At 43.5% G+C, this 60948-nt stretch overlaps 1 protein-coding gene and 1 pseudogene across 1 annotated transcript in view; both read right to left on the reverse strand.

Annotated features, from left to right (window-relative positions):
* The window catches only part of LOC135514093 (protein patched homolog 1-like), a 31931-nt gene extending 20599 nt beyond the window's left edge, over positions 1–11332 (reverse strand). The window contains exons 1-2 of the mRNA XM_064937292.1: positions 10802–11332; positions 8715–8907 (exon numbers count right to left, since the gene is read on the reverse strand). Of these exons, the coding sequence (XP_064793364.1) occupies positions 8715–8907; positions 10802–10948 (340 nt within the window). The 5' untranslated portion in view covers positions 10949–11332. The remainder of the gene's footprint in view (positions 1–8714; positions 8908–10801) is intronic.
* A 7610-nt stretch (positions 11333–18942) lies between these two features.
* LOC135507046 (translation initiation factor eIF2B subunit gamma-like) lies at positions 18943–60621 on the reverse strand (annotated as a pseudogene).
* Between the last annotated feature and the right edge of the window lie 327 nt (positions 60622–60948).

Raw genomic sequence — 60948 nt, forward strand, 5'->3', positions numbered from 1 at the left:
CCTCCTCCGACTCCCCAAGACTTGGATTCTAAATAGCTGTGTAGTTCAAACCAGAGTCCTTGGCAAAGGTCCAAAGGATACAGAGACCCACAGCAGAGAGGGGGGGGGGGGGGGGGGTGGAGAGACTGAGATATACAGGGAGAGAAATCTGCTGGAAATGACTATGCACATATTATAATTATATTATAATCACACTAGTGCAACACGCATTGCAGACACGCAAACACACACACAAGTTCCGAGTTGGATCCCTGCATTGAAACGACTGTGGCGTGAGTATAGTGAGTGTAGCACACATATGCACTGCACATACACATGAACACAGATCGGCCAACGCCCTTGCCCGTGTTGGTTTTGAAGGCACTTCAGACACAAGACGTCTAGCCAAGAGAAATTGGTCAAAGCTTCTCATTGGCTCCCTCTGTGAAACAGATGTGTCCTGTTAGGGAATTCCTCCTCACTGTGCCCTGGTGCCCAAACCCCAAACCCCAAACCCCATCACTAACAACACGGCACGGAATGGCAGCACCACCATCCCTAGTTTCACAGTCTATTTCACCTGGGACCTGATCATGTAAGAAACGATCAAAAACACAGCCTCTAGCCTAGTCAGACTGTTTCAGTACAAAACGAAGGCACAACATACCATCGATTTTTACAGCAGACTTTCATCATACCAGAACTAACCCATCAGAGAAGGAGAGGGGGATTCTAGTAGAGAGAGTGAAAAAGGTGGTAGCAGGGTTGGATGGGAGAGAACAACGAGGCAGAAATGCTGTTGATCTGGTATGCAGAGCCGGGATGAAAGCATCAAAGCCCCGAGAGGAAACTCTGGAGTCCAGCCCCGTAATTACCAGAGGCTGCCCTGAAAAGAGTGAGCAGGGTATCTGCGGCAATGCCAAGGGCACATGAAACGCACCGCTCTGGATCAGAGTGGGCTCGTCTGCCCCTCCGTGTTCCACTACATGACAATCCTGCAGAGGCTGGCTCTCACTGTAGCCACCTCGCCTCTCAGCTTCTCTCCCTGGCTTTCTCTCTTCCACTCTTTCCCTCTGTCTCCCCTCTCCCTCTCTTCCTGGCACCACCTTACCCAATCCAGACGCAGCTCCTCTAATTGAGGGAGAAGAAAAAAACGATCCTCTCCCCGGCTCTCGAAGTGTAAGATTAGATTATAACTGGGTTGGAAAATCTTTCTGGGCTTTCTTCTTGCCTTCATAGTTGACTTTGTGAATTCACAGAATCAAACCACACTTAAGAACAGACACTTTTGTTTCACTTGAGACATTCTGCTCATATTTAATACATTGGGGGCATCTACAGGAACTGATTTTCAATCTTTGTGCCTGTAATTACAGGGCTCCTGAAGTAAATTATAGCTATTTGTGTCTTGTTCCGCCCATCTGGACCACCCAACTAGAGCCCCGGCCTCGCCACTCAGTCACTGTTCTGCTCCGAGAGAGAGAGAGCTCAGCCACTCACCAGATGGAGGCTGCTCCGCTCTGCTCCTATCCGCTCGGCCTGCAACCAACAGCCCTTAAAGAGACAGTCGCCCAAATACTTCTCACCAAGCAGTCAGAAAAGTTTGAGGAAAGTGTATGGAATTTGGGGCCTGTGATTCTCCGAATATTTGACATCAAAAGTGGAGCGAAATCACATGTGAAGCATTAGGCCCAAATCATTTTTCACGAGGAGACTGTCAAAACGTAACATGTGGTTATCCTTCAACAATCCCATATTGGACGGGGAAATCAGATAACTGTAAATAACATCAACATAACATGGTAGAAGAGATCAGGGAGCTCAAACTTCTTCACAAAGCCACTCAGGGTGCTGCGCTCCAAACAAAGCACCTCCATTTGTTCTCCCTCTCTTCCATTTTTCACATCAACCCCCGGAGGTGACATCCCCATACAGCCCAATTATCCACAATTATGGTCCATCTCATCTTCTAAGCATATGCAGGGACACGATCCATCAATCAACCCTTTTTTATAGCGTTAGGCATTTTGGAGTGAGGACTGCCTGCAATAGCCATTCCTATGCTAAAGCTAATCTCCATCCAGATGGGGTTCTCACCTCTTCTCAGTGGGACTAGGCTGGGGCTGGCCAGAGAGACAGACAGGCAACGGTAGCAGGTATGAGGGAGAAGGCCTCCCGCCCAAAGCCCGGACACAGGGCCTGGCAGGCCTATCATGCTCGTGTGGATGTGTGTGTATGTGCGAGTGCTAGTTCCCCTCTCAGTGGGCAGTATAGAAAGTGGCATGTAATTAACCAAGGAGAAGGAGCCCCTTGCTCCTTGGTGTCAGACCACTGTTGGACCCTGTCAGCTCTAATCTCCCTCATGTCCAGCCCACCACCACCCAGCCTACCCCAGCCCCACAGACCTCAGGAGACCACAGGAGACATCAGTACGTTGAGCCAGTAACCGAAAGGTTGCTGGATCGAAACCCCAAGCTGACGAGGTAAAGATCTGTCGTTCTGCCCCTGAGCAAGGCAGTTAACCCACTGTTCCCCGGGCGCCAAAGACGTGGATGTCGGTTAAGGCAGTTAAGGCTCTCTGATTCAGAGGGGTTGGGTTAAATGCGGAAGACACATTTCAGTTGAATGCATTCAGTTGTACAACTGACTAGGTATCCCCCTTTCCTTCCCTTACCATACTGCAGTGGTTTCCAACCTGTCATCCAAATTGATTAACAGGTGGAGGTATTAATGGTATTATAAGCAATTTAACGTGACTTTTCATAACGCTGAATGTTTAGAATAATAATAACAGGCCTTTAATTTGTTACATTCACTGCTAAAATGGACTAAATTTACCATCAAGATATTTTATGTTAAAATAAAACCTCAGACTCCGTGATTGGTGGTCGTCAAGAGCTTCTGTCTGTGTATGGGATCCGTTGCCATACTGTACTGTATCAATGTATTTCCTCTCCATGTCTGCCTGCATGCTATGTTGTCTGCCTACACTAGTGCACAGGTTTAGTGATTGTAAACGTTTGCCATCAAACTCAAACAGTATCTTCCAAAAGTGTTGGTCACAGACAGCACAATGTATCCAATCAAATGTGGAAGAAGTCCCACACAAGTAGCCAAGCTATTTCTCCAGCTTGGCTCAGAGGCTGTTAGGCGCCGTCACTAGAACACAACTGTTTGAAACAATTAACAAATAGGATTGAACCAGCAGCAACACCATTCACATGTTAGCTCTAGGTCCAAATCCACTCTCCATTAGCAGAGACCACCTTCAAAGTGTTGTGGGCCAGATTAGCTGGATTATGGAGCCACTGAAAGGATCCATGCTGCTTTGGAGGAAGTCCCACAAGGAAGAGACATGCTTTACCTGTAACGTGGCACAGATTATAGTACACAAAATGTACAAACTCAAATGCACACATAGCCTCGCCACTCACCCACTCCCTCACTTATACATTCACACAGAAAGTAGACTTTGCTGGACCGGTTCTGCTTACTGTCCGTCCCTCATCTTGCCCATTCCCTGCACTTTATCCATTTAAACATGGTTTTAAAAAGCATGCAGTATAAAACCAGAGGGATAGATCTGGCCCTGACTGGCACAGCGAAACAAGTCTTCATTGAAATCAAGCTTCAGTTCTACTGCCATTTTCTTCAATAGGCCATGCTTTACCAAGTGCTGCTGCACCTCCCCATCCCAGTCCAATGTGTTACTTAGCAGATGGAGAAGCTCCTTATACAGAGAAAATCCAGGCAGGGCAGAAGAGATTGAATACAGGCTTTTGTCACTCCTCTCCTGAATTTCTTTCAGATGTTTCCCAACAAACAGGAAAAAATAAAGAGGGAACTTTCACAACAAAAGCAAATGGACCAAGACTTTTTCCCAGCAAATAAAACAATGCAGGCGTTGGGGGGCTTGGCTTTCTACCTTACCTATAGAAATACAGTGTGTCTGTGCGTCCGTGTTTGAGGGGGAGAGTGTGTGAATTGGACAGGGTGGGAAAAGGACATTTTGAGGTATTCCTTCAAAAAAAAGTGAGAGGATGACAAATGAAGTTCAATTTGAGAGGGAAAACTGTAAAAATGCCATCAAAAGTAAAAGGCAAAAATAATCTGCTTCAGTTACAATCTATTCAGATCTTGATACTTCTGTCAGCATTGACATACATTTCCACTGGTGTTGGCAGTTAGGCACTTGCTATTTCCATATGTATAGCCTTGCCTGTACTAATTATGCTAATCATCCCTAGTGTTGGCTGCTGTGAAAAATAGTCACATTAGGCACTCCACTGGCTGCTAATGCAGCTTAATGTGTGGTTGAAACATACATTCATCCAATGGTGAAAGGCAAAAATTTTCCACATTGCTGGTCTCATTCAGCCTAGAAATGAATTTATTGAGCCCAAGCACCATTTATTTCCCCCCAAATACCAAGAAAATGTTTTTCTGCCTTCTTCTTTTTCCAGCTGGGGCAAATGTTGTAAGAGGAAAACAGGCCAAATCTACCCCCAAAACGGTGACTGGTGTATCTTTATTTACAGTGGACCAAGGAGAACAATCTCTTTTGGCATGATATAAAAAGTGTCAAAGTGCAAGAAACACAGAGAGTGTAAAGAAGATGTGTGAGACAGTGCTTTCTGTAACAGAGATAGTCCTTCAGCACTCCCCAAAAATGGGCCCAGTGTCTACAGTGACGGTCAAGCAACATCAAATACAGGACACTAAACAGGTATACGGTTACATACAGTGCTGAAGTGTGATGCACTACTGTAAATGTAAAAAAGACAAGTACCATAACATCTCATCTCTATTCTATACCTTGGAATACTAAACACCACGCAACATGGGAAAGCCTACACCGCTCTACGAGTCACTGCTCTAACACTGTAAATATCCAAAAAGGATATTAGCACTGTGTATTAATGCAGTACACAGTGGACGGTTAAGGGCGACTTCGGTAATGGAGGGATCTGGTGAAGTTTAGTATTCAGCTCATGTGTTTGCTCCTTGAGGAGAGGACTGAGGCTGGAGGACTGCAGATTGGTGGGAGGTGGTGGTGGGGGGGGGGGGGGTGAATGGAGGGAGGGAGAGGGGGGGGGGGTGAAATAAACATTTTCAACTGACCCAGGTTGACTCGGACCTTGTTTGTTCTTTCTACTGGTGAGGTCTGAGGCTCAGCAGTTGGAGTTTATTTATCTAGCTGGGGCACTGTGGCGTTCCATTCACCTCCAATAATGCCTCATAGAGCTTTCTTTCTCTTTTAGCAGACCCTGAACTGGAAGACTGTATTTTCTGATGAATTATAGCATTTACCTTGCATTTTTGTTTAGATAACTGTTCCAAACATTGAAACGTCCACATGTTCCCCTCCGAAAGGCCTGGCTTGTGCTGCTAGGGCTCTGGAAGGTACCTACTGCTCGCCATGTGGAGTAGCTCATTCATGCTGTGTATATGTTCTTTTCCCCCATTCTACACAGTCTCTTACTAAAACATATGGCGGCCTGGCACGTTGCAATATTTGCACAGCTTGTCTGTGTGTACATGTCTGTCAAGATCACCAAAACTGTGTCGAGAAGGATGGGTTTAGTTAATGTGGGCTAGCCTACAAGTACATACTTGTAAACCTTTATTTCCCCTTCTAAATGCACTATTCAAAACTGCGTGGTGCTCTTTGGTGGTATTAATTCTACCCAGTACCAAATATCAAACCTTTTGGGAAATCTACATGACTGTTGCAATAGTAATAACGCTAGCTAAGCTTATATTACTTCCAGAAAAAAACAACTCCCTACCCAGCAAATATACATTTTCTTCTTCGTCCTGCTTGAACTGGTGAAAGAAATGTGTCCTGAGAAAGAGGCCACACTGTTGTTTTTAGGGAATGGGGAAATGTTAAAGTGTATACCCCTAAAACCTTCGCCCCTAATGCTCCCCCACCCCCATCCTCATCTGCCTGCACTTCACCTCTTTATTACCCTCCTTTCTTCCTCGAGACAATGCACTCTAGGTCACATTCTCCCCCTGGTCCCACCCATGACTGCCAGGCCATTTTCCTGTGTTATTTCTTGCTCTGCATTGCTTCTGCAGTAGAAAACTTCATCAAATAAACGTCCAAAAGAAAACAACATGACTGACAAAAAAATGTCCTTAGCTGAATTTAGTTTGTGTTTTATCACTCTGCACTCTGTCTGTATTAGCCAACCAGTCTAATGAGTTTACCCACCTAGAGACAGAACAGTTGAACTAGTATCGGTTATAACTACCTGAACACCTTTCACAACAGGTACCTTGTTTTTAACTACTACACCTTTTCCCATATGTTTCTGACTGGCACCAACTACTGGTTTAACTACCACCAATATCCTATCAACATTCAGAACAGACAAGCTACAGAGTACAGGAGGGTGTGCATCAGGTTGAGAAAACAAATACTCTCCAAAACATTATTTCCCACAGTCCTATGGCCCAAGTGTTAGCACAATATCCTTGGCTAGGGTAGGGCAAACTAGGCTAGGGTGGGATGGGGTAAGCTAGGTAGAGTAGGGTATAGGGTAAGGTAGGGTAACACTAGGGTAGGCGAGAGGAAACAACTAAAAAGAGCCTGGTGGTCTGACATCACACACAGCAGGTCATCTACCCCTGCTAGGTGGCAAACATGACATTTGGGTGGGGGTGGGAGACAGATATGGCCTGTGGATATATGATGGGAAGCATATGCTCCCAGGCACTCCCAGCTGGCCGAGTGTGAGCCCAGGAGGCCTCATATCAGCACCCTCATCCTTCATATGTGGTCAGAATACACCTCCGCATGTGTTGACAAGAAGACCACATAGACGTGCGTTCTCTATTGAGAAAATACTAAGCCTGCAACACCTGTTATTTTGAAAGTTTGAGGCCCAACTCTAAGCTGTTGATTTATAAAGCAGCTTTAAACATGCCTGTCTTCAAAATAAAAAATATACTGCTCTGACTGCTACTAATAAAAAATGATGCTGCCTGGACACTCGTCTCATCTTTTCTTAGAGAGCAATACAATTCTCTGTCCAATTAGGAAATATATCTCCTCTGTTTTGTGAAAGAGTTTATGTGTGCATGTGTATGTGTTTGAGAGTGAGTGAGAGGGAGAGAGAGCGACGTGTGCATGTGTTTCTCTGTGTGTGTGTGTGTGTGTGTTTGTGTGTGTGCGTGTGTGAGAACCAACCTCTCCTTGTTACCAAACCACTTACTCTCCATTGAGCTCTGAGCAGCTTTGTCAATGGGCTATTGGGGAAACAACGCAGGCAGAAACTTTAGAAACATGGCCACTGCCTCTTAAAGGAACAGCATTCCTTTTCAGCATTTGGGTATTTCACTCTCAGAATGACTCCATGATTAGGCACAACAAACCCTATCTAACAACTTCCTTTCAGAAGACCAACAGTTAGCTTCTTTAATGTGTATGAAATACACACCAGTACATGAACAAAATACTATGATTGTGACAAATTACACTGCAATAATTTCATATCTTGTTTGTGAGTCAGACTCCACTTAAATACAATCTGACAAGTGAATGAGTCAAATCTGAAAATCTTTGGCTTCACCAATTTTACCAAAACGCAAACACAGTGTCAGACCACAATCATTTCATTGACAACATCTAAGCCCTTCCCAGCCAACGTTTTGGGAAGGAATAAAGGGAGTGTTTATACGCTCTTAGAAAAAAGGGTGCTATCTGGAACCCAAAAGGGTTCCTCTGCTGTCTCCATAGGAGAACCCTTTGAAGAACCCCTTTTGGTTCCAGGTTGAACCCATTAGGTTCTAGGTAGAAACCTTTTGGGTTCCATGTAGAACCCTATCCACAAAGAGTTCTACCTGGAACCAAAAAGGGTTATCCTATGGGGACAGCCGCAGAACCCTTTTTTTTCTAAGAGTATCCTACAACTGTTGTGACTCTTTTTAGAGTGTGCAAAACAGGTGGGTAAACTTCAGCTGTATTCACTTATTTTTTTGTAGGAAAGGGGGTGCCTTTATTGTTGAATGGAATCCAAGAATAGTTAAGGACCACACAGAGAGCTAGGGGGGAGGGTCAGCTCCTCAAAGATGGCTAACGATTCACACAGCCCATCTGCTCTTGGGATCAGGAGTGCGGCAAAAGCCTAGAGGGCTTAAAAGGAATTTGGCAGTGTGAAAACCAAATAAAGCTGCCCGAATATGCACCGATAACCCAGCCTGCACACAGAAAGGACGTCAAATAAAAAATGGAACATGGAACCACCATGGCAAACAACACAAGGCTGATGAGAAGAACAAGAGAAGGCTTGCGTGTGCAAGGAACAGCACAAGCTCCTTGTATGCAATAAAGTTGGAATTTCTTGAACTACTCTCCATTCCCATTGCAAAGCAGCTTTGCCATCAGCAAACAACACACACAAAGGTGCAGAGGTTAGAATACATTAAAATAACTTTCAATACAAAAATGACTAAGTTATGGTCAAATTCAAGAAAAAACTACAAATTCATAGTATCCACCACCCAATCATGAATAACTACTAAAAAGCAGCACCCCTCAAAAAACTAGAGCAAAAATACTGACGCAACAAGACAGTCAGACAGCACCCATGCAGTTTATTCTGCCCCCTCCAGTAGCCTGCATGGAAAAATGTCTACAACAAGTTCATTTGGGCAAAAGAATACCCCTCTCTCTCCTTTCCAGACAACACCTCAAACCATACCCCGAAACTGAACGCCTGACTCACCTTCCACCCATAGTTGCTCAATGTCCGTCTCAATGGCAGCAACCCGCAAACCCACAGACAAGGCACCGAACACAAGCAGTCCAATGAAAAGGACCTTTCCACAATGTCGCTGGATGTGACAGCCCAAAGAAAAGAGAAGAGCCTGGAACCGCGCCCGAATCCACAACGGGGCTTTCTGACCCACAGCCGTCCCCTAAAGAGACAGGAGGAACATGGAGAGAGAAAACATTTTCATTACACATTAATAACAACATATTGCTATACATGGACTGCATGGATATGGCATAGACAAGTACAACTATTCACTAATGGAAGACGACACTGTATCTAACTGCTCCCGAGTGACGCAGTGGTCTAAGGCACTGCATCTCAGTGCTTGAGGCTTCACTACAGACACCCTGGTTCGAATCCAGGTTGTATCACAACCGGACTTGATTGGGAGTCCCATAGGGCGGAGCACAATTGGCCCAGCGTTGTACGGGTTTGGCCGGTGTAGGCCGCCATTGTAAATAAGAATTTGTTCTCAACCGACTTGCCTTGTTAAATAAAGGTTACATAAAAATTCTATAAAAGTAAGATAAACCATCAATACAGTGGTCTTTCAAGTATTACTAAGAATGACCTACTAGGGCAGAGAATACCAATAAAATAGATAACCTGAGTATGATAGTGTGGCATACTTAAGGGCATGTTCAACATTACCGTATCTACTGTACTAGATAGATACGTGAGTGATATGTCTTCATGTCAGATGTCCTGTAAGCAAATCATATATATGTGAATTGGATCACCTGAACTGATGTCATATATAGACACCACGAGAATATCCGAACATAACCAGTCAGAAGATACCCTAATTTGATGGTAGGTAATTGAGGGCCTGACACCAAAGAGGGTAAAGCAGTGACCAACCAGCCTTTGGTGTTGGGCCCTCACAGTTGGCACAAGCCAGGTGAGTCTAACCACTCATCACCAGAGGCACGGGGGTTTGCTATGGAGTCAAAACACAAGACTTCACAGTTATAGTTACATGGGTTCAGGTTTAACAACAACTAAACGGCATACTTGTCAAATGGGATATAAAGTCATCTATGCTGTTCTGGTGTAGCCTATTACACACACATATATAATACACTAATAACAACTAGGATTAAATAAGTATCTATGGTCTACTGGGGGCTATATATTTGACAACACTTTTGTGCATTTGGAATATGACTAACATTTTTCCTATATTTAACTTTAAATGCTCAGTCAGCTGCCCTAACAACCTCCTGGGAAACACTATGAAACCTAATGCTGTTGGGCACTAATGCCTAGTTTTAAGTGGAAGTCTAAAGATTACAAGATTGCACACATTTGAGTCAGGACTTATGTAGCCTACCATACTTTCTTTAATAAGCTACATAGCTTCTAAAAGGCTATACAGGGATTTGACAATAAGCAGTTCCTATATCAAAAAGCCCTACTCTTATCATTTAAGATTCAAACACTGGCTGAAGACCGTCTACTATACCCATTCAAACTTTACAAACAATGTCACCGGTCTAGTACAGACACACTGGACAGATGTTTTGGTTTCACTTGGGAGTTTTGACACATATCCAACCGTTCATGCGGTCCAGTGATGCTTTGTCAGATAAAACTTAATCAGTGAACTCCTCTAAGATCCACCGCATTTTCAAACCAACTAGCCTTAAACAAACTAGCCTACAACGGGGACTCCCGAGTCCAACTTCTTACTAATAGAGTTGAACAGATCCCACACACGTAGAAATAACTATTATGGGTTGTATTGCTTCTAAAAATTAACGGAGAAAGTTATTTTCATTCAGAGTGGGATCGGGATCGAAGGTTAAAATATGTGCGTGCCAGTGATTCGTAAATGTTACAATGTAACATCGAAATATTATGTGAAAACGGCAGCATATCACATTGTACTACATTTGGACATAAAACTCCCTAAAATATTCCTCGTTTCGAGTGGTAGTAACACCCGTTTCTTCAGAAGTACCAAAACATAGCACTTATTCACAGAGATGATGAATGAAACAGCAAAGTATATTCCATTGAAAGTATTTTGTCACCTTAGAAATCTGTTTTAATGCGAAAGCAGCGTGGCAGTAACTGGGTCTCCGGAGAAGATCTGAGTTTACTCGCGGCGGAGAACGTGTATAACTTGGGGGTAAATCTCCAAAAACACCGGCCCCTGGGACTCTGGGATCCGAGGCCATAGTCCAAACAAGAAAAACAAAGCACAGAGCGAAGCGAGAGAGAAACAGTGCGAGTTGAGCAAAAGCGACAATAATCCAAAATAGAATACTAGCGCATCCACCGGGTAGAAATTAGGAGAATATGTACTAGTCTTTCCTTGAGCCAAAGTCTTGCAACTCCATCCCAACATTATGTGCCCAAATCCGTATAGATCCTTGAGTCTTCATCCGTCCTGATAGCTTATAAAACAACTTTTCGAAGTAAAGTCTCGAGCAGATATTTAAGTCTGCCTCTGATCCCGTAGCAGTGACATTTGGAGAAACTAGCCCCTCTGCAAACCGTGAAAAGGGTGGTTTGGTGGAAAAGTGATCTGGTTCTCATTGGCCAAGGAAGAGGCAAATTACTTAGCAAACATCTCCTATTATTAGCTGCTAAGCAACAGCTCACCAAAGTGGAGAGAGAGGGAGACCACCCAGGCAGCCCTTCAAATCGAGGGGAGGGGGGAGAACGAAGGGGCGTCAGAGAGAGGAACTCTTTCAATAAACTCAGCACACTGTTGCCGGCTCTGCTCTGCACATTCCCAATTGCCTTAGCTCTGTTATACGAAGCAATCACACATGTCATATATTGATACAATAGACACAGTTTTATATTCAATCCAGTCTGACATAAACAAAATTCTAAATTAATCCAGAGTGGTTTCTCACACAAATAACAGGGGAAAAAAGACTGAATAGTCGAAATTGTTTACTAAACTAGCTTTATTCATTGGCAAGAATTTCAGAAACAAACTCAGTATTATAAACTGTACTACAATCAAGGTTACGTTTAAAGTAGCTAATCATTCACACTTTCAAAGTGAATTCATTTGCTTGACTTTGCTCATTGATTGGACTAATGTATACCAATCTCACTATTTCACAAAACAAGGTAATCCCTTCATTGCTGTATCATCTGTGTAGTTGTCTTGTCTATTTATACATAATTGCTAAGGACTTACACACACATGTTTAATTCCACTGTGCTGTGCAGTTTGCCAAACAGCTGTGATGACTGTGTGTGGTGTGGGTCTTTAACATTGACAGCTGTAGACCTACCAACCCTGGATTAATTAAGGCATTAAACCAGGTAGTTATTTGTTTCCTCTCTGTCACAGTCCATTGTCAAGTACTTTATTCTAACATTGTTTACCCGAGTCTCAAGGCAATATCGTTTAATATAGAGTGAACAATAGACATGTATACACCAGCTTGGTGCAGGCCTACACAAAAACAATACACAGTATAGCTTTGTGAATCAAATACATATTAGTGCTCTACTGTATTGGTTTAATACAAGTCAGTAGGGAGTGGAAAAAATCAATTCCCTTGTTTTCATAACTACTTTATTACAAAAAATGTTAAATAACGATAAATGAATAAGAAACTTGCTACTTGCATTCTGGATGTGTAACAGCAATAGTTGCCACTTTATGAAACCATTAAGGAGACTACAGCTCTATAACACTTTCATTTGGAACATTGTTCAAAAACTGAGAAGACAATGGCTTCACATTAAAATAGATTAGCACACACCTACATGACTGAGATATACACTGACTTTTAGTCCACTCATCATTTGCCCGACTTACACAAACATTTCAGTTTGTGGATAACATGTAGCTAGAACACTTTCAACCCAGCCCTTCAAGATGACAATTGGACTGCGAATTTGATTTAGATTCACTTTTTTCAAATGTTTGATATTTGAGAAGCATATATGTACAATAGCAACAATATAATTGACCTACGTGCCTAGAATACTCTGTGAGCGTGGACAGAGATGTGTGGGAAAGGACACAGTCAGCCCAATATTCATTTCATATCATGGTGGCAGGCAGGGGTGGTACTAATGATCAGCTCGTTTCTCAATTTGTTCAATTGGATGAGGGGAAAAGGCAGCTGGAAATTGGAGCTAATGTGGAATGTGAGGAATTGCCCTGTGTGGCCCCTTGAAGCCTAACAAACTGAGGGAGGTCTGGTCCAAGGTCTAGAGGCCTTGGATAAATAAACCCCAGAGATGACCATGCGCTGTCCAGATATCTGCCATCACAAGGCCTCCCAACATAAACCGCTCTCTCTGGCCCATGGCCATGCCTGCATAGCCCTGGTTCTGTATGTGCAATTGCAAAGTACAGAACCACTGTCACACTCACGCATCACATGACAGCTGAGCTGTGCTGCAGTCGACCATGTGTTTATTTATCGTAAACCTAGGCGTGCTTGCATTTCTTTTTCATATGGCCCAGTGGAGACAGGCACACATTTTACTAGGTTAGAGTTCACATGAACTAACAGGGTTAAATCATTTGCAGTTGAAGTTAGCACATACAAGGTGGGAAACAATTTTGAGAAATAGTATATGCAGAGAAGTTCAAGTTTAAAACCCTAAGAAGAGCTGATTTTCTGGACACAGATTAAGCCTAGTCCTGGACTAAAAAGCATGCTCAATGGAAATTCTCCCTGAAAATTGTTTTTTATTCCAGGATTAGGATTAAAGACATGCTCCGGAATTTTGGCGACGACATTTTTAAAAAACGTACCACTTTGGGCTGGATATGTTAATGTGTAGTTACATGCATAATCTATGAGCATATTTACTATTTTACCTTCATTTGACATGATCCCTAGTTTGAAAATGACGTTTTTTCTGGAAGCTGTGCTGTGCCATTTTTCCTACATTTACCCCCAAGTGGGCCAGCCCCCTAGCAATATGAGTTCTAGACAATGAGTTTCAGCCCCTCGCCATTTGAGTGACAGCTAGCAAGATGCACCAACAACAGTGAGAGGGAGAGAGAGAGAGCAATGACGTGGTGCACATATCGGCACATATGTGACGTACTTATGCAATTTTCGGGGACCACTTTTGGTTCATGAGCACTACTTATAGAACTGCTGGCTAAAAAGTATACGGAGAAGTACCGGAGAATGTCTTTAATCTGTGTATGGGAAATTGGCCCCGAATGAAGATTCTCCATTGAGTTATCTTTTTAGTCCAGGACGAGGCTTAATCTGTGTCCGTGAAACCACCCCATAAGAGTATAAATTGACATGTTGTGCCTTTTTGGTACATAATTTGAAAGTCAACAAAATAAGTAACTTTAAAGCTCTATAGATACATTATTTTACATTTTCTTAACAATAGTGCAACTAATTGTAACTTCCGTTGGCTGATGGACTATGTGTAAATCTATTGCTGTTACTGTATGTGTGAGTACAGGACTTTGGTAGCCAAAGTAATTACAATGTTGCCTGTGGTATAAGGATAACTTAATTTCCTTTACGCATTAGATAGATTACACAAATTGTCCACTTTAAAACAATATTTGTCTAAGCAGAACCCATAATCTATTACAATCACTATTAACTAAATGGATTGCTGGCTTGATTAAATCAAAAAACATTACAATCATGTATTTGAATCAACAAGTGATAAGAGTATAACAGTAATAACAGTGGTATATACAGTAGTATATTTACACACAGTAATAATCACACAACACAAATATACATGTGTTCAATCCATCGAGGGACCTATTTACTCTTAAATCACTTTATTTTAAGTGATGTTTACTTCTACCATTGGCCTACTGTTTGGAGCAACAAAAAGACAAACTAAACCAATATTCCGTGAGTGCAGGTTTAATGAATGTTTACAAAAGACTTTCTTAAATATTCGTAAGCCAAAAAGTGCATTGTAACAGAATGACGTGTACAGATCAGTATTGTAAGGGTTCTGTCAGTCTATAAAAGAAGAGACCTGCCACACAGCCAGAGATAAGATTCATTATGATCATGTATTTCTTTCCCCCTTTGTCATTGTAGTGAATGGTTTCTTTAAAGAAAAAAGCAACACTTTTCTGTCCATCTTTGTTTGTGTTTCTCTAACAAAGGTATTGTCAGACTTTAGCATGTGGCAACTAAGGCAGAATCAGACTTTGCTTGTTTATGGGGCTCTCATCAACTTATCACTTATGAATCTGAGAACCATTATGTGACTATATTGTGAGATGGGTTGAACTGAGACAAAGCAAGGAGAACAGACTATAGATCAAATGCTTTGACATGTGTTGTCAGTGCACTGTGACATATCTTTGTATCATGATCCATTGAAACATAAATCAAATCAAGTTTTAGTGGCCGCGTACATACTTTGCAGATGTTATCGCAGACAAAATGCTTGTGTTTCTAGCTCCAACAGTGCAGTAATACCTAACAATACACACAAATCCCCAACGTTTTAAGAAAATAATGAAAAAATATCAAGACAACCAATGTCAAGAGTCTGGAATATAAATATATATGTATACGAGGGTGTGTATAGACATTATGAACAGTATAGGAATAAAAAAGGTATGTACAGCAGTAGTTATATAGTATGAGCCTTGGTATTTGGTATTTGGTTAGGATATCCATTAGCTGTTGCAAAAGCACCTACTCTTTCTGGGGTCCACACAAAAGATGAAACATAACACAGAATGACATTATACAGAATATCAATAGACAAGACAGCTCAAGGACTACATACATTTAGTACAATAGAAAACAGTATACACTGAGTGTATAAAATATTAAAAACAGCTGATATTTTCCATGACAGACTGACTAGGTGAATCCAGGTGAAAGCTATGATCCCTTATTGATGTCACTTGTTAAATCCACTTCAATCATTGTGGCTAAAGGTGAGGAGACAGGTTAAAGAAGGATTTTTAAGCCTTGAGACATGGATTGTGTATGTGTGCCATTCAGAGGGTGAATGGGCAAGAAAAAAGATTTGAGTACCTTTGAACGTGGTATGGTAGTAGGTGCCAGGCGCACCGGTTTGTGACAAGAACTGCAACACTGCTGGGTTTTTCATGCTCAAAAGTGTCCTGTGTGTATCAAGAATGGTCCACCACCCAAAGGACATCCAACCAACTTGACACAACTGTGGGAATCATTGGAGTCAACATGGGCAACTAATTGACTAATTGAGGCTGTTTTGAGGGCAACTCAATATTAGGAAAGTGCACTTAATGTTTTGTACACTCAGTGTATGAAGTGGGTAAAACAGTATGTTAACATTAAAGTGAACAGTGTTGAATGACTGTACATAGGGCAGCAGTCTCTAAGGTACAGGTTTGAGTACTGAGTGGTAGCTACTAACACTGACAAAAGTTCAGGGCTGGTACATTCAAGCAAAGAACATATATCATCTATCAGCAGACAGTAACAGTTAAGTAACTCAGAAGACCTTTGCATCCACAAAAGAAAACAACGTATCACACCGGGGAATGCATTTGATCTGGTAGCATTACCTTAAAATAGTAATTTACAAAAACAGAGAATGATCCAGACTAGCTGTCTGTCTGACTCAATTGAAGACATTAGCTGGTGACAAAAGCTGTGCACTGTGGTGTTGATAATGGTCAAACCTACTGCCTTGTTTAGTAGCTCGTTGAAAGCCACGGTGGTGTACTACTGAGATATCTGAGTAGGTGTGCCTCACATGTTCCTATAGTTTATTATCCCCTAGATGAATCTCTTACTTCCTCCACACACAGCCTTTGTAAAAGTAGCATATGCAAGTGTTCTTTCTGATGAGTTGCTTAAAGATACTGTGTGTGTGTGTGTGTGTGTGTGTGTGTCTGTGCGTTGGCGGTGGGCGTGGGGCTGGAGGGAGGCGTGGGGGACGCAGCAGTGTCTTAAATGATAGTGCAGCAAAAAGGGAGGAAATTGGTTTGTGCCTCAAGAACACAGAAGACAGAGGAAGTGTTCTGTTGATGTGTAGGGGTCAGCAACAAACATGCAGGTTTTTGCCACTTGGGTGGCCTAACCAGTCTCTCACCCTCCAACACGCTCAGCCCTCCAGCCCCAAAACCACCCACCTACCTTGCACCCACCCTCAAAGTCCCAAACTCCACCCCACCACACACTCCTCCCTTTGAGCAGAGCGGGTGACGGCCTCTTTTGCTCAAGGCTCTGAAACTTCTCTCCCCTAGCTGTCATTTGGTTTAATTGTATTTTATTAGGATCCTCATTAGCCAATGCCAATGGCGACAGTTACTCATATCAAAAAATACATTACAGACAACAGACTTTACAATTTACATACAGCACATTTAAAAACATTAACATGTAGTGTGCGTGTGTGATTATGCAGCTTTCAGTTACACGTCAATATATACACACAAAAAGTAGGTCACATGGGGGAGAGGCATTGGGCCATGAGGTGTTGCCTTACGTTGTTTTTTTTAACCAGGTTTGCTGTTAATTTGCGCTTTATGAGTTGGAAGGCAGTTCCATGCAATCAGTGGTCAGTGTGACCACCACCCAGTAAGCCAGGGCAGGGTACTGCTCCACCAGAGCAGGCGGTAGGTGCGTCCCCAATGCACTACTAAATAGGGAATAGGGTTCCATGTGGGATACATCCTCCTGGACCAGCTCCTGGGCAGTATTTATATCACTGTCTATATCATGTATTCATGATTTATGCCACCATGGGCTTCGCAAGTACCACTGCACTTACACTACTTACAGTAACTGCCAAAGGCACATTGAACCACTGCCTGCCTGTTAACATTAGCATCTTCATTTGGATGAGAGAGCCTGCCAACATTCACACTATGCAGCTGACACAGAGGTATGAAGAGGTGTGGAGAGAGGGAATCAACAAAAAACAATTACAGCTGTAGATCTAGTAAACATATAACATGGACATTTGATGATCACTTCAAAAAAGTCCCCCAATTCTGTTGAACGACCACTCTGATCAATGTCAACCTTTATAGTCTGTCCATGGTGGTAGGGCCTGTTATATCATAGTAACAAATAGCCCTATGGAGACTAACTCAGCCTGGGTCTGCAGACTAACCCAGATCTACCTAGAGACAGCTGATATGTGATATGTTGGATGACATCTGATCCCGAACCCTGGAAAACACAAGCATCTGTCACATTTGGCCCAGAGGGGTGGGGACTGACGCTGAACACAGCGCTGGATAGCCCCTAACCAAACCAGCACAGCCACAGGGACTCAGAGTAGGCTGCTGTATAAATATACAAACCTGGCTTTCCAAAACAACCCATGCCAGATCTCATAAACTTGACTTGATGCTCAGGTCAGAGGCTGCTCAAAGGGTTAAAGTTTAAAGCAGGAAGAAAAATAATCAAAATCAAAATGTTTTGTGACAATTATATTGTTTGCATGCCACTTTTGATCTTTATCTTATGAATAACCATTTATTTATTTATGTCTTTAAATGGCCACAAAACAGGGGTCTTTAAGATTGTGTTTGGCAGTTTCGGTTAGAACAGAAATAAAGTTTACAATAACTTTTATTTCGGGACTTGATTCCATTTTCTGGATGACAAAATGAAAAAGCAACAGTGAGTTAAAAGTTAAGTAATTATTCTAGCGTCACCAATGACTAAATCAAAAGAGGAAAGATGAGAAAAGACAAGAGACATAACTACTCTCCCAATGACACTAAATGACTTCTATTGGTCACAGACACACTATAAAGCAGGCCACTAAATCACACGATGTAGACAGAGCCTCTTCCTGGAGATCTGTCGTTCGTCAATAAGGAACTTCAGACCTGTAATTTAAGAAATGAGCTGGCAAAGGAATGCAATAAATCTTTGACAGCAAAGAGTAAGAAGAAAAATTAAAAACAAAGAGAGCAACTCTTATGTTTCTATCAGTTTGTGAAAGTGGGAGGGATTGTGTGTTACTTGATGAGACCTCATTGGGTGGTCCGGCCCACCATTTTTGTGTACAAATAAACTTAACCCCCATTGTGCTTCTTTGGTCCTCTGCTGCACCACACAGCACGAACACACAGACTCCTAGGCTGAATAGTTGTGTGGAGGAATGTATGTATAGATGAGAACACACTGACTGAACAAACACCCAACAAAACTTTATAGAATCACCCAGAAACAACAGACAAGATTCATACAAAGAACACCACTGAAACTGAGCCTAGGGATAAACAAAGTTGCTTTTATTTAGACAATGGACCATCACTGTGGGCCAGCAATGTGTAGGACTGGTCGTTCGGTCAGTCTCCCCCTGGTCTAGATCTCCATCAGCTGGTCAGTTCCAACAATCACCTCGTTAGTCCTTTCCGCTACAGAGTGAGAAGAAAGCACACACAATTAGACATTTGAGATAGAAGATTATGACCCCTTGTCCCTCTGTAGAACCTGGTATTTAGCATGTGTAGCAATAGACTAATTAATTGGTTTTGGGTTGTTCCATGTCATTTACTCAAGCCAGGACACCCACCATCTCAGATTGTTCTGAAATTGTTTCTGTAGTAAGAAATATAAGCCGGGTTAAGAGAGGGTTTGGCTGTGGGGGGGCTTTACTTGGCTTATCGTGCTCTAGAGGCTCCTTGTGGCGGGCTGGGCGCCTGCAGGCTGACTTCGGTCATTAGTTGAACAGTGTTCCCACACATTGGTGCAGCTGGCTTCCGTGTTAAGTGGGCGGGTGTTAAAACCTGTTAGAGCTAGGGCTACTTTTTTCAACATTTTGTTAAAAATCGCACAACATTTCAATATCCTGCTACTCATGCCAGGAATATAGTATATGCATATGATTAGTATGTGTGGATAGAAAACACTCTGAAGTTTCTAAATTGGGTTAAATGATGTCTGTGACTATAACAGAACGTGTTTCGTGGTCAAAATCCCAAGGAAATCTGATCACAAAATCGCAGAAGAAAAAATCTATCCGCCAGTCTCTGTATTGTCTATTGCAAGGTATAATAGATAGCGACCGGCTTACAGTTCCTACAGCTTCCACACGATGTCGCCAGTGTTGTGATTTCTATGCAGGTAAATCCTTGGTCATATGAGTAATAGGCACATCCTGTGGTGTAGTCTCCCGGAGGAAGTGATGAAAGGGGGAAACTGGAGTACGATTTCCAAACTTTCTCCTATTGAATACAGATCGCTCCGTGATCAATTTGATCGTTTATTAACGTTTACTAATACCTAAAGTTGGATTACAGAAGTAGTTTGAAGTGTTTTGTCAAAGTTTATAGGCAACTTTTTTAATTTAAAAAAATAACGTTGCGTTTAGAAACAGTGTTTTTCCCTGGATCACACAGTCTTCATAAATGGACATTTTGGGTATACAAGGACCGATTTAATCGAAAAAAAAGACCCAATTGTGATGTTTATAGGACATATAGGAGTGCCAACAAAGAAGCTTGTCAAAGGTAATGAATGTTTTATATTTTATTTCTGCGTTTTGTGTAGCGCTGGCTACGCTAATTATTTTGTTTACGTCCCCTTCAGGTATTTCGGGGTGTTGCATGCTATCAGATAATAGCTTCTCATGCTTTCGCGGAAAAGCATTTTAAAAATCTGACTTGTTGGCTAGATTCACAACGAGTGTAGCTTCAATTGAGTACCCTGCATGTGTGTTTCAATGAACGTTTGAGTTTTAACGAGTGCTATTAGCATTTGGCGTAGCGCATTTGCATTTATTGTTGGCAAGGTGGGACGCTAGCGTGTCGGGTGGGCCAGAGAGGTTAAGGAGCGCGGTTTGGCGGGTTATGTTTCGGGGAACGCATGACTCGACCTTCGCCTCTCCCGAAGCCCGTTGGGGAGTTGCAGCGAGGAGACAAGAAGTTGGGTGACAAGAAGTTGGAAGAAAAAGGCGGTACCAAAAAAAAGAATAATAGAAATATAAGAAGAGCCTTCCTGCAACATTATTTTGTTGAAATATCATTTAACTGATGGCACCCAAATTGGCAATTTTAATTTATAGGATTTACAGTGGGGCAAAAAAGTATTTAGTCAGCCACCAATTGTGCAAGTTCTCCCACTTAAAAAGATGAGAGAGGCCTGTAATTTTCATCATAGGTACACTTCATCTATGACAGACAAAATGAAAAAAATAAATCCAGAAAATCACATTGTAGGATTTTTAATGAATTTATTTGCAAATTATGCTGGAAAATAAGTATTTGGTCAATAACAAAAGTTTATCTCAATACTTTGTTATATACCCTTTGTTGGCAATGACAGAGGTCAAACGTTTTCTGTAAGTCTTCACAAGGTTTTCACACACTGTTGCTGGTTTTTTGGCCCATTCCTCCATGCAGATCTCCTCCAGAGCAGTGATGTTTTGGGGCTGTTGCTGGGCAACACGGACTTTCAACTCCCTCCAAAGATTTTCTATGGGGTTGAGATCTGGAGACTGGCTAGGCCACTTCAGGGTCTTGAAATGCTTCTTACCAAGCCACTCCTTCGTTGCCCGGGCGGTGTGTTTGGGATCATTGTCATGCTGAAAGACCCAGCCACGTTTCATCTTCAATGCCCTTGCTGATGGAAGGAGGTTTTCACTCAAAATCTCACAATACATGGCCCCATTCATTCTTTCCTTTACACGGATCAGTCGTCCTGGTCCATTTGCAGAAAAACAGCCCCAAAGCATGATGTTTCCACCCCCATGCTTCACAGTAGGTATGGTGTTCTTTGGAATCAACTCAGCATTCTCACGACGAGTTGAGTTTTTACCAAAAAGTTAAATTTTGGTTTCATCTGACCATATGATATTCTCCCAATCTTCTTCTGGATCATCCAAATGCTCTCTAGCAAACTTCAGATGGGCCTGGACATGTACTGGCTTATTAAGCAAGGGGACACGTCTGGCACTGCAGGATTTGAGTCCCTGGCGGCGTAGTGTGTTACTGATGGTAGGCTTTGTTACTTTGGTCCCAGCTCTCTGCAGGTCATTCACTAGGTCCCCCCGTGTGGTTATGGGATTTTTGCACAATGTTCTTGTGATCATTTTGACCCCACGGAGTGAGATCTTGCGTGGAGCCCCAGATCGAGGGAGATAATCAGTGGTCTTGTATGTCTTCTATTTCCTAATAATTGCTCCCACAGTTGATTTCTTCAAACCAAGCTGCTTACCTATTGCAGATTCAGTCTTCCCAGCCTGGTGCAGGTCTACAATTTTGTTTCTGGTGTCCTTTGACAGCTCTTTGGTCTTGGCCATAGTGGAGTTTGGAGTGTGACTGTTTGAGGTTGTGGACAGGTGTCTTTTATACTGATAACAAGTTCAAACAGGTGCCATTAATACAGGCAACGAGTGGAGGACAGAGGAGCCTCTTATAGAAGTTGTTACAGGTCTGTGAGAGCAAGAAATCTTGCTTGTTTGTAGGTGACCAAATACTTATTTTCCACCATAATTTGCAAATAAATTCATAAAAAATCCTACAATGTGATTTTCTGGATTTTTTCCCCTCATTTTGTCTTTCATAGTTGAAGTGTACCTATGATGAAAATTACAGGCCTCTCTCATATTTTTAAGTGGGAGAACTTGCACAATTGGTGGCTGACTAAATACTTTAATTGCCCCACTGTATATAATATTTAATAAATATAGTACCTAACATCCGATTTGGACAAAACGTTTTTATTTTAACGAGTAAGTCATGAGGAATCCAAAGAAAGTCAAAAGCCACCCACGGACTACCACACCCCACACTAATCAAATCCCAACAGTTCTCTAGGTCTGAAAAGTAGTATGGAGCTGAGGCTCAGAGTAATGTTTCTTCATCCTATTTAATTTGTTCTCAGTGAATTTGGTGATATTTTTTCCCCCTGGTAATAAATACCAATACTGTCTTTGTTGTTAGGTTTATTACCCATCCTACATCCTGGCATTACCAGGGTCTGACCACTAGATAATTCTGTTCCTGTTATACATTGAAAAAACATTGAATACCCCCACATGTAAAGGGGATAGTTAACCCAAATTACATTATGGTTTCCTTACTGTGTATGCAGTCGGCCACTGTTTCAATGATAACTTTTTAGCATTTGTAAATTGTCCCCTCCCCCCTTATCAATCTACACACAATACCCCATAATGACAAAGCAAAAACAGGTTTTTAGACTTTTTAGGTTTTTAGGCAAATGTATCACAAAAAAACACTGAAATATCTCATTTACATAAGTATTCCGACCCTTTATGTAGTACTTTGTTGAAGCACCTTTGGCAGAGATTACAGCCTCAAGTCTTCTTGGGTATGACACTACAAGCTTGGCACACCTGCATTTGGTGAGTTTTTCCCAATCTTCTCTGCAGATCCTCTCAAGCACTGTCAGGTTGGATGGGGACTGTCGCGGCACAGATATTTTCAGGTCTCTCCAGAGATGTTCGATCGGGTTCAAGTCCGGGCTCGGGCTGAGCCACTCAAGGACATTCAGTGACTTGTCCCGAAGCCACTTCTGCATTGTCTTGGCTGTGTGCTTAGGGTCTTTGTTCTGATGGAAGGTGAACCCACATCCCAGTCTGAGGTCCTGAGTGCTGTGGAGCAGGTTTTTATAAACAATTTCTATGTACTCTGTTTATTTCCCTTGATCCTGACTAGTCTCTCAGTCCCTGCTGCTGAAAAACATCCCCACAGCATAATGCTGCCACCACCATGCTTCACCGTAGGGATGGTGCCAGATTTCCACCAGATGTGACACTTGGCATTCAGGCAAAAGATTTCAATCTTGGTTTCATCAGACCAGAGAACCCTATATCTCATGGTCTGAGAGTCTTTATGTCCCTTTTTGCAAACTCCAAGCAGGCTGTCATGTGCCTTTTACTGAGGAATGGCTTCCGACTGGCCACTCTACCATGAAGGCCTGATTGGTGGAGTGCTGCAGAGATGGTTGTTCTTCTGAAAGATTCTCCCAGAGGAACCATGGAGCTTTGTGAGAGTGACCATCCGGTTCTTGGTCACCTCCCTGATCAAGGTCCTTCTCCCCCGATTGCTCAGTGTGGCCAGCTCTAGTAAGAGTCTTGGTGGTTCCAAATTTCTTCTATTTAAGAACAATGGAGGCCACTGTGTTCTTGGGGACCGTCAATGCTGCAGACATTTTTTGGTACCCTTCCCCAGATCTGTGCCTCAATACAATCCTGTCTCGGAGCTCTATGGACAATTCCTTCGAGCTCACGGCTTGGGTTTTGCTCTGGACTGTCAACTGTGGGACCTTATATAGACAGGTTTGTGCCTTTCCAAATCATGTCTAATCAATTGAATTTACCACAGGTGGACTCCAATCAAGATATAAAAACATATCAAGGATGATCAATGGAAACAGGATGCACCTGAGCTCAATCTTGAGTCTCATAGCAAAGGGTCTGAATACTTATGTGAAGAAGGTATCGGTTTTACATTGTTTATGCATTTTCAAAAATTTCAAAAAACGTTTTGATTTGTCATTATGGGGTATTTTGTGTAGATAGATGAGGAAAAAACATATTGAATATATTTTAGAATAAGGCTGTAATGTAACAAAATGTGGAAAAAGTCAAGGGGTCTGAATACATTCCGAATGCACTGTATTTTAGAATTTTTACACTTCATATCCAGGTCATTATAAAGCATCTAAAAATGGATTGTGTAACTCAATGTTACACAGTGCCTTCAGAAAGTATTCATAACCCTTGACTTAATCCACATTTTTTTATATTACAGCTAGAATTCAAGATGGATTAAATAGATTTTATTTCTCACCCATCTACACACAATACTCCATAATGACAAAGTGAAAGTGTTTTTAGAAATGTTTGCAAATGTATTGAAAATGAAATACAGAAATACACTGCTCAAAAAAATAAAGGGAACACTTAAACAACACAATGTAACTCCAAGTCAATCACACTTCTGTGAAATCAAACTGTCCACTTAGGAAGCAACACTGATTGACAATACATTTCACATGCTGTTGTGCAAATGGAATAGACAACAGGTGGAAATTATAGGCATTTAGCAAGACACCCCCAATAAAGGAGTGGTTCTGCAGGTGGGGACTACAGACCACTTCTCAGTTCTTATGCTTCCTGGCTGATGTTTTGGTCACTTTTGAATGCTGGCGGTGCTTTCACTCTAGTGGTAGCATGAGACAGAGTCTACAACCCACACAAGTGGCTCAGGTAGTGCAGCTCATCCAGGATGGCAAATCAATGCGAGATGTGGCAAGAAGGTTTGTTGTGTCTGTCAGCGTAGTGTCCAGAGCATGGAGGCGCTACCAGGAGACGGGCCAGTACATCAGGAGACGTGGAGGAGGCCGTAGGAGGGCAACAACCCAGCAGCAGGACCGCTACCCCCAGCTTTGTGCAAGGAGGAGCACTGCCAGAGCAGTGCAAAATTACCTCCAGCAGGCCACAAATGTGCATGTGTCTGCTCAAACGGTCAGAAACAGACTCCATGAGGGTGGTATGAGGGCCCGACGTCCACAGGTGGGGGTTGTGCTTACAGCCCAACGCCGTGCAGGACGTTTGGCATTTGCCAGAGAACACCAAGATTGGCAAATTCGCCACTGGCGCCCTGTGCTCTTCACAGATGAAAGCAGGTTCACACTGAGCACATGTGACAGACGTGACAGTCTGGAGATGCAGTGGAAAACGTTCTGCTGCCTGCAACATCCTCCAGAATGACCGGTTTGGCGGTGGGTCAGTCATGGTGTGGTGTGGCATTTCTTTCGGGGGCCGTACAGCCCTTCATGTGTTCGCCAGAGGTAGCCTGACTGCCATTAGGTACTGAGATGAGATCCTCAGACCCCTTGTGAGACCATATGCTGGTGTGATTGGCCCTGGGTTCCTCCTAATGCAAGGCAATGCTAGACTTCATGTGGCTGGAGTGTGTCAGCAGTTCCTGCAAGAGGAAGGCATTGATGCTATGGACTGGCCCGCCTGTTCCCCGGATGCTTTAGTCCAGGTCTGGCAGGAGATCCCTCAGGAGACCATCCGCCACCTCATCAGGAGCATGCCCAGGTGTTGTAGGGAGGTCATACAGGCACGTGGAGACCACACACACACTACTGAGCCTCATTTTGACTTGTTTTAAGGACATCACATCAAAGTTAGATCAGCCTGTAGTGTGGTTTTCCACTTTAATTTTGGTGAATGTGACTCCAAATCCAGACCTCCATGGGTTGATAAATTTGATTTCCATTGATCATTTTTGTGTGATTTTGTTGTCAGCACATTCAACTATGTAAAGAAAAAAAGTATTTATTAAGAATATTTCATTCATTCAGTTCTAGGATGTGTTATTTTAGTGTTCCCTTTATTTTTTTGAGCAGTGTATATACAGTACCAGTCAAAAGGTTGGACACACCTACTCATTCCAGGATTTTTCATTTTTTAAAACTAAATTCTACATTGTAGAATAGTAGTGAAGACATCAACACAATAAAATAACACATATGGGATCATGTAGTAACCAAAAAAGTGTTTAACAAATCAAAATATATTTTATACTTGAGATTCTTCAAAGTAACCACCCTTTGCCTTGACAGCTTTGCACACTCTTGGCATTCTCTCAACCAGTTTTATATAGTGGTCAGAGCCTGGTAATGTCAAAATCAAATTAAATGAAATCACATTTTATTGGTCACACACATTTAAAATGATATGATTTCATTTGATTTGATTTTGACATTACCAGGCCCTGACCATTATATACAGCTGGTTGAGAGAATGCCAAGAGTGTTATTGCTGGTGCAGCGAAATGCTTGTTTTCTAACTCCAACAATGCAGTAGTATGTAACAATTCACAACAATACACACAAACCTAAAAGTAAAAGATTGAAGTAAAGAAATATATAAATATTAGGACAAGCAATGTCTGAGTGGCATTCACTAAATTACAGTAGAGTACAGTATATACATATGAAATGAGTAAAACACTATGTAAACATTATTAAAGTATCTAGTGTTCCATTTAAAGTGGCCAGTCATTCCATGTCTATGTACATATTCAGCAGCCTCTAAGGCAGTGGTTCTTAACCTGGGTTCGATCGAACCCCAGGGGTTCGGTGAGTCAGTCTCAGGGGTTCGGCGGAGGTCAAGACACACATCCGATTCATATGATTCGTGATGACACGCCCGCTTGGCATCATTGGCCGCAGGTGATCACACTACATCGCTTGGCCTATCATTGCTGCAGGGAATTTGGTGCGCTCAGTAGTCGACTTGTGACTGTCGTGATGGTACGTCTTGTGATTTCTTTCTTAATATTTTAATCCCTTCATACTTACTATGTCGAGCAATAAAAAAAAGTGGTCGAACGAATATGTACAATATGGATTCACATATATAATGGAACGTGATGGGAGTCAGTGTCCTAACTGCATGATTTGCAATTCCAAGTTGAGCAATTCTAGTCTAGGACCGGCAAAACTAAGAGAACACTTCCTTAAGCTGCATGGAGATGGAAAATACAAGAACACAATGCTCGCTGAATTCAAGGTATAGAGAGCCTGATTCGATGAAAAGGCTACTCTGCCTGTTCTCGCCTTTGTACCCATCAACAAACCGATCCTCACAGCATCGTACGAAGTTGCTTACCTGATCGCAAAGCAGGGCAAACCACACACCATTGGTGAAACACTCATAAAACCAGCTGTGTTGAAGATGGCGAATATCATGCTGGGAAAAGAGGCTGAAGTTAAAGTTATCCCAAATTCCTCTTTCAAATGACACCATCAGCGACAGAATAGAGGACATGAGCAAAGACATCTTGGCTCAAGTAGTTGCAGATCTGATTTCAAGCCCGGCAAAATTCAGCCTTCAACTCGACGAGACCACAGACGCTTCCAATCTAAGCCAGCTTGCTGTATTCGTGCGCTATGTGAAAGACGACGTGATAAAGGAAGATTTAAAAAAAAAACTTTTTTCATAGCCTCTTACAACAACAACTAAGGCAGCCGATGTGAAGAAACTTGTGGAGGACTTCTTCAAAGACAACAATCTTTCGTGGGATATGGTTTCTGCAGTTTGTTCGGATGGAGCCCCAGTCATGCTGGGAAGAAAGTCTGGTTTTGGTGCGCTAGTGAAAGCCGATGCACCACACATCATTGTTACGCATTGTATTCTGCACAGGCATGCGTTGGCAACAAAAAGCTTGCCTCCAAAACTGGCAGAAGTATTAAAAATTGTAGTGGAATGTGTGAACTATGTGCGAACTAGTGCTCTGCGGCATCGCATCTTCAGTGAGCTGTGTAAAGAAATGGGCTCTGAATTCGAGGTACTTCTGTACGTTCGGTGGTTATCCCGGGGACAGGTGTTGAATCGTGTTTTTGCCGTGCGTGTGGAATTAGCCCTGTTTTTGCAAGAGCACCAACATTGTCATGCAGATTGCTTCAAAAATTGCTTCAAAAAGTTCATTCTCATTTTAGGGTACATGGCCGATATCTTCGCAGCTCTCAATCATCTCAATCAAAAGATGCAGGGCGGTGGAGTCAAAATCATCGAAGCGGAGGAAAACCTGAAGGCTTTTCAAAAAAAACTACGGTTATGGAAGCGACGAACAGAGAACAATAACTTCGCAAACTTTCCCCTGCTGGACGACTGTGTAAGTAAGATCGAAGATGTATCTGGAATCGGAGACATTTCTGTACCCACGGAACTAAACTAAGCAATTGCCACGCACTTAGATGAGCTTGCAAAGTCTCTCGACGGATACTTCCCTACAAGAGAGTCATATCCAGCATGGGTGAGACAGCCGTTCACGTTTAGTGTTGAGACAACAGATGTCAATGATGAATACCTCGATGAAATCATTGAAATTCAGCAGAGCCAGGTTCAACAGCAACTCTTCAGACCAACAACGCTTTCAACGTTTTGGTGTCAACAAATGGTAACGTACCCTGTTATTGCTAAGAAAGCTCTGGAGATTTTCATACCGTTTGTTACAACATATCTTTGCGAGCAATCCTTTTCGAGGATGCTGGACATAAAAACGAAGAAAAGGAACAGACTCATTTGTGATAATGACATGAGAGTGGCACTTGCCAAGGTGAAGCCGCGCATTTCTGAACTGGTCTCTGAAAGGCAACAGCAGAAGTCACACTGATTTGCAGTAAATATTCATTATTATGTTTTTGTTTTTGTGTGAAAATCATGTTTTGATGATTTTGTTCTTTGAACACAGTGATGTTGATGCACGGTTCATTTTGTGCACCAGTCAAATATATACCTATGTTTTGAATTTGAAAAAATCATTCTATTTTTCCAATTAAGAAGGGTTCGGTGAATGCGCATATGAAACTGGTGGGGTTCAGTACCTCCAACAAGGTTAAGAACCACTGCTCTAAGGTGCAGTTTTGAATAATCGAGTTGTAGCTTGCTAGTGATGGCCATTTAACAGTGTGATGGCCTTGAGATAGAAGCTGTTTTTCAGTCTCTCGGGGTCAGCTTTGATGCACCTGTACTGACCTCGCCTTCTGGATGATAGCGGGGTGAACAGGCCGTGGATCGGGTGGTTGATGTCCTTGATGATCTTTTTGGCCTTCCTGTGACATCAGGTGCTGTAGGTGTCCTGGAGGGCAGGCAGTGTGCTCCCGGGGATGCGTTGGGCACACCGCACCACCCTCTGGGAGAGCCTTGCGGTTGCGGGCGGTGCAGTTGTCGTACCAGGCGGTGATACAGCCCGACAGGATGCTCTCAATTGTACATCTGTAAAAGTTTATGAGGGTCTTAGCAGCTTCCTAAGGTTGAAGAGGCACTGTCGCACCTTCCTCAATACACTGTGTGGGTGGACCATTTCAGATTGTCAGTGATGTGTACGCCGAGGAACGAGAGCCCACAGTCCTTGGGAACAGACCGTGTCGGTGGCACTGTGTTATTTTCAAAGCGGGCGAAGAACGTGTTTAGCTTGTCCGGGTGCAAGACGTTCATGTCCGCGATGGTTTCCCTTTGTAATAGATGATTGTCTGTAGACGCTGCCACATACGTCTCGTGTTTGAGTTGGTGAACTGCGACTCCACTTTGTCTCTGTACTGGCGTTTTGCCTGTTTGATTGCCTTACAGAGGGAATAATTACACTGTTTGTATTCAACCATATTCTTCAGTCACCTTGCTGTGGTTAAATGCTGTGCATTGCGCTTTCAGTTTTGCACGAATGCTGCCATCTAATAGTCACATTGGGAACAACATCCCCTATACACTTCCTGATGAACTCAGTCACCGTGTCCGTGTACACATCAATGTTATTCTCAGAGGCTACCTGGAACACATCCCAATCCGCGTGATCAAAAGAATCTTGAAGCATGGATTCTGATTGGTCAGACCAGAGTTGAATAGACCTTAGCACAGGTACTTCCTGTTTCAGTTTCTGCCTATAGGGAGGGAGGAGCAGAACGGAGTCATTATCTGATTTGCCGAAGGGAGGGCGGGGAGGGCCTTGTAGCCATCCAAGAAGGGAGAGTAACAATGGTCAAGAGCTTTTGTAGCACGCGTACTACAAGCAATGTGTTGATAACATTTCGGTAGCATTTTCCTCAAATTTGCTTTGCTAAAATCCCCAGCTACAATTCTCTTTGGAGGTAATAAGGTTGACATTTGATTGTGAGATATTCTATGTCGGGTGAACAAAAGGACTTAAGTTCCTCTATGTTATTACAATCACACCATGAGTAGTTAATCATGAAACATACACCACCGCATTTCTTCTTCCTGGAAAGTTTTTTTATTCCTGTCTGTGCAATGTACTGAGAACCTAGCTGGCTGTATGGACGGGAACAGTATATCCAGAAAGAGCTATGATACAGTCCCTAATGTCTCTCTGAAAGGAGATCCTCACAATGAGCTCCTCTGGGTGGTGTACACGCCTCCTGAGTACGACTAGAATATCTCTTCTCTGCCGGTGGCGTCTTGGAGCAGCCTCTGGGATAAGTTCAATTGCACTGGAGGGTACGAACAAAGGATACAATTCGGGAAAGTCGTATTTCTGGTCATAAATGCTGGTGAGTTTCTGTCGCTCTGATATCCAAAAGTTATTTCCGGCTGTAAGTAACAACACAAAAAACGTCCTGGGCTAACAATGTAAGAAATAACACACAAATAAACAAAATACTGCAAAGTTGCTTAGGAGCTAGAAGCAGAGCTGCCATATCTGTCGGCGCCATCTTTGAGGAAATAGGATGGGACATGAACCTAACAATTACTAATTCAATAATTCAAATAAAACATTTTCTGAACAGGGAAAGAAAGTCATCACCAAATTAACTGAGAATACAAAACATGGGATGAAGAAACAATAAGCTCCATACCAAATTAAGAACTGATGCTGTATACTTGATGTAGGGGTGGGATTAGCGTGGGGTGTGGTCCCGTGGATGGCTTTTCACCATTTCTTTGGATTATTCATCTCTAATTCATTGTTACTAACAAGTTCGGTCCAAATCAGATGTTAGGTACTATATTTATTGAATATTATAGGAATCTTATAAATTAAAAATGGGCCATTTGGGTGCAATCAATTAGATTAATTTCTCAGAAAACAAATATTTCAACAAAATAATGTTGCAGGAATGTTAATCTTATCCGTTTCTAACAGAAACGATTTCAAAACAATCTGAGATAAAGGGTGTCATAATCCTATTTCTTGTGCTTTTTGAGGTGGAATGACCCTTTTGTAAAACAAGTGTTTGATAGACTGAAGTCATGTTCTGGTCTTTGAAGTGCGTTTTCAAGCGGAAATTAAATGTCATAAGGTAGTTAACATGCTCAACTCAGAAAAAAAGTATATATCTTCACGATGTGCCAAATCTACACTTCAATATGGCAGATGGACTAGGATTTTAGGACAAAAACAAGGTGAAAACAGATAATTCCTTGCTTCAAATAAGGGTGAAGCCTAACAGCCTTTTGAAACACAAACACAAAGCGAGCCTGCTATCCATCCAGACAAAGACAACTAATCCAAACTAAACTGTGGGGAAAGTGATTAATGATCCATATAAAGACATATTTTAGTGTGAAGGATTCCAAAAGGCTCTGTTTTTACATTCAGAGTTTGAAGGAAAGAGAAATAGAGCATGGAACACTAAGAGAGGAGTATATTTCCAAGAGACAGTGAGGGAGAGGGCTAGGTGGAGGAGAGAAGAGCGTGTCTGTGTCCCAGAAGCCTGGAGAACAGTCTGGTTTCTTTATGAAGGAGCAGCAACACCTGCAGTCCCACCACCACCAGATTGCCTGCCTGTCTGCGCAGTCAGCAGACGTAAGTCTGTCTGTGGCTGCCTGACAGGGTGGTCTCTCTCTACAGAAGACAGACACTTCCATCTAACTGCTTCGTGAGTGGAGGCGTAATGCTTTTACCAGCCACGCTCTTCATTTATCCTCTGATGAGAGAGGCGAACCACCTGATACGGATGGTGCTCAGAGGCCTACGGAGGGAGCCCCTTGAGGAGCAATTGCATCAGGTGATTTATACACTGCTCAAAAAATAAAGGGAACACTTAAACAACACAATGTAACTCCAAGTCAATCATACTTCTGTGAAATTAAACTGTCCACTTAGGAAGCAACACTGATTGACAATACATTTCACATGCTGTTGTGCAAATGGAATAGACAACAGGTGGAAATTATAGGCATTTAGCAAGACACCCCCAATAAAGGAGTGGTTCTGCAGGTGGGGACCACAGACCACTTCTCAGTTCTTATGCTTTCTGGCTGATGTTTTGGTCACTTTTGAATGCTGGCGGTGCTTTCACTCTAGTGGTAGCATGAGACGGAGTCTACAACCCACACAAGTGGCTCAGGTAGTGCAGCTCATCCAGGATGGCACATCAATGCGAGATGTGGCAAGAAGGTTTGCTGTGTCTGTCAGCGGAGTGTCCAGAGCATGGAGGCGCTACCAGGAGACAGGCCAGTACATCAGGAGACGTGGAGGAGGCCGTAGGAGGGCAACAACCCAGCAGCAGGACCGCTACCTCCAGCTTTGTGCAAGGAGGAGCACTGCCAGAGCAGTGCAAAATGACCTCCAGCAGGCCACAAATGTGCATGTGTCTGCTCAAACGGTCAGAAACAGACTCCATGGCCCGACGTCCACAGGTGGGGGTTGTGCTTACAGCCCAACACCGTGCAGGACGTTTGGCATTTGCCAGAGAACACCAAGATTGGCAAATTCGCCACTGGCGCCCTGTGCTCTTCACAGATGAAAGCAGGTTCACACTGAGCACATGTGACAGACGTGACAGTCTGGAGACGCTCATGGAGAACGTTCTGCTGCCTGCAACATCCTCCAGCATGACCGGTTTGGCGGTGGGTCAGTCATGGTGTGGGGTGGCATTTCTTTGGGGGGCCGCATAGCCCTCCATGTGCTCGCCAGAGGTAGCCTGACTGCCATTAGGTACCGAGATGAGATCCTCAGACCCCTTGTGAGACCATATGCTGGTGGGGTTGGCCCTGGGTTCCTCCTAATGCAAGACAATGATAGACCTCATGTGGCTGGAGTGTGTCAGCAGTTCCTGCAAGAGGAAGGCATTGATGCTATGGACTGGCCCGCCCGTTCCCCAGACCTGAATCCAATTGAGCACATCTGGGACATCATGTCTCGCTCCATCCACCAACGCCACGTTGCACCACAGACTGTCCAGGAGTTGGCGGAAGCTTTAGTCCAGGTCTGGGAGGAGATCCCTCAGGAGACCATCCGCCACCTCATCAGGAGCATGCCCAGGTGTTGTAGGGAGGTCATACAGGCATGTGGAGGCCACACACACCTCTGAGCCTCATTTTGACTTGTTTTAAGGACATTACATCAAAGTTGGATCAGCCTGTAGTGTGGTTTTCCACTTTAATTTTGAGTGTGACTCCAAATCCAGACCTCCATGGGTTGATCAATTTGATTTCCATTGATAATTTGTGTGTGATTTTGTTGTCAGCAAATTCATCTATGTAAAGAAAAAAGTATTTAATAAGAATATGTCATTCATTCAGATCGAGGATGTGTTATTTTAGTGTTCCCTTTATTTTTTTGAGCAGTGTATATAAAGCAACTGCTCTTTGCTTCATATGGATAGCATTTCTGTATAAGAGAACCACTGTTCTCAGGTTGTATGTAATATGTACAGTACAGTCAAACGTTTGGACACACCTACTCATTCAAGGGTTTTTCTATATTTTTACTATTTTCTACATTGTAGAATAATAATGAAAACATCAAAACTATGAAATAACACATGGAATTATGTAGTAAGCAAAAAAGTGTTAAACAAATCAAAATATATTTTCGATTCTTCAAAGTAGCCACCCTTTGCCTTGATGACAGCTTTGCACACTCTTGGCATTCTCTCAACCAGCTTTACCTGGAATGCTTTTCCAACAGTCTTGAAGGAGTTCCCACATATGCTGAGCACTTGTTGGCTGCTTTTCCTTCACACCATGGTCCAACGCATCCCAAACAATCTCAATTGGGTTGAGGTCAGGTGATTGAGGAGGCCAAGTCATATGACACAGCACTCCATCACTCTCCTTCTTGGTCAAATAGCTCTTACACAGCTGGAGGTGTGTTGGGTCATTGTCCTGTTGAAAAACAAATGATAGTGGGACTAAGAGCAATCCAGATGGAATTGCGTATTGCTGCAGAATGCTGTGGTAACAATGCTGGTTAAGTGTGCCTTGAATTATACATAATTCACTGACAGTGTCAACAGCAAAGCACCCCCACACCATCACACCTCCTCCTCTATGCATCACGGTGGGAACCACACATGCGGAGATCCTCCGTTCACCTACTCTGCGTCTCACTAAGACACGGTGGTTGGCACCAAAAATCTCAAATTTGGAAATGAGTAGGCGTGTCCAACATTTTAAAGGGTACTGTAGGTGTCATAACCAGCCATAAAATAATGTAATATAGATGTCACAACAGCTCTAAATATGTGTCATGACAGTGTTATGACCATATTATAAACAGGTTATAAAGTATGTCAGCTGTTATGACATATGACGCTGGGTGTCAAGTAAAGTGTTACCAGAAAAAGTAGACAACCAGAACATTTTTTTGCATTAGCTCTATTTTGGTGGCCTCGGGTACATTCAAATGCCATGATTCTATCCAAAATACACAGTGAAATTATTGAATACTTTATCGACTTCACCACCCAGATTGGAAAAATGTGTTGTTATATTGTGTAGAAAGTCATAACTTTACAATTCATACTGAACAAAAATATAAACGTAAAATGTTGGTCACGTGTTTAATTAGCTGAAATAAAAGATCCCAGACATTTTCCATACACATAATTTTTTTATTTCTCTCAAATTTTGGGCACAAATTTGGTTACATCCTTTTTAGTGAGCATTTCTCAATGCCAAGAAAATCCATCCACCTGACAGGTGTGGCATATCAAGAAGCTGATTAAACAGCATGACCATTACACAGGTTCACCTTGTGCTGGGGACAATAAAAGGTGCAGTTTTGTCAAACAACACAATGCCACAGATGTCTCATGTTTGAAGGGAGTGCGCAATTGGCATGCTGACTGCAGAAATGCCCATCAAAGCTGTTGAATTTTTATTTCTCTACCAACGTCGTTCTAGAGAATTTGTCAGTACGTCCAACCGGCCTCACAACCGCAGACCACGTGTAACCACGCCAGCCCAGGACCTCCACATCTGGCTTCTTCACCTGCGGGATCGTCTGAGACCAGCCACACGGACAGCTGATGTCACTGAGGAGTATTTCTGTCTGTAATAAAGCCCTTTTGTGAGGGAAAACTCATTCTGATTGTCTGGGCCTGGCTCCCTATGCCCTCCCAGGCCCACCTATGGGTGCACCCCTGCCCAGTCATGTGAAAACCATAGATTAGGGCCTAGTTTATTTATTTAAATTGACTGATTTATGTATTTTATCAAAAAATAAATGTTTTATTTATTTGATTAAAACAGAAAAAATAAATAAATATTCCCAGGTTTCTGTTTTTCCCAGTTATGTCAGGTTTCCACTCTCAAAATTACACAAAAACCACACTAGATGTTCTAAGTGCACAACAATGTTTAAACCACATCAGGTCACCACTTTTGAGGTCTGGGAAAAAGCTGAGAATTTAGATTTTTTTTTACCCTTTAATTCAATTGAGCACGAAGCAAGAGGCTGTGTTTAGCAGTGTTATTGTAGCACACATGAGTTTGCAAACCAAATACCCACTGGATTGATAATAATAATCATGATATCATTCTGCCAGTTAAGCATAGGATACTTTTTGGGCTAACATTTAAGTCAAATCAAATTGAAGGTTTTTGGGAAAGCCTTTCTATCAACCAGAGACTGTTTTCATTAGCTAACGGCTACACAAATTGGTAGACACCGCACATGGACAGACAAGGGGCATTCTCGTTGCCTCTTCAGAAAGTTGTAGGAACACACAAATCACTGATGCTTTCTGTTAATGTCTTATGGCAAACCGTGGAAAATTAATACATTTTCAAAACATTTTGTTGAACATGATTTGGAAATGCACACACCTGTCTATATAAGGTCCCAACCACGAGGACGAAGGAATTGTCCGTACAACTCAGAGACAGGATTGTGACGAGGCACAGATCTGTGGAAGGGTACCAAAATATTTATGCAGCATTGAAGGTCCACAAGGACACAGTGGCTTCCTTCATTCTTCAATGGAAGTTTGGAACCACCAAGACGCAGTCTAAAGCCGGCCACCCGGCCAACTGAGCAATCAGGGGAATGGGGCCTTGGTCAGGGAGGTGACCAAGAACCCGATGGTCACTCTGACAGAGCTCCAGAGTTCCTCTGTGGATATCGGAGACTCTTTCAGAAGGACAACCATCTCTGCAGCTCTCCACCAATCAGGCCTTTATGGTAGAGTGGCCAGACAGAAGCCACTCCTCAGTAAAAGGCACATGACAGCGTGCTTGGAGTTTGCCAAAAGGTACCTAAAGACTCTCAGACCATGAGAAACAAGATTATCTGGTCAAATGAAACCAAGACTGAACTCTTTGGCCTGAATGCAAAACGTCACACCTACGATGAAGCATGGCCATGGCAGCATCATACTGTGGGGATGTTTCTCAGCGGCAAGGACTGAGAGATCCTTAATGAAAACCTGCTCAGACTGGGGCGAAGGTTCACCTTCCAACAGGACAATGACCCTAAGCACACAGCCAAGACAATGAAGGAGTGGCTTCGGGACAAGTCGCTGAATGTCCTAGAGTGGCCAAGCCCGAGCTTGGACTTGATCCTGATCGAAAATCTCTAGAGAGACCTGAAAATTGCTGTGCAGCAACATTCCCCATCTAACCTGACAGAGCTTGAAAGGGTTTGCAGAGAAGAAATGGGAGAAACTACCCAAATACAGGTGTGCTAGGCGTGTAGCGTCATACCCAAGAAGACTCAAGGCTGTAATCACTGCCAAAGGTGCTTCAACAAAGTACTGAATAAAGATTCTGAATATTAATGGAAATGTGATACTCAGTTTTATAACTGTCATTATGGGGGACTGTGTGTAAACTGATGAGTAAAAAAAAATATTTACAAAATTTACACGGCTGTCACGTAACAAAATGTGAAAAAAGTCAAGGGGTCTGCATACTTTCCGAGTGCACTGTATGCATGAATACTGACATTTAAACAAAGCAAATAAAGAAATGTCCCCTTTTCAGGACCCTGTCTTTCAAAGATAATTCGTAAAAACCCAAATAACTTCACAGATCTTCATTGTAAAGGGTTTAAACACTGTTTCCCATGCTTGTTCAATGAACCAGAAACGATTAATGAACATGCACCTGTGGCACGGTCGTTAAGACACCAACAGCTTACAGACGGTAGGCAATTAAGGTCACAGTTATGAAAACGTAGGGCACTAAAGAGGCCTCTCTACTGACTTTTAAAAACACCAAAAGAAAGATGCCCAGGGTCCCTGCTCATCTGCGTGAACGCACCTTAGTCATGCTGCAAGGAAGCATGAGGACTGCAGATGTGGCCAGGGTCCCTGCTCATCTGCGTGAACGCATCTTAGGCATGCTGCAAGGAGGCATGAGGACTGCAGATGTGCCCAGGGTCCCTGCTCATCTGCGTGAACGCACCTTAGGCATGCTGCAAGGAGGCATGAGGACTGTAGATGTGGCCAGGTTCCCTGCTCATCTGCGTGAACATGCTGCAAGGAGGCATGAGGACTGCAGATGTGGACACGGCAATAAATTGCAATGTCCGTACTGTGAGAAGACTAAGACAGCGCTACAGGGAGACAGGACGGACAGCTAATCGTCCTCGCAGTGGCAGATCACGTGTAACAACACCTGTACAGGATCGGTACATCCGAACATCACACCTGCGGGACAGGTACAGGATGGCTACAACAACTGCCCCAGTTACACTAGCAACGCACAATCTCTCCATCAGTGCTCAGACTGTCCGCAATAGGCTGAGAGAGGATGGACTGAGGGCTTGTAGGCCTGTTGTAAGGCAGGTCCTCACCAGACATCACCGGCAACAACGTCGCCTATGGGCACAAACCCACCGAGAAAGGACTGGCAAAAAGTGCTCTTCACTGACGAGTTGCGGTTTTGTCTCACCAGGGGTGATGGTCGGATTTGCATTTATTTGCACAAGCAAGACGCAGTCTCTACACTTTGCATTGGGGCAAAACTCCGCCTTCTGTGTGATGTAATTTTTATAGTTATGCTGGCATATAGTCAGAGTTGCTGAAAAAATAACTACAATAGCTAATGTTTGCACTTTAAATCACTATTGACTGCCTGTCTGCGTCTTGCTTGTTGATATGCTGTGTACATATAACTTATAACATATAACTTAACCTAAATAGCTGCATGAAGGCTAACTCCCCTCCTGAAAATAGAACATGAAATCGCTAGACTGCCTGTTGTGTCGTGCTAAGGTCTGCTTTGATTACTGCTACAACAGACAAAGAACTCAGTTTGTTCGAAGAAGCTGCAACGGAGTCACAGAGAGAATGAGCACTGAGCAGTAGCTGAAAGGACTGATGGGAAAGCGCGCAGAGGATCCCAAACATGCACAGAAAACTTCCCGGTTCAGAAAATCCGGAATCGCAGCCAGTCCGTAGAAAAAAAGATGTTACTTTTTAATTCATTAAGATTAATAACATTCAAATTGAATGGGAAATTGGAGCTTTGATATGATGAAATCAAAGGGCTTTTGAGTGTAGAACTTAAAGACAGCAGTTGTTGTTATCCTCCAGGCTATTTCGAGACATTTATTGCAGTTATTATAAGTAATGCTTTTATAATGATAGGTTACATTAACCTCTGCTCTGTTACAGACTCGGTTAGCCTTTTTTCGGGGATATCTTTGAATTGTGCTCTTTCTGTGCTTTAAACTTAAAAAGAGTTGTGTGGGGGGTTTGTGCTGGGCTGTGTTGAGCTGGGCTGTGTTGAGCTGGGCTGTGGGGCTGAATGTGTGGGAAGTACAAGGGTCTAGCTTGTAATTTGGGATTTCTGGGAGCCGCTCCATAAGTCAGTGCTTTCCAGGTTACGGCAGGCTAATCAGGTCCAGTCGCACTCTGATAACTGGGCTGTGCTGAGAACTTGGAACATGGATGGGGAGGGACGGAAGGGGGTTGGTTGGGAGGGGGTAAATGTTGCAGTATTTGGTGCAGGGGGCCGTGGTGTAGCAACACCCTGTTGTTCAGTCAATTAGGCTGAGCAGGCCCTGGACATTTTAGGGGCGCCTCTGGCAGTGTCATTGATGGAGAGGTTAGAGAACAGGCCAGGACCACCCGGAATTCAACAGCCCCCGGACCCCTCCTCCCCCACACCACCCCCCAATCCTAAAAACACACACTGACTAAATCACAGGAACACAAACACACACACACAACCCCCCCCAGCTCCATCTAGGGAGTATGAACAAGGGGATTAGGAATAAAAAAAAGTAAAAGCTCAATTATACACAGAGGGTTCAGTTTTAATGCGATCTAAGAAAGCGTAGAATAAAACAAATCACAGTCACATAAAACACTGACCCACACAAGTTCACACATGCTACTTTGGCTAGTAACGTGTTATTTCCTACTTCTTAGGGTTGCAAAACTCAGGTACCTTTCCCCAAATTCCCAGATTTTTCAGAAATCCCAGTTGGGAAGTTTCCCAGATTTCCTACGTATTCTCTATGTCCTTATTCCAGGAATCTTACAAACAGTATTTCTGGAAAACCTAGGAATTTTGGGTTACTGGAATTTTGCAACCCTCCTGTTGCCGGATAAAGTGGAGGTGAGTGGGACTTGAGTGTGTGATGGCAAGGTGAGGCAGTAGTATGCTCACCCTCTGGCTCTATGCGCTGGGCACTCCCTACCAGGCAATATTTGATGTCTGCACCTCGGCCGATCACAGTGTTACTGCAGATCACACTGCCCTGGATGTTACACCTGTAGAACAAACACACAGCACCATCAACCAGACTTCCCCTTGAGAACTGGTACACTATCACTCTGTGCAGATTGTGGGTACCTGCGAAGACATCGCAGAGTTGATTGCTGGCCATTAGACACTTGCTCTCTGACCTAATGCAAAGTTAAAATCCTGGTCTTGTGTACTATATTTGAACATCTACTTGACCACGCTTCATTTTCAAGGAGGACGTTTTCTGGATGCAATATTTGAGAAGATGATTTCAACTGCACAGGCTTTCATTAATGCACGCGCACAAACACACTCTTTCATGGGATCACTTTGGCACCATAAAACGTTATAACTTTATGTGCACAGTTTGATGTTTACTTAACATGCCTGGGCCAGGCCAGCTTTTTTTTCTTGGTGCATGAAGAACATATTTACAATGAAATTTCTCTTTCATGTCTTCAGCTAATTGCACAGCAGAGGGAGGGGGCCTTGTCCTTTCCTGCCTCTAACCCCTCCCTTAAAGGAAACATGACCCCTCAGAGTTTTCAGCTGTCTTGTTTTATTTTCCTCAAGAAACTAGATTAGCATACATATTAAAGAAAAACACCAGCCTCTACCTTGTGTGTGCAAATTGATACACTATCATCGACATTTAGAATATTAGGTATTTGATATCGTCGGGTTTATTTTTTATTTTGTTGAGGGCAGGGGGTGACGAAACATTATAGACAGGTGTTCATCAAGGCTGAGACCAAGCACACGCCCCATGTCGAAATAAAAAACCCATTCTGGATCCTATGTTAGAATTATTATGGGTACTGAGCCCAGTCTAAATAGTGGGTTTCAGACATTAGGCTTATGTGATGTCTAGGTAGGCAGTATACTCATTCATTTGAGTGGGGGTAGCAATTCTCTATGGTAAGTAGACCGTGATCTTTCAAATTCCTCATTAACTGTTAATATCATGTTTTAAACATCTTAATTGTTCCTTCATTACCTTGATTGTGTCTATTCTACATTTAAACTGAGATGTTAAATGTTTAACTAAAATTTGGTATGATTTTATTTGATCAATGATAGAGAAAATCCTGAATTAATCAATGAACCTCAATTCAGGATTTAATCTCATCTTCCTTAGTGAAACTCCAGACCCTGATTGGCAGGCAAAGGCATGCTAACAATCAGAATATCAACAGATGGAAAGGCTGTGAGGTGGTGGTGTTGTGTTGGGTTGGGGTTAGTTTAAGATAGCAGGGGAACCAACAACCCTGCCCGGGGATGGTTGATGTTCTGCACCACCTGGGTTGGCAGTCCGGACTAAGGCCACCATAAGGTCTCCTCTGGAGGATAGAAACAGAGTGAGCTCTGTGGGGCAGGCTGGGGAGCAACATGTATGTCTCTCCCTCCTAGAGAGACTGACGAGCTTGGCCCTGCAGCCACTAACACAGGCAGGTCTGTATTGGCTGCTGCTGCACTGGGGCTATTCAGGTGGTGGTGGAAGGGTTGGAGGGAGAGGAAGGGGGGTGAGCAGGGAGGGAGGGAACCGGGTGGGGGGTTCATGGCAATGGGAGATTACAAGGATTGGAGTTTTAAACTGAGAGACCACCAAAGAAGCCCAACTGAAACACCACTAATTACTGACACTGTGCTCCTCCTCGCTGTGACCCCCACACCCCCACACCTCAACCACCCACATCCTCTGCCTGCTTCCCCGCGACCTCGACCGCAGGCCCCCCCAAATAGCCTCTGCTTTGTAAACAAGCACTCCTACATGCAAACAAAGGGGCCAAAAAATGCAAGTGCCTTCTTTAACATGCCAGGGATTTGCTAATCCCCTCGTACATTTTTTTTATGTTGCGAAATAATTGCCATTTCTTTATTTTCCTATTTTCTCTTTCTTTCTTTCTCTTTATGCGTGCACTAACTCGGACATGAGGGTACCCCCGCTGGCTCAGGCCTCCCTGTCTTTAAGAGAGACTGTGCTAAAGCCCAACTCTGCCAGATAAAGCTCTTCCCCAGGATTTGAGGATGTCTGAATTTAAAATAACAGGGTCCTTTTCTACTTCTCAGTGGCCTCTCTCCTGCGATTCATGTCATGCTTGCAGTTTTCAATCACCAGCCAGGACATCCTTTCAACCAGCCAGCACGAGTGAAAATACTTTAATTAAAAATGTCTCCCAATGCTGGACTGAAAAAAAAAAAAAAAAAACCGATTCATAGTAGGTTTACATAGTAAGCAATCCACCCACAATGAATAGTTGAATATGACACTTTAAAAAAGGTAGAAAACTGAGGTAAAAGTTATTTTATTTTTAAAAATCCACTTGTGAGTTATATGAAGGAAGTGAAATACGTTGTTGCTGAGAATCTAGCTACAGCATAGTTTAACCATGTATATTAATCACCTATGTGTTTATGTATGCCATTGTAAGCATGCTCTGGTTCACTGCACACCAATGGACATTGTCAACATAGTGTTCTCTGTTTCCCCCACATATCACATAAAACAAGCCTCAGGCAGTCAGTCCCCTCCTCGCACTGCAGCCCACCCAAACACAAACACGGTTGCTTTACTCTCCTTGTGGGAACCAAACAACTGATTCCCATTCCAAATCCTATTTTCCCTAACCCTAACATTTAACCTAACCTAACCCAACCCCAAACCCTAACTCCTAATTCTAATCCTAAACCTAAAAAAGCATTTTGCTTGTGGGGACCGGTGAAATGTTCCCACTTGTGCAAATTTTCCTTGTTTTACTATCCCTGTGAGGACTTCTGGTCCCCACAAAGATAGTAAAACCAAAAGACACACATACTCCGGAGTCATCCATACACTCTGGCCTCTAAAAGCTAATGGTTCCCCTTTGTGGTTTAAAACTATCCTGGGCATAATTGGAGAAGGGAGTTTACTCCCCGGTCTTTTCCAAATGGAAATAACAGTGTGTGTGTTACACTGCTTTGTCATCTGTGACTACCTGGTAAAATATCCTGGGATCACAGATTCTAAAGTCTAAGGACACAGTGGTAGAAATGGTCCAGATTTGTATACAGGAGGCTCTACTCACCCCTCCTCGATGGTGACTCCGTGCCTGATGATGGAGTTGGTTACTTTGACCTTCTCTCTGACGGTGGTGGACGCGCCGATCATTGGTCTCTTGATGGATGCCTTGTCTGAGATTTGACAGGAAGCTCCTATTATGCTGTCAGCACCAATCTGGCAGACAATAACCAGATGTGGTAGAACAATGTCAGGAAAAAGAGCACACCAGAATGTGCACTTCCCTCTGTTCCCTTCCTACACTTCTATATCAGTCAAATTTCCAGTGTAAAAATCAAACTCTTATACACCCCCCCCCCACACACACACACCAAAAAAAGAAACGTCCCTTTTTCAGGACTCTGTCTTTCAAAGATAATTCGTAAAAATCCAAATAACTTCACAGATCTTCATTGTAAAGGGTTTAAACACTGTTTCCCATGCTTGTTCATGGGAAAAAACCACAAGCAATTAATGAACATGCACCTCTGGAACGGTCGTTAAGACACTAACAGCTTACAGACGGTAGGCAATTAAGGTCACAATTAAGAAAACTTAGGACACTAAAGAGGCCTTTCTATTGACTCTGAAAAACACAGGGTCCCTGCTCATCTGCATGAACGTGCTTAAGGCATGCTGCAAGGAGACATGAGTACTGCAGATGTGGCCAGGGCAATACAATACATTGCAATGCCCGTACTGTGAGAAGCCTAAGACAGCGCTATAGGGAGACAGGACGGACAGCTGACCGTCCTCGCAGTGGCAGACCATGTGTAACAACACCTGCACAGGATCGGTAAATCCAAACATCACACCTGCGGGACAGGTACAGGATGGCAACAGCAACTGCCCGAGTTACACCAGGAACGCACAATCTCTCCATCAGTGCTCAGACTGTCCGCAATAGGACTGAGAGGCTGGACTGAGGGCTTGTAGAACTTTTGTAAGGCAGGTCCTCACCAGACATCACCGGCAACATCGTCGCCTATGGGCACAAACCCACAGTCGCTGGACCAGACAGGACTGGCAAAAAGTGCTCTTCACTGACGAGTTGTGGTTTTGTCTCACCAGGGGTGATGGTCGGATTCGTGTTTATCGTCGAAGGAATGAGCGTTACACCGAGATCTGTACTCTGGAGTGGAATTTATTTGGAGGTGGAGGGTCCGTCATGGTCTGGGGTGGTGTGTAACAGCATCATCAGACTGAGCTTGTTGTTGCAGGCAATCTCAACACTGTGCGTTACAGGGAAGACATCCTCCTTCCTCATGTGGTACCCTTCCTGCAGGCTCCTCCTGACATGACCCTCCAGCATGACAACGGTCCTACATCTGTAAGAGGTGTAGTTGCCAAAAGTCCCCAACTGTTGAACAGGACAAGAGGAGCTGAGGGCCTCTGCTGCCTCTTATGCTCCTTAATCCCCTATGACACACACTTAAAGCATCTTCCCTCATAGACAACTAACAAGAATAGCATGTGACTCACCAAAGCACACTCAATCTAATGGCATCCTCACTCACAACGCTCATTCTACTACAACCTGCTAATGCCCCAGACACAGACTCATGGATGCAGTCCGAAAAGACACATCGTCCCAGACATCTAAGAGAAGCACCCATCTAGCTACTAGGCTAGCTACTCACCAGACAGCGCACAGATATCGCTGCTGATGGATGGACTGCAGGCTCATCAAACAGCTTCGGGGCCTGGAACACAAGACAATAAGGCATACATGTTCATAGAAGAGGAGAAAACAATAATGCCAGTAATGTACAGGTTAGCATGGTCCTCACCAGATAAAAGGTCATGTTAATCACATCTAAAAGTTGTAAGCTAGGGTTACTAACAGAGCCGGCTATTAGTTTGATGTGTCAGGTAATGAAAGCAGCGTACGAGAAGAGCATGCTAGCCATGAAGCAGTCAGAAACAGATGAATACATGTTCAGTACATCTAGTTTCACTCTCTCACTTACCAGGCGATTGGCTTCGACGTAGGCCGCTAGTGTGTGGACGAGGGCATGCGGTAAGCGTCGCAGCGTAGCAGCACAGGCGTCCTCCGTGGTAGGCCTCACTCATGTCCCCACGATGGTCATTCCAACAGGACATCTCCCGGGTTAGCTGCGGCAGCACCTCATCCCTGGACAAGATCTGAATCTCTACACACACAGACAGCAGATGCACACAGTCGAGTGTGTATGTGTGTGTGTGTGCATGAGGTGAGTTACAACCTAGCTATGGAAACTCTCTTAAAATGTTCAAGTATGGTTTCATTACCTTCGTTTGCATTGCCATCCTTTTTCTTAAGCTTTTGATCAGCTTCATCGTTGACATTCGGAGAGGTCATGGACTTAGAGAACTGTTTGCGGACGAGATACGGGACTAACTCTCCCCGAATCGAAGAGACAGATCTTTGAGAGAAAAATACAATACTTACTCAGTTGTTGAAATAGGTACATTCACTGAAAGTAAAAAATACATTTTACTCTCATTAAGTCTAACATTTGACCCCCAACTCTTTTGAAAAGTAATAGCATAGAATCAGAATGAGGACAACATTTGACCGTGGCAATTGACCTGCATGCGGACCCCCGTTCTACTCATAATATTTATATTTTGATTCAGGTATTTCCTCATGACCAATCAAAACGATAGAAGCAGGAAGTAGGGAGAGGGGGGGTGAGAAGGGGGGAAATGCCTTTGAGTGTACATAGCTAATGTCCATGCACTGAACGCTTTCACAAGTTCTAGGCCCATCTCTGCTCATGAGGGTTACCGCTAACCAGAAAACAAAGAAATAACCACGATCATTTCACAGTGTACACGTTCATGGGTTTCCTAACAGGTTAAAAAAGATTAGGCTGAATCATGGTTTCAAACTACCATGTAAGCCCGGTAGGCAATTTAACTTTCTCCTCCTTTTCCGCTCTCCTGCACTCCACTCAATGTCCCTCTCCATCTCTCACTCTCTTTTTAGTTTCTTTTAAGGGAGATTAGAATTTCCATCTGAATGCAGAGAAAGAAACAACAGTTACTCTGTCCATTTTTCTCCTTGAGCGCTCCACAGCGGAGCAGCTTCAAGAGGGAGAGATAGAGAAAGAGATGGAGAGAGAGAGAGGTAGAGAGAGAGAGGGGGAGGGAGGGAGGGAGGGAGGGAGGGAGAAAAAGGGGAGAACATGGAAAAAAAGAGGGACAAAAAAAAAGTCCACCGACTTTGATGCGGGAGAGAAAGAAATAAGTGGTTAGTGCTTTTGAGGTCTCCCGAGTCTGGGTGGCAGATAACATTAAATGATATTTATATCAGGATGACTGGTGAATTCAAATGTTAAAGCAGTGGGAAGCAGCAGGAACAAGCGTCTGCAATGCAGAGTATTTATGTAAACCCCCAGTAGAAAATGCCTATTTGGAGGGAAAGTGGGCCGAGTGAGTGAGTCAATGCACTCCCCAATTAATGCCACCTGCACTTATTTTCAACACCACTTAAAGGAGCTGTTGGGTCTCCTCACAATGCCAGTTTAACAAGCACAAAAGGGACGGGGGGACTAACTGGGGTACTGGACTGGGGGGTGGGTGGAGGAAGAGGTTGTGCTGCTGCTTTTGGTCTTGCTGGAGTTGGGGGAACAGGAGGGTGGGGGCTAGCAATTACTAGACCCATTTCTCATTCAAGCCCTGTTCTGTCCCCCTCCTAGTTCTGAAGTATCCCCTGCCTAGGATGTATGGGCAGGAGAATGTGAGTAGATGAATGCAACACCACTAGAAATATAGGCTACATCAATAGGATGTACATTTATCAAATTGGGACATACTTCAACTAAGTGGTCTAAGCATCTAACAGTGCCTTCAATTGCTTGGCCTTGATTTTAATGATCCAGTACATCTTTTAAATTTTGGACCATTTGATCTGGTGGTGGTGACCACAGAGATCCATTAAATGACTTCAATATGTTGGAGGATACATGTCAGTCTATGGTGGTGGTCCTATTATATACGGTAACCCAGAAAAGTACAGTAGGCAATAAACAGACTTTCTGATTGGCCCAAAGTGATTGCAGTTAAAAAGAAAACCAGAAGTATGAGGAAGTGAGATCATCAACACAGTTGTGATTGAGGTGTACCTCTGACACTAAAGCACAAGGGGGCTAAAAGCCTAATAAACTGCTCAAGTGGCACATAGTAAAACAAATTAACACCTGACAAGAATACCTACCAGCCTCAAAGCCTTTCTATAGTCACAGTCTGTTCTCAAATTCAACACGCATGAACCTTGGCAAAAAAGGTGCTATTCAATATTTCACCTGTGTATAGCAATGCACTGTATTCACATTTATGTGGATGGTTATCGGTACCTTTAAAAAATAATTTGATATACATTAAACACGAGCACATTTGTGAGAAAACAACATGCACAAAGGCTACATCCCAATGGTACCCTATTCCCTACACAGTGCACTACTTTACAGGGAATAGGGAGCCAGTCAGGAAGCAAGCAAAGTAAAATGGCCTCACTTGTTATCAGCCAGGAAGTCGACCACAGACTTCTTCAGGCAGCACAGGTGGGCGTCCACAAGGCCAGTTTTGATGTGCATCCTTGGATGTCTGAATGAAAGAGAGAGAGACAGACGGAGGGGGTAAATCAAATCACATGTTAACTAAAAAGCCAACAAAGACGGGGATGTTTTAGATTGCATTACCTCGATCACTGTGTCGTAACATAGTAGTTGTTATAGAAACATTGTACTAACATGTCTTATCACATACTCTAGCAATTGGTTTGGAGTTGAGAGCGATGTTTGCTATCACCCGAGAGGGCTAAGGATTATTCCCTATTTCACTTTTGTAAGTCAACTGTTAGAGTAATAACAGTGTTACGACACAGGTTTAAGGGGAACTGTAACTGGCTACTGAGAACACAGGTGGTGCCAGTACCACAGTTAATGTCACTGTTCATGGCACAACACACTATAAAGTATCCTGTAGCAGACACTGAGGCACCAAGCCTCTTTCTTTACATGAGCAAAACCACTTTTTGTTTTTCTTCTCCAGATGTTTTTTTAATTAGATGACAAAGAGTAAAAATAACTAGTCTTTAATTTAGCTTTTCATTCTACCTCCTTAATTACTCTGTTGAAAGCAGTATGTGACAGAACAGAACATCTGTTATGATAAAAAAAGAGGTGATATAACAGTCCTGCATCTGTGTATTGTCCCCTGCCAGCCTCTGTCCACAGGCCCTGCCCCAGAAACATGGCTGTCATGGCAACCGTGTCCAGTCTGAACTGCAGTGAGTGCTGCGTTAACTGGTCAGACGCCAACACCAGCGGACCCCCCAATTGTTTTACAGCCTGCAATGCTCTGGGTATAGATCCTCTGTGTTCAGGCAGGGCAGGCTGCTATAGAGCCCAGGGCTAAAATGGCAACCTATTTCCTTTATAGTGCACTACAAGTAGTGCACTACAATAGGCAATAGGGTGCCATTTGGGACACAGCCCAAAGGCGGCTGCCTGCCCTGCAGGCTAGTCTAATTCATCTGAGAGCAGCAGCAGCCAGGCTGTCTGAGTGATGTGGGAAGTCTCTGAGTTGCAGCTGAAGGCAAACCAAAGGTTGCTGCACCAGGCAGGAAGAAAGAGATGGGGAAAAACTCACAGGATCAGAGATTGTGGTGGTATCGGGTAGAAACGCTTTAATTGAGAATAATTGCTGTTTGGGTTTTATTTTTGAAGTCCTCGGGTAAAATGATCATGATAATATAACGTTCTGTACTTGCCGAATGGTGGTTGGTTACAGAAGCCTACAGTCGACATTGCCTACAGAAGCCAACATCAATTCTCTAAGACAGTGATGTCAGTTAGCAAAGCTAGCACAGTAGATATGACCATGGTGAAAGCAGAACTCATCCTGTGAGAAGGCCTCTGTAAGCACTGCTCACATAAAGTGACCATGAGACCCAACTCCATAAACAGTTCCTTGGACAGAACCAAGGCCATGGATCATAAAAGGCCATATCCATACAATCACTAGTCTATATTCTATATGACCTCTGGATCAGAGCACCAGGTGAAACAAATGAAACCTCCACCTAACACCCACCATGATCAGAATGGTGAAGCACCACCATAACAAACCGGCTATCCAGCCTGTCTGGTGGTGTCACATTCAACTGAGCCCCCCATACCCCCCCGTCTCCCCTTAATGTGACATTTATGAAGAGAAACCATAAGAAAACCATCTCATCTCCGGGACGTTATGTGAGAGCCTCTCCTCTCTGCCTTTTCTTGGGTAAAGAATGCGATTTGAAACATTGAGAATAAGTCAGGAGGTCTGTTTGGCGATGCGGGGCCGTATAAATCACGTTGTGAGGGGGAGGAGGGTAAACAGGCAAGAGGTAAATTATGACAACTTTGAGCCATTCCATTAACCAGCTCATAGAGGGGCCATGTGTTGAATCCACCAACAAGAGGCTGAAAACAGAGACAGGAATATTCTAGCACATCACACCACCCACATGTGGTCCCAATGTGGTCCTCCGGTCCACACACAGACCAGAGCAAACAGGTTGTCATATCCTGTGTGTGTGTGTGAACTGTATGCCAAATGCAGATGGAAGTAAACGAGATTTATAGGAACACCCAGCATCTGACATCCTTGTTTGGCACCTGTGGGGCTGGGCAGGCAGGCAGGGAGGAAGGCCAAGCAGGAGAGATACCCAGGGATCAGTGTACGGTGGATGGGGGTCAGGTGTGGTGTGGCGAGGATGGGAGCGGTTGGGGTGAGGTTCGACAAGTGCCCTTTATGGAGCAGGACACCATGGTTAAACACAAGCAGGAGCGGCTACAGGCCTAGTCTGTCCGTCCAATGCTGATGCAAGGATCCCCATTTGGGTGATCATTTTAGTAGAAATACAATACACATCGTTTGGCCATAAGCCACTGCATTTCCCAGACACAAGTCTAATGTGTGATTCCTGGTAGTGGGGGGGCCCGGCTGATGAGTGAAACAGAACGTTGTTGCAAAACTCCTCAGGCTATGGTGATTCACTCCCAAGCGTTATGACTGACTACTAAAAACCTCAGCATGTAGTAGGATCTACCTCCTAAATGAGCACATTCCACATGGCAGCAGTGCTGTGAGGTAATAGTACTTGTGCTCTCTCTGAGGGGACACTGCTAACTGCTGTTCTGGACCTAGTCTATGTCAACACCACTGCAAGGCCCAGACAAATTTGCTCACGCATCCAGCTACATTTCGCTTTACTATAAAGACCTTGTCTCTTTGTCCTCTCTCGTGTCTGAGCACAGAAGGTAAATACAAACGACCCCAAAATGTCCAGACTTGGGTAGTTAGCTGGGAAAATGTGCAGTTAAATGTATATATTCCCTACCATTGGACAATACATTGACGCTATTTAAAGATGTTTGAGGAGTGTGCTTCATGGCACACAGGGGACAGGACACATACTGTATTACTAGTTTTGCAATGGTACTAAATTCTTCAAATATATTTAGTGTTGCGGGAACCAGGTACTGTAGACCTCAAGTGATTGACCAAATCCATGGTTTCATCCGGAAAGTGAATGAAACTATGGTAGCGTAGCTTAATCATGACGGGCCTAGGTGCCCCCAAAAAATTAATGGTCCCTGTAACCACCCATATTTTCCTTAAAATGTAAATCATTTTGTTGGTAAGGCTGTGTGTTAATATTACTAAGCATTGTAACAGCAGAGCGGAAGCTAATCTACGGGCACATTTGAAGCTGTTACTAAAGAAGCCGCAATATAGCCAATACATTCAGCACCATGGACGGTGGTCAGAAATTAACCTGTATAAGTCGATCAGCACCAAGGAAAGCACAAAGTGGTCAAAAACACCCGATTTGATCGGTAAATAATAGGCAATAGTCAATATTATAAAACCTCAACATAAAGATAAATCTCTTGACCCAGTACATGCTCGCTGAGGTTTTGCACGGTGGCAAAACTGACATACCGCTATTTCAAATGATCTGCCTCCCGCACAGGCCTATAGCAAAAACACCAGCAAATCAATCAAAAGGAGCATTCAAACAGATTGCTTAAATGGCAGCATGCCTTTTAACAGTGTATGATACGTATGTGCGTATTACTATTACTATTATTCTTATGGCCTAGTTAAACGTATAGGCTATAATGACAATGAAATGGCTCAGCGGCCGTGCACCAGAACATGGTTTCAAAAAACAGATTGCTTGTCAATCTACGACTACGCTCAATGTAAATTAATCTCAATAAAGCCTGATTTATATAGGCTGTCTGGGTAAAAATATAAGCTTACTCACTCATTTGATTGGCATTCGACGGGCCTTGCGCTCTGCAAAGTCGTTGACTATGGCATTAAAATCCATGGTCCTGGCCCTGGTGTTTTGAAATGGACAGAATGGCCAACTCACTCAGTCTCTCTTGTCACATGCTGCTCCTCAGGTATGATTTAATTATTTTCAGTTTGGAAAAGGAGTGCTTGGCACTGGCTACCGTTTTACAGAGTCATAAAAAGGAGCGTCGCTGTAACTACTTCCCCAAATGTAGCAGTGACTGAATTGTAATCCACAATGAGCGTCTTGGCCTGGTCTCTCATTGTAGTGCGCTTTGCAATTTCCTTCTTAAAACAGGCCATCAAAGAGATGAATTAGCCATGTAAGCTTGCTGATACACCTTTGCTGTAATGTTCAGCCAACCGCCTGGCGGTCTAGTAGAGCGCATCATCAACATCATCTGTGTTGGCCAGGGTAGTGGGATGGATGGAGTCAAACACACTCGATGTTGTCCACAGACTTTTAAATCTGTTTGACAGCTGGTGGATAACGATGTCAAGGTTTGCATTAAAGACTTTGACTCTAAAACTACTCTCCCCATCACACAGTTGCTCATCCTCGCATAGCTCATCAAAATGACGCCTCACCTTCCTTCTCCGAGTGTCTTCAAATGCGTTCTGATCTCCCCATTTGTCGGCAAGGGTCTTTGCAGTGACTTTGGCCTTCGGAAAATCCTGTCGGAATCCGGACAGGACCTCTATCATGTCCTTGAGTAGGCTAACCGCTCTGTGCAGGTCTGCGTCTTTGGCCTGTAGCATTTTGGAGATGACCTTCACATTTTCTAAAACCTTAGTCTGCAGAACGACTAAATGCTGCATCCTCCCTCTCGTCCTTCTTGGCACTTAAAACTTCTTATGGCTTGGGGGCAGTATTTCGACATCTGGGTAACTGGTAAACTGCCTGTTACTCAGGCCCAGAAGTGAGGATATGCATATCAGAGGTTTTGGGATATAAACAGGGACTTTATTGAACATAACGAACATCTATTGTGTAGCTGGGACTCTTGTTGTCACGTTCTGACCTTTATTTCCTTTGTGTTGTCTTTATTTAGTATGGTCAGGGCGTGAGTTGTGTAGGCAGTCTATGTTTGTTTGTTCTATATTTTGGGTATTTCTATGTTTCGGCCTAGTATGGTTCTCAATCAGAGGCAGGTGTCATTAGTTGTCTCTGATTGAGAATCATACTTAGGTAGCCTGGGTTTCACTGTGTGTTTGTGGGTGATTGTTCCTGTCTCTGTGTTTGCACCAGATAGGACTGTTAGGGTTTTCACATTTCTTGTTTTATGTAGTCAGTTGTTCATGTGTACATTACGTATTAAAAAGAACCATGGACACTTACCACGCCGCATATTGGTCCTCTGATCCTTTTTGCCTCTCCTCTTCAGAAGAAGAGGAGGAAATCCCTTACACTTGTGACTGCAACCATATGAAGATCTTCAAAGGTAAGTGATTCATTTTATTGCTATTTCTAACTTATAATTCCTTTACTTGGTTGTAAAATGTTTGTATGCTTTTATAAGCAGGGCGCTGTCCTCAGATAATCGCATGGTATGCTTTCGCCGCAAAGCCTTTTTGAAATCTGACAAGGCGGCTGGATTAACAAGAAGTTCATCTTTAAGATGTATAACACTTGTATTTTTATGAATGTTTATTATGATGATTTCTGTATTTTGAATTTGGCGAACTGCAATTTCACCAGATGTTGTCGCGGTGGGTCGCTAGCGAGATATCTGTATTTCAGGGCGGCAAGGGACTCATATCTAGATGACCTGCGGGTGGGACACAGTTGTTTTAGAGTTACATTTTCTTTTTCTGGTTCAAAATCAAATATACCACTCAACATTGACCATCTCTTTATGCTCTGCCAGAAGGTGTATAACCGTATCATAAAACTGTTTAATCTCTGGCACATTTTTGAGTCGTTGAGAGCCAGGTTAAGAATGTGCGTTGCGCAATGCACATAAACAGCAAGCGGCTCTTTTTCGGATATTCTGGCCTGCACACCCGAATAGACCCTGCTCTTGTTAGCAGCTCCATCATACCCCTGTCCAAGACATTTGGAAATATCCAGCCCATTATCCTCTATTCTGCCCAGGATTTTATGTTGAAGCTCAGCTGCTGATGTGTCAGCAGTGTCCAGAAATCCCAAAAATGACTCCGATGGTCAGATTTGTGGCAACATTATTTGCATCCCTTATCACTTTCACATAGCGATAAACTTAGCCTAAATGGTCAACTTTGGATACATCCGGTGTTGTGTCCATAATAATAGAAAAAAGAAAACAAGTGAGGCTTCCTGCACCCCTCCCCGAATGTCACACTTCCCACACTCGGTTAATAAGGACTGAGATAGTGTACGGATCCTGCGGGGCTTCTAAAAGTTCTTTCAGAACTGGGTCGTAAAATGACAGCAGTTCAATTACACTGAGAACAATTCCCATTGCTGCCCTACCCCAGCTTTTCACGGTGCCCTCTGAACGCCAAATTACATGATGCATGTGTGAGTTATATTAACTATGCGCTCCAACACCTGTCGGCAGAGATTTGCTGCGTTACGCACGCCTCTCTCCATTTCTGCGTCAATAGTGCCATTGAGCTTCCATTGCTCATATACCAAACAGGCACCCATGTGAATCTGAGATGTCTCATGACATGCCATTTTGGATGTTAGATGGCGCCAATCTCCATTCACCCACGCTTCAGAGAAGGGGCACTCCGTTCTCAGAAAAGCCAACAAGGCTCACAATATGCGCAATCTAGCTTGGCCGAATAACATAGCCATGTACGTGGTCATTTGATTCCAGCCTTGGTTGGAGTGGTGTAATACGACACGGAAAAAGACCGCCTTTTGTCATCTCTTGGGAATGGGCCAGTAGGCTTACATGAGCCTAATGCAATAACGTGCATCCACATTTGTTGCATAATGCCCCATCAGTTGAATAGGTAGAAAGGTTGTCTGTCCCACTTCCACCTGTTTCCTCAGCCGCCACGATTCTAGCCTCGCCCTGCTCCTCTTCCTCCCCACCCGGCCCGGGGATAGCTTGTCTGGCCTGGCTTGTGCTCAGGGTCATATCCAATGATACCTGACAGCCTGTATCCTCTGTCAAAGTTGCTTCTCTGGCACAATGGAACAGCTTGGCCTTGGCTCACTTTACCCGCTAAAAGAGGCTGCTGGCGATGTTAAACCTACATCCTCTTCTGGTGCTGCTACATTGCTTGTGCTAGCAATGGCTGCACATGAACTGCACTTGAAAAAATAATCTAATTAAACAAATTGTGATACTGTACCTCCTTTGCTTTCTCATTTTTGGCCTTCCTCTTTTGGACTCCACTTTTGTGTTGATAAATTGCTGATTTTTAAATCCGTAATCTTCTATTCTCGACTTTCTTTTTTTAGTCCGTTATCTCTTGATAGCTAGCTCAACTGCTGCTTAAAACGATGACAGAAACCGGCGTCACCAATTAATACTTGGGCATGGTGGGCGGTATTCAAATTACAGCTCCGGGCCCATGTACTTCGCGGGTCCTGGTGTAACCGCACCGGCTGAAGCTACGCCACTGTATGGTAGTACATACTGTATGAAGACTATGACTTCACCTCTGCTGAGTTTACAGTGGAAAGTGGAGCAACATTGTATGCAAGAGGAATCTGCAGGAGCCTTCACACTGTCAAATCAATTCAGGGGCCAACTCATATCACATGTGTAGAAGGTTTTCAGCTTCCATTTCAGCTCACATGTGGAAATGGGTATTGATAGGTGTCACCACTCAGGCAACTAGCATGGGAAAAATGTGGTGGTAATCTAGGACAGGGGTCAAGAACATGCAGTTTGAGGACTGCAAAAAAACAAATACCGCTAAGATAACTGAAGAGATCATTATACTTAAGGGCTGGATACTAACTTAAGATCCTAACACAAGATCAGTGTTTGTAACTTGCCCATTCGCATAACTCATGCATTGATATCAAAGGTCCCAGGTTAGCAGTACCACAGGACAGGACAGCAGCATGTGTGACAGCAGCCCAGAGTTCCCATCCATATGTCACCCGGCCCATGTCTGTATAAATACAACGGCAGACAAGTAAAGACTCTGGAGACAGCTTAGACAAACAGCCAGGGAACGACTGGAGACTTTCAGACGTCTAACACCGTGTTCAAACTTCCGACTCTCGGGGAAAAGAGGGTTAATGGGGGAAACGCAGTCAAAACAGACTTTTGACATCTTAGGCTGAAATAAGCGACAAAATGTCGATACTTGGGTTAGTCTAATAAGAGTTAGGCTAGCCGGCAGCTTTGAGATATCATAAAGCTCACTACATCTCAGTCTCTCAATAAGTGGTCTAGTGCTCATTGACAACTTCTCATTTAAAGCCCAACTTGGGTAGGTTTCAAATGTTACAAAAATGCTAATAAAATTGCAGTCCTATACAAGATTTTTGTTGTGCATGTTTGTGCCTGTTTATACAATTTACGTCTTGGGTAGGCCTTGATGTTCAAATGTTTCCAATATACACGAGTATTTCAGCATGTAACATCCTGGTGTGTGTCTATACATGTGTGTGTTTTTATTTACTAGAGTTGGGCGATTTGGACAATAATCATATTTCGAGAAAATGGCCTGAATTGGTATGATAATGATAAATAGAAAGATACGTTTATAACAACGTACACAACAGTTTTTATTTCATTATCCTTTAAACTACTAATTTGATGGTTGTAGCCATCAATTGTCCCAATAAAGGTCCAATGTGCCTTTAAAAAAAATCTCAATATCAAATAATTGTTGGGTAACAATTAAGTATCTTACTTTCTAGGAGTGGTCTGAGTGGGGAAGGGAAAACTAACTTATTAGCAGAGAGGTTTGGTCTTTCTGACTGGTCTATTAACTCATTTACCATCTGGTGATGCAGACCAAAAAACTCCATCCCACCAAAACAGGCTGAGATTTCAGGTGGTCTTTTCAAACAGCTCTTACACTAAAAAGGGCATGAAAATCATGTTCACAATTTCACACTATTATTCCAACTAGTGTGGAAACACAGTGCATTTGGAAAGTATTCAGACCAGTTGACTTTTTTCCACATTTTGTTACATTGTAGCCTCATTCTAAAATGGATACTCTTTTTTTTAACTCATTAAATCAACACACAATACCAGACAATGACAAAGCGAAAACAGGTTTTTATGAATTGACAAATGTATTACAAAATTAAATCAGAAATACCTTATGTAAATAAGTATTCAGACCATTTGCTTTCAGACTCAAAATTGAGCTCAGGTGCATCCTGTTTCCATTAATCATCTTGAGATGTTTCTACAACATGATTGGAGTCCACCTGTGGTAAATTAAATTGATTGGACATCATTTGGAAAGGCACACACCTATCTATATAAAGGTCACACAGTCAACAAACAGTGAGGTGGAAGGAATTGTCCGTAGAGCTCCGAGACAGGATTGTGTCGAGGCACAGATCTGGGGAAGGGAACCAAAACATTTCTGCAGCATTGGAGTTCCCCAAGATCCCTATGGCCTCCATTCTTAAATGGAAGATGTATGGAACCACCAAGACGCAGTCTAAAGCTGGTCGCCCGGCCAAACTGAGCAATCCGGGGAGAAGGGCCTTGGTCAGGGAGGTGACCAAGAACCTGATGGTCACTCTGACAGAGCTCCAGAGTTTCTCTGTGGAGATGGTTGTCATTCTGGATAGTTCTCTCATCTCTGCAGCACTCCACCAATCAGGACTTTATGGTGGCCAGACGGCCAGACAGAAGCCACTCCTCAGTAAAAGGCACATGACAGCACGCTTGGAGTTTGCCAAAAGGCACCTAAAGACTCTCAGACCATGAGAAACATGATTCTCTGGTCTGATGAAACCGACATCGAACTCTTTGGCCTGAATGCCAAGCATCACATCTGGAAGAAACCTGACACCATGCCTACAATGAAGCATGGTGGTGGCAGCATCATGCTGTAGAGATGTTTTTCAGTGGCAGGGACTGGGAGATTAGTCAGGATCGAGGGAAAGATGAACGGAGAAAAGTACGAGAGATCCTTGATGAAAACCTGCTCCAGAGCGCTCAGGACCTCAGACTGGCGGTGAAGGTTCACCTTCCAACAGGAAAACAACCCTATGCTTCAAGACAAGTCTCTGAATGTCCTTGAGTGGCCCAGCCAGAGCCCAGACTTGAATCCAATTGAACATCTCTGGAAAGACCTGAAAATAGCTGTGCAGCGACGCTCCCCATCCAACCTGACAGCGCTTGAGAGGATCTGCAGAGCAGAATGGGGAAAAACTCCCCAAATACAGGTGTACAAAGTTTGTAGTGTCATACCCAAGAAGACTCAAGGCTGTAATCGCTGCCAAAGTGGTTCAACAAAGTACTGAGTAAAGCGTCTGAATACTTATGTAAATGTGATATTTCCGTTGTTTTTTTTTTGTACATTTGCAAACATTCCTAAAGAAAACGTTTTTTTTACTTTGTCATTATGGGGTATTGTGTATAGATTGATGAGGGGAAATAAACAATTGAATACATTTTATAATAAGGCTGTAACATAACAAAATGTGGAAATAGACAAGGGGTCTGAATACTTCCGAAGGCATTGTATATATAAAACACAGGAAAATCTAATTTTTGACTGCACTGCACAATCACCCATATTAGCAAACTTATAATGAACAATATCAGAAAAGTAATTATAATTTATTGAAATGGTTGGTGTCGATAATGTTTGGTTTATCGTCCCAGCTCTAGTATGTACATACATGCTTGCGTGTGTGTATCTCCACATTAGCGTGTGTGTGTGTGGCTGATTTCCTTTTGCAGGGAAGCGTGCTTGCAGCTGCTGCGGCCCCTCTCTTATTGGGCAGGATTTACAGTGGTTCTGGCTCCCTGAAGTATTTACGAGCTCCCAACAGACCAGCTCCCACAGCCCAGCCAAGAGCCCAGGACCTGAGTCCACAGCCCAATACCAGAACCCCAAGCCCAAAGCACAGACCATAACCCAGAGCCAGACCTACACCCCAGAACTAAAGCCTAAGACCAGAGTCCATATTTACAGTGTCTTAGAGTAGGAGTACTGATCTAGGATCAGGGGCCGCATCTATAGTATCAGAGTAGAAGTGCCCATCTAGAGGGCCTCCCGGGTGCACCAGCTGTGCCACCAGAGACTCTGGGTTCGCGCCCGGGCTCTGTCGTAACCGGCCGCGACCGGGAGGGCCGTGAGCCGACGCACAATTGGCCTAGCGTCGTCCGGGTTAGGGAGGGTTTGGCCGGTAGGGATATCCTTGTCTCATCGCGCACCAGCGACTCCTGTGGCGGGCTGGGCGCTGTGCGCGCTAACCAAGGTTGCCAGGTGCACGGTGTTTCCTCCGACACAATGGTGCAGCTGGCTTCCGGATGCGAGCTGTGTTAAGAAGCAGTGCGGCTTGGTTGGGTTGTGTATCGGTGGACGCATGACTTTCAACCTTCGTCTCTCCCGAGCCCATACTGGAGTTTTAGTGATGAGACAAGATAGTAGCTACTAAACAATTAGAGACCACGAAATTGGGGAGAAAAAAGGGGTACCTTTTTTTTTTTTTTTAAAGAAGTGCCCATCTAGGATCTGGGGCCATATCTATAGTATAGTGTCAGAGTAGGAGTGCTGATCTAGGACCAGGGGCCGTATCAATAGTATAGGTTCAGAGTAGGAGTTCTGATCTAGGAAGTCCCCACCTGTCCACGTAAACTTATTACGATCTAGAAAGTAAAAGTGATCCTATATCACTACTCTGAGATGCTGTGTGAATCCGGGCCCAGGGCCGCAGTCCAGGACCTGGTAGGGTGCTGACAGCTTTCACAGCCTTCCTATTGCAGCCCAGACATCATACACACATGCCACACTGGGGACGCAACATAATGCTAAAAAGGGGTTCATGATACGTTTTCATGGTGGGCAGTATATCTACATGTATTTTACATCAATATGTCATTTTATCCATCTGGCCAGGTATACATGTAGGATTTAGGCTAAACCTTTGGCATTTGAACAAACATTAATTCTGCTTGAAATCTTTTAAGACTTAAGGTGGTGATGGAATAAGACCTTAACTAGAAGGCTTAGGAACAGCCAAATGCAAGCAAGCACACACACACACTCCTCAACGCTAAAGCCTCTTGAAAAAACACATCTAAATGGATGTTGGAAAAAGAGAGAGAACAAGTGAAAGAAAAGAAAAAGGGCCACAGCATGCACTCAGCTGGAACAGGGGGTCTGCCGTGGAAAAACAGCAGAACACAGCCAAAGCAGGAGCAGGAGCAAATCCCTGTATAGCTGGAGTAATTGGCAAGTCTCATGACAGTCAAGACTGGGAGTGCTGTGTTTTTATTAGCAATACCACACAAATGAAGGGTCAGAGCTGAGCAGGTTTGCATTGTTCCTTCCAACACTCCTCCACTCCCACGCCTTAGCTTGTGTGCTCCACACACACACACACACACACACACACACACACACACACACACACACACACACACACACACACACACACACACACACACACACACACACACAACCTGGTGGCTTGATAAGGATTGGGAGAAAAATAGCAAGCTAGCAAGCTATATGTGCTCAAGTAATACTCACTTTCTCATGGTGGACTTCCTAATGACTAGACCTTCGTCCAGGTCGGCCTCGTTGGCCATAAAGAGGAGCCTCTTCCCTGATCCGTCCACCCCAACAAAGTCCCTCTGCTCCCTTGGGAGAAGGAAGACACCAGATGAACAATCACACAGCAATGGCTAAGATCTCACCACACGGCTAACAAGCTTGGTATCTGCCCGGCTTGTATACTAACATCTAGGCTTATGGATGTTCACTGGGTTTAATAAGACAGATTTACTAAAAAACATTAAAGAGTTTGATTGTAGAATATTACAAGCAAATGAACAGTTATCCGAGGAATAGCCTTATTTGGGGTAATGCAACTTCAAAAGTCATCCATAAAACTGCCAGATTATATGACGAGGTAGTGCGGCGTGTCACTTTTTGTGCAGACCTGGTGTAATACTGGCAGTTGTTTTTTTCTTGCCCTTCTGTCCGGGGACAGTCTCCGTGAACTCGTGGGCTTTGCTCATCAGCATTGAGAGGGTGGCATTGTGAGCCCGGAACAGGTCAACCACCTCGTGGAGAGCAGCGTCCGTTATCAGGTCACAGCTCACCACCAAGATGTCCGTCTGGAGGGAGACATGGAGGAGGACCACAGCGATTCATAAGCATCGTGTTAGAAAATCAAATGCATAGCTGGAGCGCTGAGCTGGATGTCATTTATTTATAATATATTTTTACAAAATTACAGTATTGAAAATCATACCGCCGGTATTTTGAAATATACCCTTTAAATCGCCCAAGCCTAAACAACACTAATGTTAAGACAGTTAGTGGCTTGAGAAGAGGAGGATGGATTTTCACTCAAGACAGTCAGGCCCCACTAAACAG

This window comes from Oncorhynchus masou, chromosome 3 (genome assembly GCF_036934945.1).
Source record: "Oncorhynchus masou masou isolate Uvic2021 chromosome 3, UVic_Omas_1.1, whole genome shotgun sequence".
NCBI lineage: Eukaryota > Metazoa > Chordata > Actinopteri > Salmoniformes > Salmonidae > Oncorhynchus > Oncorhynchus masou.